General features: G+C 46.8%; 1 pseudogene; it reads left to right on the top strand.

Moving 5' to 3' along the window:
• Positions 1-15985: 15985 nt before the first annotated feature.
• LOC118643410 lies at positions 15986-67023 on the top strand (annotated as a pseudogene).
• The last annotated feature ends 4478 nt before the right edge of the window (positions 67024-71501 follow it).

Below are 71501 nucleotides of genomic sequence, written 5' to 3'. Positions count from 1 at the left end.
CGCCTTTCTGTGCAATGGGCTTCCCCAAGAACTGAGATTTTCTTCAACAGGGCCCATCTCACCGGGATGAGGGACCTTGACTTTCCAAAACAACAGACTTGTCACACCCTGCCCTGCCCCTCTGCAGTGCACACTTTGGGAATGTCTAGGGCCTCTGCCAGGGCCTTCGTGAGGATTCTGGTCCGCACCGCTGCCCGCGGTGGAGTGGAGGTGCCGGCCTGCCCAGCCCCCACCAAGGTCCTTGGCCACAGTGGGGTAGCGGAGGCTGGCAGGCCCAGGGGCCCAGGGAGCCCCGGGGCCGGGCGCACCCACCCTAACTGCTACGGTGTGTCAGGTGCCTGGAGTCTGGGGCGTACCGAGCGCACCCCGACCCAGCCCTCCCCCAGGGAAGTCCGCTGAACCACCGATCAGCTGTGCCAGGGCGCAGCCCCACGGGACCGGCAGGCTGGCCCACGGCTGGACGTCCGGACAGACAGACTCCGTCCCACGGGAGACCGGCCCCGCCCCTGTCCGCGGCCAGGCAGAGGGGCGGCGGGGGGCCGTCGCCAGCAGGCGCGTGGGAGGCGCTGGCGGCCGCACTCGCGCGGGGGACGAGCACACTCGGTCCCCGCCGCAGCCGGGGCGGGAGGCCAGGGTGGGGGCTGGCGCAGGAGCGGAGCTGTCCCCAGGCAGCCGGGCAGCGCGTCCCCGGAGGCCGCCGGCGGCACAGCCCAGGCGCCAGGCGCGTCCGGGAAGTCTGGGCGGCCGTCCGCCCGCAGCTGCCCCCGGGTCCCGCGCGCCGGCCAATCGCGGCGACTCGCCGGCGGCAGCGGCTCCCCCACCCAACCCAGCCGGCAGCCGCGGCGGCTTAACCCTTCCCTCCCCGCCCCTGTCCCGCAACCGGCCGCCAGCCCCGCCGCGCAGGTCCCCGGGGATCCGCCTGATGCTGGCGCCGCCCCAGGGAACCCGGGCCTGAGTCTGGCCCCAAAGCTTGGGGTGTCCCCGGGGCCCGGTCACACCGCCAGACAGACCCTGGAGGGCAGCCCCAGGTAGCATGAGGCGCAGGACCTCCGGCCAGGTGCCCTGGCCTGACTTCTGGTCGCGCCCTCCCCTGGCCCCGGAGGAAACCGCCCCTCCCACCGCATCGACCACACCCACCAATCTCTGCAGCCAATCTGTGCCCCCCCCCCCATCTCTTTGGCTCTACACCTGTGGCCAGGTAGCTTGAACAGGTCCATACGCTGTGACCAGTTTTACTGGGCTCCTCCTATGTGCTCCCATGTGCTGGTTCTGCCCGGCCCCCGTCCTTCTCCCAACATCACAGGTAAGACGACACACCAGTAACAATAATTATTTTTATTGGGATTATTAATGTGCGAGGCATTGTGCTACTCGGGCAAATCATGACGGTAACTCCCTGCACTGCCCCAGGTTACAGATGAGGAAACTGAGGCTAGGAAGGCCAAGGACCCGACCACAATCACAGCGATGGAAGCAGCAGGACCCTGCCTCCCGCTTCAGACTAATGCCCTTCCCCCACCCTGCACTTTCCTCCCCTCCCCCTCGTCTCCTTTCAACCGCACCTGGTCTCTTCCCTGCTTGTGCAAGACTCCTAGGTAATTGTCTGCAGAGAAGTTACCGCCTGCCTTGATCTTCACCCTCATTCCAGCTCCGCCCTCGCCAGCCAGGAAACTGCCGGGACCACTGCCCCCTCCAGGCCACAGGCTCACCGTCCGGGTGGTCCCTGCTCTCTTGCAGGCCCATCTGCACCTCTTTGGCTCTACACCTGTGGCCAGGTAGCTTGAACAGGTCCATACGCTGTGACCAGTTTTACTGGGCTCCTCCTATGGGCTCCCATGTGCTGGTTCTGCCAGGGGCTGGGAGGTCCCTGCTGCCTGGAGCTTGTATCCTACTTGGCCGTGCAGTAGACACAGAACAAAAAGAATACTCAATAAATGAAAAAAATACTAGATAGTCATGTGGAGAATTAAGATGGGGTGGTTGGCTTGCCGGTGTGGCTCAGTAGATGGAGCCTCCTCCCATGGACTGAGAGGTCCTGGTTCGATTCCAGGTCAGGGCACATGCCTGGGTTGCAGGCTGGATCCCCAGTGGGGGTCCTGCAGGAGACAGCGGATCTGTCTCTCGCATCGATGTTTCTATCTCTCTCCCTTCCTCTCTCTAAAACAAAACAAAAAAGTCAATAAAATATATTTAAAAAAAAAAAGATAGGATGGTTATAGCAGGTAAGTGCTTCTGTGGCTGTTTTTGACTGGGCATCTGTCTAGAGTGTAAGCAGAGGCTAGGCTAGAGGGAGGCCCCTTCAGGTAGAAGGAGGGGCCCTGGGAAGTCCTAGGGCAAGACAGAGCTGGGTAGGGGTGCAGGGCCTCTGATGGGGAGGGGCTGCACCCCCACTGCTGGTCAGGAGAGAGCAGAGGCGGTGATCTTGCCACCCACCGGGGGAAGAGAGCTGGCTGGGGGTTTTGGGGGACGGGGCACCAGAGGGTCTGTATACCCACATGTGGTGGTGGAGGTGGTGCTGGGGTCCTGGGAGGAACACTGGCTAAGCCCAGAGAATATGGGTTCTAGCAGCTGTTCTCAGGGGAGACCCTGGCCCTACCCCGCCCCCTTGGCCCTGCGATGGCCAAAGAAATGTGCCGTGAACCATGTCCCTCCACACATTGCAAGAGGCCAATGAAGCTCCCACAAGCCTGAAGAGGCTTCAAGGCATGACCCAGGGCCCAGCTGGTGTGGCTGCACTGAGCACCGTGCCATGTGTCCGCGGTCTCAGGTTTCTCTCACCTCTCTCTCCCTCTCCCTTCCTCTCTCTCTCAAGAAAATCAATACAAGCATATTTAAAAAAAAAGTAACAGAAGACTTCAGTTACTGGTGAAGGACAGAAAAGTCGTGGGACCTACCATCTTAGGTTTAACCTAGGACAGGACAAACCAGACGCCACAAGGTGGGGCTCCCCAGAGTTGCTCCTGTGGGCCTGTTTCTTCAGTGGAGGCCCATGTAACCTGTCTCCCCAGGATTCAGGCTGGGAGTCGGCACAGGAAGCTGTAGAATGAATGAGTGTGTCCCGTGGGGGAGGGGAGCTGTCAATTCTGAGAAAGGCCACAGAGAGGCTGAAAACATACACTGGAACCTGCTCCTCAGAGTTGCTGGTGAGAAGACATGGGTGAGGTAGGAGGCACAGAGTGAGTAGAGATATGGAGCTATGAGCTTCTCTCCGAGAGATCTGACAGGAGTGTCCCACTGAGGACCGGACTGGAGAGGAGCATTTGAGTCCTGGTAAGCTGATTCCTCCTCCCGAAGTCGGGAGACACTGAGTGTGATGAAGGGCCAAGGGCCTGAGGAGGTTCCCAACGGAACAAGGTCAGCCTTCAGTGGGAGGAGGGTCCCCCAGTATCAGGCTGAGGGCAGGAGGGCACACCGAGATGTTGGTCCTCAGTGACTGAAATTGGGGTATGGATTTTGGAAATGGGGTGTGTGTGGGTCTCATAAGGAAGTGGATGATGTGCAGGAGGCAGAGGAAATGAAGGTGAGGCCTGGGTGAGTGCAGGTGAGGTGGAGAGAAAGGTGATGTCAGGGACATGGAGGGGGACCTGTGGGTAGGGGACCAGAGAAACAATAGGCCAGACCCCAGAGCAGCACCTGCGGGCTGGGGGGCGGGGGGGCTGGCTTCATGAGTCCAGGCACAGCTGCAGCACGGAGCTTGTTGAGCACAGCTCACTTTATTTGTTTATCGTACTGAGAGGAAACAGTTAGGTTGCGTTTCGTGCATTCACAATGTTGTGCAACCAATGTTCTCGTTCAGTTCCTAAACGTCTTCATCACCCCAGAAGGAAATCTTTTACCCATTAAGCAGTTATTCCCTGGTACCCTCTCCCCGACCCCCTTCTGTCTGTGTATGTGCCCTTTCTGGACATTGCACAAATGGACTCATCTGATACGAAACTTTTTGTGTCTGGCTTCTTCCACTTAGTGAAATGTTTTTGAGCTGTAGGGTGCTGGTGTCTTATTCCTTTCACAGCGACATGAGGTTCCAGTGTGTGGACCTGCCGCATTTTCCCACTTGCTGACAGCTGTGAACATTCGCATCAGAGAGGATGCACGGACTGATGGTCAGTTCCTTGGTGTGTATGCCCAGGCCTGAGGTTGCTGGATGATAGGGTGACTCTACGTTCAGCTTTTTGAGGGAGGCCAGACCGTCTTCCTCCATGGCTGCACTGTTGCACATCCCACCAGCAGGGAAGAGATTCCAACCTCTGCAGTTCTCGCCAACACGCGCTGTTCCTGTTTTTGATGACAGCCATTCTAGTGGATGCGGAGTGGTGCCTGGCTTGTTTGTTGTATGCATTTGTCTTCTCAGTTGAACGGTGGTTTCAGAAGACAGCAATTTACCAGCGGGGAGAGGGGGTGCCAGGGCTGGGTGCCAGGTCATGGTGGGAACCGTGAACTCTGCCTCTGAGGCTCCAACAGCACTCTGGGAGCCGCTGCCTCTAGGACAAAACAGCCTCAGAGAGGCTGAGCGGCCGGCTCAGGTCAGGCACACGAGCTTCTCATTGGGGACATAACCAACTGATTCCAAAGCCGCTTCTCCCCTGTTTATTCCCTGGTGTCCTTACAAGGCTGGGTCTTGGGAACTAGGCAGGACCCCAGAGGCGCTGCAATGGCCAAACCTATGGGAACCCGATTTCCACATGCAGATGCTTCTTAGAATAGGAGCCTCTTCACGTGGATTCAGGAGCCTGGCATTGCTGTCTGTTCTGCAAGAGCTTCCCGTGTGCGTCTGCTCACCGGTGTTTCCCAGCGGCTCTTCATCGGGCCTTCCCGGCTGTGCGACGGTCCACGGGGCAGCAGCGCCCCCTGGTGGAGCCTCCGCGCTGTGCGGAGGCCCGGCCGCCGCTGCCGCGAGGAACTGGGGACACAGGGCCTTGGGGACTGGCAGGCGTGCTGCTTGCTGTGTGGGCACGGACCGGACCCGCGCGCCCTCAGTGGCAGTGTGCGAGAGCCCACAGCACTTCGGGACAGGACGAGGGTGTGAGGAAGTGGGAGGGGCAGTTCCTCCGTCACCAGGTCCTGGAAGCAGACACATGGGCCCAGCGCCCAGCCCCAGAGCCCCTCTATTTGGCTCTCTTAAGGGGGTGAGCAGAAGCAAGGGGTCATTCTGGGGACATTTCCTTGACACAAAGAAGGTGATGCAAGGGGGTCTCCGGTGGCCCTAGACCCTCACCCAGACTCGGAGAGCAGGGCCTCTTCGGATGGCACAGAGGTGGGAAGGGACCTCTGCCTCCTGTCCTCAAGGTCCTGGCCCTGGAGCAGGGATGTCTGGGCTCAGAGAGGTGGGGAGCAGCCTCGGATGCTCCTCCCAGCACTCCATCGCGACCTGACACAGCAGGTGAGCGTCCGAGAGGTCAAAGGCCTTGCTCACACCGCCCTGGTGGCTGCCACAGCCCTCGTCCACAAGCCCCGGTGGCTTTGCCCAGTCCAGTTACTGTCACTGCTGGGAGACATCGCAGTGACAGAGGGAGCTCAGGCTGCAGCCATCCAGCCAGAGCCTCACCTGTCTGAGGGCTGGGGCAGAACTCCAGGACCCCACGCAGACCCAAACTCTGCAGAAAGTTTGCTGGTGTGCGGAGTTTCCCTGGTAGCCATTCCTCTCTCCCCAAGAAAGGTGCTGCCGCAGCCTTCACTGGCCTATGGCTTCCCGAGTTTGAAACAGCACGTGGAAGGGGACCTGTCAAGGAGTTTGAGGTGCCATCTGGTGGTCCTTGTCCATGGTGTAGCGGATGAGGGATCTCTGGGGACCGCAGGGACCCAGGCCCACTCAGATATGTGGGATGGTTCTGGTTGAATCCATTTATTCAACACTGATTACAAGCAGGGACTTTGGGAAACAGTATAACTCAGGAGCAGACACAGCCCTGGGCCTCAGTTCCGGTCAGCGGGCCAGAGAGACACACTAGACATTGCGCGCAGGTCCTGGGCACCATGTCAGGTCCAATGCCCTCATGGCCTCCTCTGTGGTGGCACCTTCCCCTGTGCTGGCCAGGATGAGCGACCACAGGAAATCCTGCCAACGTGAGCGGCTTCGGGTCCTGAAGGAGGGCCCATGTGTTTACAGGACAGGGTGGGAGCTATGGGCACAGAGGACTTGGCAGAACCCAGCATTTTTACACATGTTCTTTAATTTTTTTTTCTTCATTGATTTTAGAGAGAGAGGAAGGGAGAGGGAGAGAGGGATAGAAACATCGATGACAGAGAAGATCAATTAGCCACCTCCTACATGCCCCTCACTGGGGATGGGGACCACAACCTGGGCACGTGTCCTGACTGGGAATCGAGCTGGTGACCCTTTGGTGCAGGGGTTGACGCTCAACCACTGAGCCACATCGGCTGGACTTCACACATCCTCTGATTCCCACGGGAAGGCTGAGGCCTGGCAGCTGTCCCTCCAGGAGGACAGGCGTCAAAGACAACTGTGGATGGGGTCCCAGGCCGCTGGAACCAGAGGAGGCTGGGCTGGGTTGTGCCCCAGAGTCTCATCCCCACCACAGCTCCAGCTCTCGCTGCCTGACCAGCAGCAGGCCCAGAACAGGAGGGGTGTGAGCGCCTGCTCCAAAGTCTGCCTCAGTCCTCAGTGTAGAAGCCCAGGTGCAGGGAGGACGGGGGTGGGCTGTATCCGGGACCTCTGGGAGAGATGTCATCGGGAAGAAGAGAGTCACACAGACTCTCTGTTAAACCTGCTGGATGAGCAGGACAGCACAGGGGGTCGGGGTGGGATGTGCCCTGGCATCGGGGCCTCGTGTCCAGCAAGGTGCCACGGGAGGGCAGTGTGGATGGAACTGCCAGGGCTCTGACTGCTGCCCACTGGCTTCCCTCAGGGCCGTTTCTCTCTGGCGGGAACCCGGCCGGGTCAGGTGCAAGATGTGGCCCAGCCCCTGCACTTCCCTGTTTCATGCTGAAGCTGGCCCACAGGCAGGTCAAATTCCCGGGCTCAGACCTGGGGGGCTCGTCCCATTTCTGGGTCCAGCTGCAGCATCTAGCGTCCACCTGGGCAGAGCTGGGAGGCGAGGGACGGAGGCTGGGCAGACTATCTGGGGTGAGGACCACAGCTGGACTTCCCACAAAGGCAGTGGCGTCTTTCCTGTCTTCGGAAAGGCACAGGGACAGTCAGGTACGTGCATGAACCTGCTCTTTATCCTGCTCCAGACCATATCCAGAGCTCCAGCCAGCTCCAGGGCCAGAGCCTGGGGTAGCCCTAGCGTCACCCGGGTGCTAGCGCTGGAGCAGCCGCCCTCCCCTCCCCCCTGAGCTGGAGCCCTGGGCTCTGACCACCAAGGATCTGCTGAGGGAGGAAAAGCCTAACCTCCTGGAGCTCCCTGCAAGGCTGGGGGCAAAAGAACAGGCTACTCACAGACCTCCTGTTTGGGGCTCTCGGGGGGTGGGGGGGGTGGGGTGGGACAGGACTTCCCTCTGCCACCAGCTGCCCCGAAGACTCCTTGGATCTGGGTCCCAGTCCCACTTACAAGCCATGAGATCTGGGCAGCTCTCCTAAGCCTCAGGCCTGTGCTGTCCGACGCGGAGAGTGGCGGTCACACTTACAGACCTGCTGCACGGAGCAGTCGTGCACACTCGATGAGGATGAGGCAGAACAGGCAGAGGCTGGGCAGCTCCTGGCCCCCAGTGGGGGAGGGGAGCTCGCTACCTGCAGCCCGATAAGTCACCAACCCGTCAGCTCAGGAGGCTCGGTAGCACCGATCAGGCATCCCACGTGCGCTTACCCACAAGGAGACGAGAAGCGAAGCCCATGGTTGTAGCTGCCTCTGAGTAAGAGTTGGACCAGAGGGGTGAGCAGGATGCTGAAGGTGCCCCACAGGGATGAGCTGCACCCTGACGCTTGGAGCTGGTGAAGACTGGCCGGGTGTAAACACCCCTCTCCCTTCCCTGCCAGTGTTGGGTTCTGGGTCGCCCAGTGCTGGGCACCCCCAGTAGACAGAGGACTAAACCCAGGGACTCCCACAAGGTTCAGGACACATCCGCGGCTTGCTGAGCTCCAGCTCTGACCCATGACCCCTGCCTGGACATCTGGACACTGAGCTGGGGTGTAGCAGGTCTGGGTGCCACTCTCCTTTCTCCCAGGAGCTGGTCATGAAGGTGGTGTCTCACCACCGGCTGGAGTCCAGATGGTCCCAAAAGAAAATGCTTGAAAATAAACACCTGGCACCCACTGTCCGTGCCACCATCACTCAGTTCAACAGTGTGGCCAACTGCACCCTTACCATTTGCCTCAATGAGCCGAGTGTGGTGGCCCGGGGCCGGGCTGGGAGAGTGGAGAACTTCATCATGGTGGCAGGTTCGCTGTGGGAAGCCCAGTGGGGTCCTTATCCAGAGACGGGACAAATGCCTCTGCTCCTTTCTCAGCCGTCAGGATCGAATCCTGCAGCCTGAGCCCCGCAGCCTGGGTCCCTCCTGCCAGGGGCTCGCTGACCTTGACTCTCAGGCCTCAGCGGTGAGACGCTCACTTCCTGCCTGGCTCCTTCCTTGGGGTGAGCTGAAATCCTCCTCTGTGAGTATTACTCTCTGTGTCTGAAATGTGGCCTTTGGGTCCCTGAGCATGTCCCACCCAGGAGGGGGGCTGAAGCGAGAGCAAGCACGGCTCCTACTCCCCAGTTCTGAGCTCCCCTCTTCCCTTCCTCATAACTTCTCGCAGCCAGAGTGCCTCCATTCACTGTCTGAGAAGATGTAGGGAGAGTTTCCAGGTGGGCAGTTCTGTCCCCACAGAGGACCAGGGTGGTGAGGGAGCTTCATCTGTCTCCCAATCGCTCTTCAGCATCTGGGGCCTCCTCAGAGGCAGCCAACCTTGGGGACAGGGACGGGGCTGGTAGGCAGGGTCTCTAAGCTCCCTTGAGACCTCAGGTTGTCCACTGTGCTTTGGGAATCGGTTTCCTTAAATGTCCGATCCTGGGAGAAGTCAAATTGGAGATTTCCCAGTGTTTATAGCAACAGAACCCCATGCCCAGCAAAACTGGTGAAAACAACGTTGATCCACAGAAACGGGAGTGGAAGCCCCCGTGACCAACACGGCATCCCTGCTCAGAGGAACCGGTGAAAACTCCCAACGAGGCCTGCAACGTTCAGATTCTCAAACAAAAGGGATTTGCACGCAATTCCTCCCCTCATATTAGTTCTTAATGTGTCCTGCCCTCTCTCCCCTCCTCTTGGGAACAGCTCGGGGACATTGGGGCAGCTGCGTGGAAGGGCAGTGCGGTGGTGTCAGCCAGGAGGAGCTGGCAGCCCCGTGCAGCGAGAGAGAGAGAGAGACTGCACCTGTGGACGGGCCCTGCGGGCACCGAGCAGGCGGAGGGCTGGAGCGGGATTAGGTCCCACCTGGAGAGTGTGAGAACCTGGAGCAGCCAGGTCCAAACCTGCTCTTAACTGGCCTCTGGCAACTATGATTTCTGCCATGAAAATTGTTAATTTATTTCGCTTCTGTCGGTTTGTCCAGACCCTTGCAGTCCAGTGGTTTTAGCTGACACGTCAGCATCAATAGTCCCTGAGGCTCCCTCTGCAGGGAGTCCTCACTGGGAGGGCACAGCTGGGGGGATGGAGACACTGGGTGGGGCCGGATCCCAGGGGCCCTGCTGAGCAGCTCTGTCCCTGTGCCTTCCCTGTCCCAGGGGAGGGGAACCCCAGAACGATTCAAGGAGAACCAGCAGGGAAGGGGGCAAGAGGGGCTGGCTGGATCACTTATCTTTGTATTGTCCCTACTCCAGGGTCCACTTTATTAAAGTACTTTTACTGGGAAATCACCCCTTTCCCCGAGGTTCCAGTCGGATGCAATAGGTTCCTCTTATTTGACTCTTCGTTTCTTCGCTCTTTCTATTATCTTTTACACAATTGTTACAATTAATAAACACATAGTACTGATATATTACTATTAAGTAAAGTCTATATTTTATTCAAGGCTCAGTCTCAGTGCTGGTACTGCTGTTTGCTGAAGGCCTCGCCGGAGCTTCCGGCCAGAGGGGCCAGTGCTGCAGCGGGGTCCCCCGGGTGGGCAGCGTGGCAGGAAGGCCCCGGGTGGGCTGCGTGGCAGGAAGGCCCGGGTGGGCTGCGTGGCAGGAAGGCCCCGGGTGGGCTGCGTGGCAGGAAGGCCCCGGGTGGGCTGCGTGGCAGGAAGGCCCCGGGGTGGGCTGCGTGGCAGGAAGGCCCCGGGGTGGGCTGCGTGGCAGGAAGGCCCCGGGTGGGCTGCGTGGCAGGAAGGCCCGGGTGGGCTGCGTGGCAGGAAGGCCCGGGTGGGCTGCGTGGCAGGAAGTGAGAACAGGAGAGGCCCCGACAGACACAAGGTGCTGCTGACGGAAAGGATGCTCCAGGCTGCGGGAAGCTGCCAGCAGTTTTTGTTGTTTTGTGGGTTTTTGTTTGTTTTGTTAATCCTCACCTGAGGATTCTTTTTTTTTTTTTTTTTATCCTCACTCGAGGACATTTTTCCATTTTTTGTTCAGGTAGAATGAGGGGGAGAGAGAGGAACAGAGAGAGAAAGAGAGAAACATCGACGTGAAAGGGACACATCGAGTGGCTGCCACCCGTACGACCAACCAGGGCCGGGGACAAACTGCAACCGAGGTACATGCCCTTAGTGGGAACCGAACCCGGGACTCTCTGGACCGCAGGTCAACGCTCTAACCGCTGAGCCAAACCGGCCAGGGCCACCTGAGGATTCTTTTCCATTGATTTTCAGTTTTTATTTAAAAAATTTTTAAAAATAAAATTTTATTTTCATCGATTTTAGAAAGAGAGGGAGAGAGATAGAAACAATGATGAGAGAGAATATTGATCCACCGCCTCCTGCATGCCCCACACTGGGGATCGGGCCCACAATCTGGTCATGTGCCCTGACTAGGAATTGAACCAGTGCATGGGTCTATGCTCAGCCACTGAGCCACACCAGCTGGGCTCCACTGATTTTGAGAGAGAGAGAGAGAGAGAGAGAGAGAGAGAGAGAGAGAGAGAGAAAGAGAAAGAGAAAGAGAGGGAGACATTGACTGGTTACCTCCTACACAACCCAGGTCAGGGGTTGAAACTGCAACCCAGGTACGTTGCACCCTTGACCAGAAATCAAACCCACGACCCTTTTGTCCACAAGCTGATGCTGTAACTGCTGAACCAAACCAGCCAGGGAAGTTGGTAGTTTTATTTATTTATCTATTTATTTATTTTTTAAACTCATTTTTATTGTTGAAAGATGTTCCCCCCTTTTTTCCCCATTGACCCCCCTCCTCCCAAATCCTACCCCTCTCCAGCCTTCCCCACACTGTCCATGTCCATTGGTTATGCACATATGCATAGAAGTTCTCTGGTTTATCTCATCCCGCCCTTCCTCCCCCCTTCCCTTTGATGTTCATCAGTCTAACAACCAATTTGTACTTCTTAATTCCTTCATCTTTTTCACCTATCACCCCATCCCCCCACCCTCTGCTCATCTGGCAACCAACACAATGTTCTCAGTATCTATGAGTCTGTTTCTGTTCTGCTTGCTCATTTTGTTTATAGATTCAATTGTTGATAGATACGTATTAATTGCCATTTTATTGTTCGTATTTTTGTTCTCCTTCAAGAAGACCCTTCAACATTTCCTATAATACCGGTTTGGAGGTGATGAACTCCTTTGGTGGAAAACTTGATATGCCTATAGATTCTAAATGATAGCTTTGCAGGATAGAGTAATCTTGGTTGTAGGTTGTTGCTTTTCATCACCTTGAATATCTCTTGCCACTCCCTTCTGGTCTGCAAAGTTTCTTTTGAGAAATCAGCTGACAGTCTTATGGGAGCTCCTTTGTAGATAATAAACTGCTTTTCTCTTGCTGCTTTTAAGATTCTCTCTTTGTATTTAACCTTTGGCATTTTGATGATGATGTGTCTTGGTGTGGGCCTCTTGAGGTTCATCTTGTTTGGGACTCTCTGTGCTTCCTGGACTTGTATGTCTGTTTCCTTCACCAAGTTAGGGAAATTTTCTCCATTATTGTTTCAAATAGGTTTTCGATTTCTTGTTCTCTCTCTTCTCCTTCTGGCACCCCTGTGATGCGAATGTTGGCACGCTTGAAGTTGTCCCAGAGGCTCCTTACACTATCCTCATTCTTTTTTCTTTCTGCTGTTCTGATTGGTTGGTTTTTGCTTCCTTATATTCCAAATCGATGGTTTGCTTCTTGGCTTTATCTACTCTACTATTGATTCCTTGTAAATTATTCTTTGTTTCAGTTAGTGCCTCCTTAATTTCTGACTGGTCGTTTTTTATGTTGTTGATGTTCTAAGTTCCTTGAAGGTCTCACCAAGTTCCCTGAGCAACCTTATAACCTGTGTTCTGAACTCTGCATCTGATTGATTGCTTATCTCCATTTTGTTCAATTCTTTTTCTGATGTTTTGTTCTTTTCTCTCACTTGGGACATGTTTCTTTGTCTCCTCATTTTGGCTGCCTCCTTATGATTTTTTCTCTGTATTAGGTAGGATTGCTATGTCTCCTAGGTTTTATAGAATGGCCCATTATTGTAGGTGTCCTGTAGGGTCCAGTGGCACAGCCTCCCTGATCACCCCAGCTGGGCCTTTGAGATGAACCCCTAGGGTGGACTGTACACCCTTCTGTTGTAATTGAGTCTTGATTGCTGTTGGCACATCAATGGGAGGGTTTTACTCAGGCTGATCAGCTGCAAGGACTGGATGTGCCCACTGGCCACTGGCCTCTGACTACCTTGGAGGATCAGCTGTGCAGGGGCCCACCACACAGAGCCAGACTTACTTCAGCAGGGCTCTGGTACCCACTGAGTCCGCTCATTGATTGTGTCACTTGTGGAGGTGGTTGGGTGGTGGTGTTTGGATGTGGTCTGACATTGTCCCCTGGGTGTGCTGGCTCTGGGGCAGGGTCAGCCACTGCCTGTGCTCTACCCGGGGCCACCAGGCATAAGCTACAAAGTGATCTGCTGGTGACTGCTTCCTGTGCTGGACTTGGAAGTGCCAGGAAAAGCCACACTGTGAACCAAGGCTGGCTGCTGCTAGTGCCAGGTCTGGGGCCACTTAACAGGAGGTATGGGGCTCGCTGAGACGAGATGCTGCTTGTTTGAGAGATTTTAGGAAACTCTGAAGCAGGATCCAAGACAGGCCAATCCTATGGTAAAGCCACTGAAACAACTTGGGTGGGCCTGAAGGTTGGGTGGGGCAGGACCTTAGGGAATCACCAGGGCAGGACAACCAGTGTGAGCCAGGTTGCTGGAGTCCCAGATATGGGGGCCATCTGCCACCCCGGGGAAGGGCTCACCAAAGGAACAGCGGCCTCCACCAGCACGTCTGTCTAGGAGAAAGCTGCCTCTCCAACCCTCCCTGGTTGCCAAACAACTCAGTTCTTCCCTGTATGTCTCTGGAGCACCTCAAACTGCCTCCTCGCAGAACTCAGAGGGAGCGGGTCTGAGTAAGTCTGTGTGTGGGCACTTTAAGAGGAGCTGCCTGGGGCTCCAGCAGCCTCAGACTCCCTCAGCCTCAGTTCCCACTGGTTTTACAGCCAGAGGTTATGGGGATTCTCTTCCTGGCACTGGAACCCTGAGCTGGGCCCCTGGTGTGGGACAGAGACCCCTCAATCCTCAGGGAGGACCCTCCCCACCTAGGTGTCCCCTGATTTTTATCCACCACAGGTGGGTGGGACCAGCCTGTCCACCTCCGCCCTCCTACCCGTCTCCATGTGGCTGCTGCTTTAATTCCGTAGTTATAGGACTTCCACTCAACTCCATGCCAGGTGGTTCTGAAGGATGGCTGTTCTGTAGTTTAGCTGTGATTTTGATGTGGTTGTGGGAGGAGGCGATACCGCGTTTACCTACCCCATCCTGACTGGAAGTGACCGAAGTTGGTCGTTTGAATGCCTGGCAAAGGACAGGTTTCGATCCCTAATTTAGAAAGGTCACAGTGTGGAAGTTAGACTGGATGAGGGGGGACAGGAGCAGGGAGGCCAGAGAGGAGCGTGCTGAGTGGTGGTGCTGGCTTGAGCTGGCAGGGACCATGGGTTCGCAGCGGGGCAGGGGTGTGAAGCCCAGAGAGAGGTTGGGTCACTACACTCGGAGTATAAAGTCTGCGCAGGTGCACGGAGCAGGTAGGGGACTTGGCTCTTTGGAGACCAATAGGAGAGCTCATTCTTCCGAAAGGAAACTATTTGCTAAGCTCTTGATGTATCCAGGCCACAGAAGGTAGGAAAGGACTGAGAAAGGAGGAGGGAGAGTGGGTGCTGATCACAGGTGGGGCGGGAGCTGACACGCATCACTTCAGGGGCCCTCACAGCCACCCCGAGAGCGAGGGCTTTCGCCCTCTGACAGGGGGAGGCCGAGTCTACATTTCTTGGCCTGAAATCACATAGCTGGTAGGTGGTGGAGCTGGAAGTCAGCTCGGTGCCCGTCTGGGGCTCAGGCACTCCCCCAAAGGAAACTCACCCTCGACTCCTTTCTGGGCAGGTACAACTCTCTTGTCAGTTAAGACCTCAGAGGAAGGGAATTTGGGCCTAAGCAGACCGGTGCTCTTTGCTGCCATCTCCTGGGCATCATGGGAACAACACCTTATGGACGTGACGGAAGAATTGTTTTCTGCTGCCCTTTGGTGGGCCCTTTGGGAATAACACCTGAGTGCATGTGACCCACACATGCCGTTCTCTGCTGCCATCTGGTGTGCAACTAGCGAATAACAACTGAGAGTGCATCACAGGAACATTTTATTCTCTGCTGCCATCTAGTGTGCCTCTTGGGAATGTACCCAAGTGTAAGCAGTAGTAGGGACCAGTAGGCCATATGTATTCCTGCCCTGTAAGTGTATGCATACCAGGTCCTATGGGCAATAACTTTTTGTTACATTTAGAATGAGAAAAAATAACTTTTAAAGTAATAAAGAGATATACAAATGACTTCTAGTCTCTCCTCCTGGGTGGACATTAAACTATCTCTCCCAAATAGGTTTTATCTTTTCGTTATAGTCTTGTAAAATATTCAGAGGAGCACCATGTCAAAGCTTTCTTAATTTGGTCAGCTTCTGGCACTGATGGTGTTTTGGCTATAAAAAGGCATTTTCAAAAAATTTCACCTGCCAATCTATTAAAATGAAAGAGTAGTTTATTTATTTTTAAATTTTATTATTATTATTTATTTTATCTTCACCCGAGAACATTTTTCCATTTTTTGTTCAGATAGAGTGGGAGGGAGGGAGGGAGAGAAACATCGACCTGAAAGGGACACATCGAGTGGTTGCCACCCGCATGACCAACCAGGGCTGGGGACAATCTGCAATCCAGGTACTCGCCCTTAGCGGGAACTGAACCTGGGTCTCTCGGGACTGCAGGCTGACACTCTAACCACTGAGCTAAACTGGCAGTAATTTTATTTATTTATTTATTTTTAATCCTCACCCGAGGACATTTTTCCATTTTTTGTTCAGGTAGAGTGGGAGGGAGGGAGGAAGGGAGGGAGGGAGGGAGAGAGAGAGAGAGAGAAACATCAACGTGAAAGGGACACATCGAGTGGCTGCCACCCGCACGACCAACCAGGGCCAGGGACAAACTGCAACCGAGGTACATGCCCTTAGCGGGAACCAAACCTGGGTTTCTTGGGACCACAGGCCAATGCTCTAACTGCTAAGCCAAACCGGCCAGGGCTAATTTTAACATAACTTTATGCATCCTCTATTTTTCAAATACAAACAAAAGGTTTATTTAGAAAGTCACAGAGGTAGAAACGGAGTTAGAGAAAAAGCACCTGCCCTGGCCGGTGTGGCTCAGTGTGACCCAGAGGCTGTGGATGTGATTCTGGTAAAGGGCACATCCCTGGGTTCAGTTCCCAGTAGGGGGGCGTTTATGAGGCAGCTGCTTGGTATTTCTCTTTCTCATCAATGTTTTTTTTCTCTCTTTCTCTCCCCTTTTCTCTCTCTCTAAAATCAATAAGAACATTTTTTTTTTTTTAAAGAAAATGCAGACTTCCGGTCAAGATGGCGGCAGAGGTAAGTGCGGAATCGCGTCCTCTCACAATCACATGAAAGTTACAACTAAAGTACAGAACAACCATCATTCAGAACCTCCTGAAATTGAACTGAACGGCAGTCCTACGTCTACAGAATTAAAGCAGCAGCCACATCGAGACTGGTAGGAGAGGCGGAGGCAAACAGGCTGGTCCCACACCCACGTGTGGTGGATAAAAATCAGGAGTCCACCTCGGCTGGGAAGGTCCTTCCTGAGGACTGAGGGGTCCCCATCCCACACCAGGCACCCCACTCAGAGTTCCAGTTTCAGAAAGAGAATACCCATAACTTCTGGCTGGAAAAACCAGCGGGAACTGAGGCTCAGGGAGGTTGAGGCGGCTGGAGCCCCAGGCAGCTCCTCTTAAAGGGCCCACACACGGACTTATCAGACTCACTCCCTCTAAGTTTGGAGGGGAGGCAGCTCGAGGGGCACCAGAGACATACAGGGAAGAACTGAGCTGTTTGGTACTGGAGCAAGGGCTGGAGAGGGGCTTTCTCCAGGACAAACGTGCTGTCAGAGGCCTTGTTCCTTTAGTGAGCCCTTCCCTGGGGCGGCAGACAGCCACCATATCTGGGACTCCAGCAACCTGGCTCACACTGGTAGCCCCGCCCTGCTGACTCCCTGAGGTCCCGCCCCACCCCACCCAACTTTCAGGCCCACCCAAGTTGTTGCCAGTTGCTTTACCATAGGACTGGCCTGTCTTGGATCCTCCTTCACATTTTCCTAAATTCTTTCAAACAAGCAGCATCTGGTCTCAGCTAGCCCCATACTTCTTGTTAAGTAATATATAGAAACAAACACAGGGAGGCAGCCAAAATGAGGAGACAAAGAAACAGGTCTCAAATGAAAGAACAGAACAAAACCCCAGAAAAAGAACTAAGCAGCCCTGGCCGGTTTGGCTCAGCGGTTAGAGCGTCGGCCTGCGGTCCTGAGAGACCCGGGTTCAGTTCCCACTAAGGGCGCGTACCTCGGTTGCAGTTTGTCCCCGGCCCTGGTTGGGTCATGCGGGTGGCAGCCACTCGATGTGTCCCTTTCACATCGATGTTTCTCTCTCTCTCTCTCTCTGTTCCTCTCTCTCCCTCCCACTCTACCTGAACAAAGAATGGAAAAATGTCCTTGGGTGAGGATAAAAAAAAAAAAAAAAAGAACTAAGCAAAATGGAGATAAGCAACCTAACAGATGCTGAGTTCAAAATACTGCTTATAAGGATCCTCAACGAACACAGTGAGAACCTCAGCAAACTTAGTGAGGGCCTCAAGAGCATAAAAAAGGACCAGTCAGAAATGAAGGATGCACAGTCAGAAATGAAGGAGGCATTAACTGAAATAAAGAATAATTTACACAGATTCAATGGTAGAGTGGGTAAAGCCAAGAAGCAAACCATCGATTTGGAATACAAGGAAGCAAAAAATACCTAATCAGAACAGCAAAAAGAAACAAGAATCCAAAAAAATAAGGAGAGTGTAAGGAGCCTCTGGGACAACTTCAAGCATGCCAACATTTGTATCTTGGGGGTGCCAGAAGGAGAAGAGAGAGAACAAGAAATCGAAAACCAATGTGAAACAATAATGCCAGAAAACTTCCCTAACTTGGTGAAGGAAACAGACATACAAGTCCAGGAAGCACAGAGAGTCCCAAACAAGATGAACCCCAAGAGGCCCACACCAAGACACATCATCATCAAAATGCCAAAGGTTAAATACAAAGAGAGAATCTTAAAAGCAGCAAGAGAAAAGCATTTGGTTACCTACAAGGGAGCTCCCATAGACTGTCAGCTGATTTCTCAAAAGAGAGTTTCCCACACAAGGAAAAGCTAAAGGAGTTCATCACCACCAAACCATTATTATATGAAATGTTGAAGGGTCTTTTTGAAGAAAAAGATACAAATTATGAACAAACAAAATGGGAATGGATACATATCTATTGACAATTGAATCTACAAACACAATGAACAAGCAGAACAGAAACATTTTCATAGATACAGAGAACATTTTGTTGGTTGCCAGGTGGGAGGGGGGTTGGGGGAATGGGTGAAAAACCACTCCATGTGTCCCTTTCACATCGATGTTTCTCTCTCTCTCTTCCGCTCTCTCCCTCCCACTCTTCCTGAACAAAAAATGAAAAAATGTCCTCGGGTGAGGATGATAACAAACAAACAAAAAAAGAAGTACAAATTGGTTGCTAGACTGACAAACCTCAAAGGGAAGGGGGTTGGGGGTGGGAAGAAATTAAACAAAGAACTTATATGCACACAGACAACAGTGTGGGAAAAGGCAGGAGTGGGGCAGGAGGGGGCAGGAGTGGGGAGGAGGGGGTCAATGGGGGAAAAATGAGGAACATCTGTAATATATTCAACAATAAAGATTGAAAAAGAAAAGAAAATGCACCCTGGCCGGTTTGGCTCAGCGGTTAGAGTGTTGGCCTGCGGTCCAGAGAGACCTGGGTTCGGTTCCTGCTAAGGGCATGTACCTCGGTTGCAGTTTGTCCCCGGCCCTGGTTGGGTTGTGCAGGTGGCAGCCACTCGATGTGTCCCTTTCATGTCGATGTCTCTCTCTCTCTCCCTCCCACACTATCTGAACAAAATATCGGAAAAAAAAAAGAAAAGAAAATGCACGTGGGTGAAAGAAGGAGGGGAAGGTGCAGGCTCCATAGACTGAGCTGCCATCATGGAGAAATCTTAGATCTGTCTTGCTGGATGAACAAAGTTGGTCTGAAAAGACTGTGTTCCAACCTTGTGACATTCTGGAAATGACTACACTGTGGACACAGTAAAAGAAGCAGTGGCTGTTTGGGGTCAGGAGGGTGGGAGAGATGAATAGGTGGAGTACAGAAGCTTTTTAAAAATATTAAGATCCTCACCCCAGGATGTTTCTTTCTTTTATCTTCAGATAGAGTGGGAGGGGGAGAGAGAGAAAAACATCGATGTGAGAGAGACACATCAACTGGCTGCCTTCTGCACCACCCTGAGGGCTGGGGACCAGACTGAAACCGAGAATTGAACCTGCGACTCTGGTCTGCAGGCTGATGCTCTAACTACTGAGCCAAACTGGCCAGGCCTACTGAGGCTTTTTAAGGTAGTGAAAGTATTCTGCATGTTACTATAATGGCGGGTAGATGCCAATATACATTTGTAGAAACCCAAAGAATGTATGTACAACACCAAGAGTGAACCCTAATGTACTGTATCGACTCTGGGTCATTATGATGTGCCAGTGAAGTTCATCTGTTATAACAAATGTGTCACTCTAGCAGGGAATGTTGATAATGGGGGAGACTGTGCATGCAGAGGGCATATGGGAAATCTCTGCATTTCCCACTCAATTCTGTTGTTAACCTAAAGTTCCTCTAAAAACAAAATGGAAGATAAAAACCATATGATCATAGCTGAATAAATGCTGATAAAGCATTTGACAAAATCCAGCACCCATTTCTGATTAAAATGCTCAGCAATGTGGGAGGGATCATATTTCAACATAATAAAGGCCATATATGAAAAACCTACAGCCAACATCATACTCAATAGGCAACAACTAAAAGCATCCCCCTTCCACCACTCTTATTTAACATAGTACAGGAAGTCTTAGCCACAGCAATTAGACATGAAGAAAAAAGAAAAGGGATCCAAGTTGGAAAGGAAGAAGTGAAACTGTCATTATTTGCAGATGACATGATATTGTACATAGAAAACCTTAGAGACTCCATCAAAAATCTACTAGAGTTAATAAATGAATTTGGCAAAGTAGCAGGATACAAAATTAACATAAAAAAATCAGTGACATTCTTATACACCAATGATGAACTCACAGAAAAAGAAATGCAAATAAAAACTAAAAAAGCAATCCCATTTACTACCGCAGCAAAAAAAAATTAAGATACCTAAGAATAAACTTAACCAAAGAAGTAAAGGACTTCTTCATAGAAAACTACAGGTCATTGAACAACAACAACAAAAGAAAAAAAATAGAGGATGATATAAAAAAGTGGAAGCATATACCATGTTCATGGATTGGAAGAATTAACATCATTAAAATGTCCATACCCCCACCAAAATATCAATGACATATTTCACAAAACTAGAACAAACACTCCAAAAGTTCATATGGAACCAAAAAAGGCCCTGAATAGCCACAGAAATCTTGAAAAAGAAGAACAAAGTAAGAAGGATCACATTACCAAATATCAGGTTATACTACAAAGCCACTGTAATAAAAACAGGCTGGTATTGGCACAACAAACCCAGAAATTGACCCAAGACAATATGCTCAATTAATATTTGACAGAGGTGGTAAGAGTATACAATGAAGTAAAGACAGTCTCTTTAATAAATGGTGTTGAAAAAATTGGACAGCTACATTAAAAAAAAAGTGAAACTAGACCATCAACTTACACCATATACAAGAATAAACTCAAAATAAAATACTTAAATGTGACTCATAAATGCATAAAAATTCTAGAAGAAAATGTAGGCAACAAAATTTCAGACACCATACGCAGCAGAATTTTCACGGACACATCACCTAAGGCAACAAAAACAAAGGAAAAAAAAAAGAATACAAGGGACTACATCAAACTAAAAAGCTTCTGCACAGCAAAAGAAACAACCATCTAAATGGAAAGGGAACCCACTGTATGGGAGAACATCATTGCCAATGATACATCAGATAAGGGGTTAATTTCCGAAATATATAGAGTGCTCATACAACTCAACAAAAGGAAGACAAAGAACCTAATTAAAAAATGGGCAGAAGCCCTGGCCGGTTTGGCTCAGCAGTTAGAGCGTTGGCCTGCGGTTCAGAGAGACCCAGGTTTGGTTCTTGCTAAGGGCACATACCTCAGTTGCAGTTTGTCCCCGGCCCTGGTTGGGTTGTGCGGGAGGCAGCCACTCGATGTGTCCCTTTCACATCGATGTTTCTCTCTCTCTCTGTTCCTCTCTCTCCCTCCCACTCTATCTGAACAAAAAATGGAAAAATGTCCTTGGGTGAGGATAAAAAACAAAACAAAAAAACAAACAAAAAAATGGGCACAGGACCTAAATAGACACCTCTCCAAAAAGAACATACAAATGGCCAGGAGACATATGAAGAAATGCTCAACATCACTAATCATCAGAGAGATGCAAATTAAAACAACAATGAGGTATCACCTCACTCCTGCTAGAATGGCTGCCATCAACAAATCATCAAACAACAAGTGCTGGCGGAGAAGAAGGGACTCTAGTACACTGCTGGTGGGAATGCAGACTGGTGCAGCCACTATGGAAAACAGTATGGTGTTTCCTCAAAAAATTAAAAATTGAATTGCCATTTGACCTAGTGATTTCACTTCTAGGAATATATCCTAAGACGCCTGAAACACCAATCAGAAAGAATATATGTACCCCCATGTTCATAGCAGCACTATTTACAATCCCTAAGATGTGAAAACAACCCAAGTGTCCATCAATAGATGAGTGGATAAAAAAGGTGTGGTACATCAATGAAATACTATGCAGCTGTAAGAAAGAAAGATCTCTTATCCTTTGAGACAACATGGAGGGACCTCGAGAGTGTTATGCTAAGTACAATAAGCCAATCAGAGAAAGGCAAATATCACATGATCTAACTTATTTGTGGAATATAATGAACAGGGTGGGCTGATGAAAGAAATAGACCCAGAGACATAAAAAGGAGTATGGTTCAGGCTGACAAACCTCAGAATATGGGGCCGGGGGTGATGGATGAGATGAACCTAAGAACTTATATGCATGTATGCATAACCAATGGACATGGACAATAATGCTAGGGTTGTGGGGGGCAGGATGGGGAGGAGGGTGTCTAGGGGGGAAAAGGGAGAAACATCTGTAACAAAAATAAATTAATAAAAATAATTAAAAAGAAAGAAAACGGAGAGGATCAGGAGAGAGCGAAGAGAACTCAGAAAACGGAGAGAATCGGGCGAGACTGAAGAGAACTCAGACAATGGGAAAAACCGCCCTAGAAGCCTTACGAAGCCGGTACTACCTGATTGCTCGACTTCCATCCCTCTGTGCCTCAGTCTCCCAACGCTGTCTCCTCTGTGCTCAAAACAACGCCAGACAAGTCCCCACCGGGATGCCGGGATCCAGCGCTGCGGCCAAGCACCCTTTGAAGCTCTAGAGGTAGACTTCCCGGAAACAGGACCCAGGAGAGGAAATAAATATCTCCTGGTTTCCATCTGTACTTTCTCCGGCTGGGTTGAAGCTTACCCCACACGTACTGAAAAGGCAAGAGAAGTAACCAAAGTTCTACTGAGAGACATCATCCTGAGATACGAAATGCCATTGACTATAGGATCAGACAATGGCCCAGCCTTCACAGCAGAAATAGTACAGCAGGTAGCTAAAACTCGAGGCGTCCAGTGGAATTTGCACACGGCCTACAGGCCCCAGAGCTCAGGGAAAGTAGAACACATTAATTGGACCCTTAAGCAGACCGTGGCAAAACTATGTCAAGAAACCAACCCGCCCTAGACTGACTTACTACCCCTAGTTCTCCTGTGAGTACATTGTACCCCTTGGGCAAAGATAGGCTTCTCCCCTTTTGAAATCTTATACGGGAGACCTCCCCCACTGATTAAATTCAAAGGGGATATAAAAAACTGGAGAATTTGGAAATCCAAAAACAACTACAAGGACTAGAAGAAAACCATTCTTTTTTTTTTTTTTTTTTTTTATCCTCACCCAAGGATGCTTTTGCATTTATCTTCAGATAGAATGGGAGGGAGAGAGGGAGGAAGAGAGAGAGAGAAACCTCAATGTGAAAGAGACACATCGAGTGGTCCCCACCCACACGTCCCCAGCTGAGGTCAGGGACAAACTGCAACCAAGGTATGCACACTTAGCAGGAACTGAACCTGGGACTCTCCGGTTCATGGGCTGATGCTCTAACCACTGAGAAAAATCGGTCAGGGCTGGAAAAACAATTATTGAGGTACATGAGTGGGTAACTGATAAAATACCCATTTCCCTGGGAATAACTGTACACCCCACAGACCAGGGGACCAAGTCTGGATAAAAGACTGGAAAGGGCCTATTTAGTTGTACTGCCCACTCCCACAGCTCTCAGGGTTGCAGGTCTGACACCTGGATCCACCGCTCAGGGGTGAAGGCAGCTCACCTGCCACATGACAACCAACCAGCCTGGAGCGTGACCACCAGCCAGGACAATCCTCTGCAGGTCTCCCTTAAGAGGACAGCAAAACCTGCTGATCACTCTATGCCAAGTACCTGAGGACTCCGCCAGTAGACTTGATGGCCATCACCTGCTGGACCGATCCCAGCACTGGACTCTGTATCCTTAGTAGCCTTACAGGATCAAGTAGACTCCTTAGCAGCAGTAGTATTACAAAATAGAAGGGGTTAGACCTGCTGATTGCTGAAAAGGGAGGAATATGCCTCTACTTAAATGAGGAATTTTTCTTTTATGTTAATTAGTCAGAAATAGTTAGAGACATGGCCCAGCAGTTAAAGGAACAAATACTGGGTATCTTGGGGCCCCCATTAGCTGGTCCTCTCTTGATGCTTTTCATACTGTTCCAGTTTGGCTTTTGTATTTTCAACACGCTGACCTGTTTCATTTCCTCTCGCTTAGAAACAATAAAGCTCCAAATGATGCTTCAGACAAGGACCCCCAACTACTTACCTCTAAACTGTGAAGAACTCTAGTTGCTGCATCCCTCCCCTTCAATGTCCCTATTTCAGCAGGGAGCAGTCAGAGAGATGTCACCCCTCTTTCTCACGGGGCACTAAGGGAACTCCCTGTCCAAGATATTCTCTGTGGCTGGGAGCAGTTTGAGAATCAAGAGTGGGGGAGGGGGGATGAGAAGGCAAGCCAGGTGCAGCCCCTTGGGCAGTGCAGAGACCCCTCCCCCCTGGCTTTTATAATCCCCTTACATCTGCCATCCGCCTAAACTACAGAGGAACTAGAAAACCCCCAAACACCAGGAGGCTCATCATGTATAAAAGGGGGCTGAAACCCGGGCTGGGGCTCAGCCTGTGGAGGTGACTCAGCCGAGACAGCACCAGTGCGCATTCCACAGTCCTTTCTAATCCTCCCAGTGCGCGCAGGCTGTCTCTTCTGCCACGACCTGGGAAGACGTGAAGGCCATCAACAAGCGGACTGTGAGACCTGGGGAGCTGGCCGGCTCCTCAGTGATGAACACAGCAGTTTGGATTGCACACAGCTTGTGGGGAAACACCTCCCCCTCCCTTCATGCCGTGTTCTTCTCTGCTGTCTGTGCTCTGTAAAAGCTTGTGCTGGGAAGCCGGCCACCCCCAGTGTGCGCGTCTGCAGCTGAGTGGGATTCAGCGGTTACGCTTCACCGCGGCAGCCCGTGGGCGCAGCAGGAAAGGGCTGCCACCTGGGCTCACGGAGACTGATAAACCCACGTCCTTCACGGCTGTCCTCCCGGTTATTTCTTCAGAATCCAAAACACTGCCCCGAGGTTTTCTGAGACCTCAGCACCTGGCGTAACAATACATAATCCTAATGTGTGCACTCAGTTGTTCCTTACTTGGCCAAGAATTAGCCTCTGAGGGACTTGCAAACTTCTTTTCCCCACAATTAAGGCGTAGAATGACTCTACTAATTAAAAAGCTTGTCTCCGTGGGGCTCCGTGGGGTGAGGGGGAGGACTGGAGGGTGGCATCAGCTCTGGCAGGGGTGCTGGAAGCCAGCAGACAGCAGAGGGACTTGAACCCCAACAATTTGCTCACAAGATCTTACCCCACTTTATAATTACTGAAACTTTATAATACAACGTATTTTTCTTCTGGCCAGATTTTCTTCTGTTAATTATTTTGCTTTTCAGAATTTTCTAGTCTTCCTTATTTTAACAGGTGAAGTAAATATAGCAATTTCAATTTTTTAAAATATTGCTGAAATTTAAATCCATATCACAAGGAATGTACAAACAACTTTGGGAAATTGAGATCATTGTATATATTTTTTTATTCAAGAACATGATGTTACTTTGTTTATGTATTTATTATTTTATGTGGGAAGCATTTTATAATTCCATGCAGGTTCTGCATATTCCTGTGAAGGTTATTTCTAGGCATTCTGTCGGGTTTGTTGCTATGGTGTGTTCTCATTGATTATACACTTAAGTTACTGTTTGTATCCATAGAGATTATTTATTCATGTGTCTTATGCTTGACAACGTATCCTTGAAGGTCCTGTTGCGGAGATGACTCTGGGTCAGCAGAAACCCGTGTGTAAGAAGTGGGCAGGTCCTGTGAACTGGACAAAAGTCTGAATGTTTCTGATGCTCAGATGTTAAGTTCCTGTCGGGGAAGGATCAGTATAACTTTAAGGTTTATTTTGGTGGTAATTTAGAATGTCAACTATGTTTTTCAAACTTTCAAATTTGAAAACAACATGGCTTATGTTAAATATACAGTTTTCCGTAGAAAATCAAATTTCTAAAATGCCTGGGCAGTCTTTACTTTTGGATGATGTGTGATTAGTTGAACCGAATCTTATGATTATTTTGGAATGCATTATTTTAACGTAAGAAGTGTTCTGGGTTCCATCTTTGTATTCGGGTCTGCTGCAGGATCAGACATTTAGGGTCTGTGTCCAGGGTACTGGTCTGGCTCTGGCATCTGTCACCTAGGTCACTGGCTCCCATTCAACGCCAACAGGAGACCCCAAGTTGAATTGCAGTGAGGCAGCCCAGGTGAATTCCCTCTTATCCAGACAGCTCAGCTCTGCTGCCCTTCATGGTTTCTGGTCTGGTCCTGTCATTTCTACTGTTCTCTGCTCCTTGCAGACATCTTCATAGGTCTGTTTAATGCCGGAGGAAGGCAGGTCAGCACCAATTTATCCTTGAAGTGTGGACGGCATGAGAAGCCCCTGTGTAGAAATGGCTGCCAGGCTCTTGACCCCCTTTATCCACCAAAAGCCCTCCTTAGTAAGTATTTTCCTTTTCAGGATCCGCATGTTTGATGTCTGGCATGTGAGTGGCACAGGGTTTACTGTTGTAAGAGAGGAGAGACCTGGAGGTGAATTTTTAATGTATTGATTTTATTTATTTGCTTTTACTTTATTGATTTTAGAGAGAGAGAAAGGGAGGGAAAGAGAGAAACATCGATAAGAAAGAACATCAGTTAGCTGCCTCCTGCATTCCTCCCATCGGGGATCGGGCCCACAACCTGGGCATGTGCCCTGACCGGGAATCGAACCAGTGACCTCTTGGTGCCAGGTTGATGCTCAACCACTGAGCCACAGCAGCTGGGCTTACGGATTGATTTTAGAGACAGAGCAGTGGGGAGGGTGGAGAGAGAGACAGAGAAACATGAATTTGTTGTTTCACTTATTAATGCCCTCACTGGTTGATTCCTGTGTGTGTCCTGACTGGGGATCAAACCTGAAACCTTGGTGAATCAGGACGACACTCTAAGCAACTGAGTCACCCAGCTCGGGCTGAAGGCAAATTTTTAAATCTAAGCTCTGGCCCGTTTTTTAGGAGCAGAAAGAATGTCTGGGAAAGGAGGTGCTGGAGACCTGAAAGCAAAATTTCCATTCTGACTCAGGTCCATTGCATGAGGGGTGATGGATGTTTCAGTAAGGGGTGAGGAGAGAAGTCATTGTTGTAATTGGTGCTCTGTCACTTTAGGAGTCTGCTGGGGGCATTTCAAAGGTATGTTCTTGTGGCTGCCCAGAAACAATGCACAGAGCTTGGTTAAGGCAAAGATAAGCCTTCACTAAGGAATTTTTATGCATTGGGTTTGACTAACCTCCATGTCCTGTTTAATTCAGAATTTATTAAAAGATCAGCAAGTGGTTAATTTCCAGAGGACCACCTTTTTTAATCCTCATTGTACATTTTCCTTGGTCAGGAGTCTATTCAGATCTTTACCCATGTTTGGTTGTTTGTTTTAAGGTTCTTTGTGGATTTTGAGCAGAAATATTTGATCATATATATGTTTTGCAATGATTTTTTTTTTTTTTTTACCAGTTTGTGGCTTGTTTTTTGTTTTTGTTTTCTCTGAACAACTTCTATTACAGAGTAGTTTTTTTAAAAATTCTATTTATTTATTTATTTATTTATTTATTTTTGTTACAGATGTTTCTTCTTTTCACCCCATTGACACCCTCCTCCCCATCCCCCCCACCCCATCCCCGGCTTTGTTGTCCATGTCCATTGGTTATGCATACATGCATATACGTTCTGTGGTTTATCTCTTCCCACCCCCCAGTACCCCCTCTTCTGAGGGTTGTCAGTCTGTACCCTACTTCCATGTTTCTGGGTCTACCCTATTCCTCAGACTGTTATATTCATTATATTCCATATATAAGTGAGATCATGTGGTATTTGTCTTTTTCTGCTTGGCTTGTTTCACTTAGGATAATACTTTCTAGGTTCTTCCATGTCATCTCAAAGGATAAGAGATCCTTCTTTCTTCCATTGTGTATATGCACCACAGCTTTTTTATCCATTCGTTGGCTGATGGACACTTGGGCTGTTTCCAGATCTTAGCTATTGTAAATAGTGCTGCTATGAACATGGGGGTACATATATTCTTTCTGATTGGTGTTTCAGGATTCTTAGGGTATATTCCTAGAAGCAGGATCACTGGGTCAAATGGAAGTTCAATTTCTAATTTTTTGAGGTAACACCATATTGTTTTCCACAGTGGCTGCACCAGTCTGCATTCCCACCAGCAGTGTACTAGTGTCCCCTTTTCTCCACACCCTAGCGAACACTTGTTTGATGATTTGTTGATGGCGGCCATTCTGACAGGTGTGAGGTGATATCTCATTGTTGTTTTAATTTGCATCTCTCTGATGATTAGTGATGTTGAGCATTTCTTCATGTCTCTTGGCTATTTGTATGTCCTGTTTGGAGAGGTGTCTATTTAGTTCCTTTGCTCATTTTTTAATTGGGTTCTTTGTCTTCCTTTTGTTGAGTTGTATGAGTACTCTATATATTTTGGAAATTAACCCTTTATCTGATGTATCATTGACAATGATGGTCTCCCATACAGTAGGTTGCCTTTCCATTTTGATGGTTGTTTCTTTTGCTGTGCAGAAGCTTTTTAGTTTGATGTAGTCCCATGTGTTCATTTTTTTCTTTGTTTCTGTTGCTTTAGGTGATGTATCAGTGAAAATTCTGCTGGATATGATGTCTGAAATTTTGTTGCCTACAGTTTCTTCTAGAATTTTTATGGATTCATGGGTCACATTTAAGTCTTTTATCCATTTTGAGTTTATTTTTGTGTATGGTGTAAGTTGATGGTCTAGTTTCATTTTTTTTGCATGTAGCTGTCCAATTTTCCCAATGTCATTTATTAAAGAGGCTGTCTTTACTCCACTGTATGCTCTTGCCACTTTTGTCAAATATTAATTGAGCATATTGCCATGGGTCCATTTCTGGGTTCTCTATTCTGTTCCACTGGTCTATATGCCTGTTCTTGTGCCACTACCAGGCTGTTTTGATTACAGTCACTTTGTAGTATAACCTGAAATCTGGTATTGTGATCCCACCTACTTTGTCCTTCTTTTTCAAAATTGCTGTGGCTATTCAGGGTCTTTTTTCGTTCCATATGAACTTTTGAAGTATTTGTTCTAGTTCTGTGAAATATGTTGTTGGTATTCTGATGGGGATTGAATTGAATCTATAGATTGCTTTGGGTAATATGGACATTTTAATGATGTTAATTCTTCCAATCTATGAACAAGGTATGTGCTTCCACTTTTTTATATCTTCCTCTATTTCTTTTTTCAGTGTCCTGTAGTTTTCTGCAAATAGGTCTTTTGCTTCTTTGGTATATCTTAATTTTTTTGCCGTGATGGTAAATGGGATTGTTTTTTCAGTTTCTCTTTCTGTGAGTTCATTATTGGTGGATAAGAATGCCGTCGATTTCCTGATGTTAATTTTGTATCCTGCTACTTTGCCAAATTTATTTATTACGTCTAGTAGATTTTTGATGGAGTCTTTAGGGTTTTCTATGTATAATATCATGTCATCTGCAAATAATGACAGTTTCACTTCCTCCTTTCCAATTTGGATCCCTTTTATGCTTTCTTCCTGTCTGATTGCTGTGGCTAAGACTTCCAGTACTATGTTAAATAAGAGTGGCAAAAGTGGACATCACTGTCTTGTTCCTGTTATTAAGGGAAATGTTTTTAGTTTCTGCCCATTGAGTATGATATTGGCTGTAGGTCTTTCATATATGGCCTTTATTATGTTGAGATATGATCCCTCTATTCCCACATTGCTGAGCGTTTTTATCAGAAATGTATGCTGGATTTTGTTGAATGCTTTTTCAGCGTCTACTGATATGATCGTGTGGTTTTTATTTTTCATTTTGTTTATGTGGTGTGTCACATTTATTGATTTGTGAATATTGTACCAGCCTTGCATCCCTGGGATGAATCCCACTTGGTCATGGTGAATAATTTTTTTTGAGGTATGTGCTGGATCTGATTTGCTAGTATTTTGTTCAGGATTTTGGCATCTATGTTTATCAGGGATATTGGCCTGTAGTTTTCTTTTTTTGTAGTGTCTTTTGCTGGTTTTGGAATTAGAATTATGCTGGCCTTATGAAACAAGTTTGGAAGTCTTCCTTCTTCTTGCATGTTTTGAAATAGTTTGAGGAGAATGGGTGTTAGTTCTTTTTTGAATATTCAGTAAAACTCTCCCGTGAAGCCATCTGGGCCTGGGCTCTTGTTTGCTGGGAGAGTCTTGATTACCTCTTCAATTTCCTTAGTTGTTATTGGTCTGTTCAAGTTTTCTATCTCTTCCCTGTCCAGTTTTAGGAGACTGTATGTTTCTAGAAATTTGTCCATTTTGATTAGATTGTCGAATTTGTTGCCATATAATTGTTCATAGTAGCTGTTAATGATCTTTTGTGTTTCTGTGGTGCTGGTTGTTACTTCTCCTTTCATTTCTGATTTTGTGTATTTGGGTTCTCTCTCTTTGTTTCTTGGTGAGTCTAGCTAAGGGTCCATTAATCTTGTTTATCTTTTCAAGGAACCGGCTCTTTGTTTCATTGATCCTTTGAATTGTTTTTTTGGTCTCTATGTCATTTATTTCTGCTCTGATCTTTACTATTTCCTTCCTTCTACTTGCTCTGGGGTTTTCTTTTTGTTTGCTTCTAATTCTTTAAGTTGTGAGGTTAGACAGTCAATTAGAAATTTTTCTTGTTTCTTGAGGTAGGCCTGTAGTGCTATGAACTTGCCTCTCAGAACTGCTTTTGTTGCATCCCATAGATTTTGTGTTGTTGTGTGTTCATTTTCCTTGGTTTCCAGAAAGTTTTAAATTTCTTCCTTGATCTCCTCGGTAACCCATTCATTGTTTAATAACATGCTATTTAGCCTCCATGTGTTCAAATGACTTTGCATGTTTTTGTTGCAATTGATTTCTAGTTTCATGCCATTGTGATCTTCTTGAACTTGTAGAGTTTTAGTTTGTGTCCTATCATGTGGTCTATCTTTGAGAATGTCCCATGTGCACTTGAGAAGAATGTAAATTTTGCAGTTTTGGGGTGTAATTCTCTGTAGATATCTATTAAATCCATTTGATCTAGCGCTTTTGTTTAGAGTCTGTGTTTCCTTGCTAATTTTTTGTCTAGAGCCTCTATCCAGTGGTGTCAATGGGTTGTTGAAGAGCCCTGCTATGATTGTATTGCTATCGATTTCTCCTTTGAAGTCCTCCAGAAGATTTTAAATATATTTTGGTGCTCCTATATTGGGTGCATATATGTTTATCAAGGTTATATATTCCTGTTGGATAGATCCTTTCAATATTATGTAGTGGCCTTCTTTGTCTCTAGTTATGGTCTTTATTTTGAAATCTATTTTATCAGATATGAGTATTGCTACCCCAGCTGTTTTTTGCTTTCCATTTGCTTGGAAATTTTTTTCCATCCCTTCATTTTCAACCTACGTGAGTCTTTTGTTGTGAGGTGGGTCTCTTGTAAACAATATATATATGAATCATGCTTTTTTTTTTTTTTTTTATCCTCACCTGAGGACATTTTTCCATTTTTGTTCAGATAGAGTGGGAGAGGAGGGGAGAGAGAGAGAGAGAGAGAGAGAGAGAGAGAGAGAGAGAGAAACATCGACGTGAAAGGGACACATCGAGTGGTCGCCACCCACACGCCCTGTCGGGGACAAACTGCAACCGAGGCACGTGCCCCCAGCAGGAACCGAACCCAGGTCTCTCCAGACCGCAGGCCAACGCTCTAACCGCTGAGCCAAACTGGCCAGGGCCATGCTTTCTTGTTCAATCAGCTACTCTGTGTCTTTTTATCAGAGCATTCAGTCCATTTACATTTAAGGTGATTATTGATATGTACTTATTTATTGCCATTTTCTCTTCTACTAATTATAGCAGTCCTTTTAACATTTCTTGCAGTGCTGGTTTGGTGCTAATGTTTTCCCTTAACCTTTCTTTTTGTCTGTAAAGCTCTTTATTTGACCTTCTATTTTGAATGACATCCTTGCTGGGTAGAGTAGTCTTGGATTCAGATCCTTGTTTTTCATGGCCTTGATTACTTCATGCCATTCCCTTCTGGCCTGCAGTGTTTCCTGCGAGAAGTTAGCTGAGAGCCATATGGGGTTTTCTTTGTAGGTAACCTGTTGCTTATCTCTTGCTGATTTTAGGATTCTCTCTTTGTCTTGAATTTTTGGCATTTTAATTACTTTGTGTCTTGGTGTGGGCCTATTTGGGTTCTTCTTACTTGGGTCTCTCTGTGTTTCTTAAACTTGAATGCCTTCTTCCTTCACCAAATTAGGGAAGTTTTCTGTCACTATTTCTTTGAATATATTTTCTAACCCTTGCTCATTTTCTTCTTCTTTGGGGACTCCTATGATGCGAATATTATTATGTTTCCAGTTGTCCCACAGTTCTCTTAAGCTGTCTTCCTGTTTTTAAATATTTTTTTCCTTTTGGTTTTCTGATTGGTTGATTTTTTCTACCCTGTCTTCTAATTCACTGATCCGCTCATCAGCTTCCTCTACTCTCCTGTTTAGGCTATCCAATGTGTTCTTTGTTTCTGATATGTCATTCTTGATCTCTTCTTGGTGGTTTTTAATATCCAATTGGTTGATTTTCAGCATCTCTATGTCCTTACTCATGCTGTTGAGCTTTCTCAAGATCATGGCTCTAAATTCTAGCTCTGTTAACTTGCCTAACTTCTCCACATTGATCTCACCTTTGGTGGAGGTCTCTTGTTCTTTCATTCAGCTTTTGTTTCTGTGTTTCACCATTTTGGCTCTCACAGTGGGCTTTAGAGCCTGCCAAGTTTTCCCTGTGGGTGTTGGTGTTCTGCTGTTTGTGGCTCCTTCTCCTGGGTTTAGATGAGAAATGGTGAAAGAGGGAGGAACCACATTAAACACCACTGTCAAGTCTTACTTTCCTGGTTAGAGTTGCTAGCCCAGGAATGGTACTGTTATCCTTTAGCTTTTTGCCTGAAGGCTAGCAGTCCAGGTTACTTGAAGAGTTTTGGGTTGTCAGTTGATTGAAAAACTCCCTCAGATGCTCAGCATAGGATTTCCTGAGGGTGGGGCAGATGCTGATTGTTAGTTATCCTCAATTTGCATTTCAATGGCCCATAGGGTGGGGTTGAATCTCCAAGGGAGGGGCCATTGCCTCATCCCAGAGCCCTGGGAAGAAGCAAAATGGCCACCATCCTGCGTGGCTGCAACTCAGCAAAAGCTCTCTGAGCGCCCTCCAAATCCCGAGTGTCCCCACACAGTTCCAGTCCAGTCTGCCCTCCCTCTGCTGGAGCCAAGGTGAGTGACTGTGGCTATTTTAGCCTCTGTCCCGGCTCTGCGCTGTGGAGCCACTTGAGAGTTTAACCCGAGGGTGCTGCTCACAGCTAAGGCTCCCGGCCCCCATCTCGCACCTTCGCAATCCTACCAGGATCCAATCAGTGTCCCTGGTTATATGGTCCTTGCAAGCTGCTTTTCTGTTGCTTTTTCCTGTCAATTTGTCTGTATTTTAGTTGTAATTCCAGTTTGGTCCTGGGAGACGGTGAATTCTGTGTAGCTTCCATTCACTTCGTCACCATTTTGGAATCTCGTTTTTAATTTTATAAAGTCTACAATGTTAAAAAATTTTTACAATATGTTTTTATTGATTTTGTTAGAGAGAGAGAGGAAGGAAGAAAGAGATAGAAACATTGATGTGAGAGAGAAATATTGATCAGCTGCCTCCTGCACCCCCCCACTGGGGATTGAACCCATAACCTGGGCATGTGCCCTGACTGGGAATCGAACCCAGACTTCTCAGTCCATGGGATAACCTTCAGTCTACTGAGCCACACCCACTAGGCTGTCTTGTGCTTGATTTCATCTCCTGATGTTTTGTACAATAAGGTTTTATGGTTACGTATGTTTGAAGTTTAGAGGTTCAGGGCTTCACAGGTTAGGGCTGTGGGTTTTAGGGGTTAGGTGTAGTTTTGGGGTTAGGGTCTTGGGTCCCTTTCTGGAGTCCTATGAACAGTGTGAGGGTCAGGGGCCTGTGGTTCAGCTCCTGTGTCTGAACAGGTGTCCGGTGTCCAGCACCCACTTAGGGATCTTTGATCCTAATGACACATGAGAGTTCCAACTCCAGTGTCCGTGGCTCTGGTGGAACTGTATTTGGCTCTTTGTCTGCTGTCCGGATTCTGGTCAGGTGGCTGGTTTCCTGGATTCGTGTGGGGTCCATGTGCAGGTACGTCACCAGGGTCTGATGTGCAGTGTCTGTGTCAGTCAGTCTCTGGCACCTGGTGTGTGGTGTTCATGGTCCAGAGTCTGGCTGTGGGTCTGAGGTTTAGCTTTTGATTTGGGTCTTCTGTGTGGACCGGGGTCTTTGTGGACTGGGGTCTGTGTCTGGGGAATCAAGTCTGCCTTTGGTATCTGGTGTCTGTTAACTGATGGTCATTCTCTTCAACTGAACACCAACTGGAGTCCTTAAGCTGGGGTGTGGTAAGGAAGGCAAGGAGCTAATAGTGATATAGCACGGCTGTGATACAGCGAGGCTGCGAGAAGCTCAGTGTTGTTTCAGGGGAACCATGAAGCTGCACCTGTGAGAACAGCTCAGTGTTGCTTCTTCCTCATTCTGAGGCATCACGGCTTTGAAGGGGCCCTGGGGTGAGGCTGTCCTGGGAGAATTCCCTTTCGGGCTACACAGCTCAGGTCTGCTCTGCTCTAGTCCATGTGGTCTGCTCTGGTCCTGTCATTTCTTTTTTTTCCAGTCTAGATGTTTTTATCGGTTGGTTCATTTTGGGGGACGTTTGCAGGTCACTCCCTGAATTGCGGGATGAGAAGCCCCTGTGTGGAAATGGATATGAGTCCCAGTGTTTTAAAATTAGAGTCCAGTTATCCACCAGGAGCCCTTCCTGGTAGGTATGTCTTTTCTTAGCATCCACATATCTGTTGTCCACCATGTGAGTTGCACAGGGAGCCCTGGGGTGAGGAACGAGGAGAGAGCTGGAGGTGGACTTTCTATCCTGGCTCCAACCCGCTATTGAGGAGAAGAGGGGTGTCTGGGGAAGAATGTAGGAGATGTGGGGGCAAATTTTCATTCTGGCTTGAGTTCTGCACTTGAGGGGTAGAGCGGGTGTTTGGCTAAGGGGCAAGGAGAGAAGCGGAGGTGAATTTGCAGTTCAGCTTCATGCAGAGTGTGAGAGGCAGAGGGGTTGTTTGGATAAGGGGTTCAGAGAGACCTGGAGATGAATTATTTATTTCTTCTCCACACAGCTTTTGAGGGAGTCGTGGGTAAACGGGCAAGGAGAGACCTCCTTGCTTCAGCCAGGGTATGAAGAGCACAGTGGCTCTGGGAATAACTGGGCAGGAAAGACCTTGAGCAGAGCTCTGCACCCTGAGTGTAGCCAGCTTGTGTGGTTAGAGCAGTTGCCTGGCAAAGGGAGAAAAGCCCAGAGCTGAATTTCCATCCTGCGTAGGCAGGAGGTGATGGGCAGGAGGGTGTGTGGATTGAGGAAAAGGCCCAAGGACATGAGGGGCCAGTGGACACACTGAGGGGAACTGTAAATCCTGACTCCAGCCCAGCATGTAGTGGGCAGCTGGGGAACAGGTGAGGGGTGACCTGGAGCCATTTTCTTCCTGGCTCCACCAAGTAGGTGATGGGCAGACGGTGTCCTGAGGTACAGGGTGAGGAGGGACCTGGGTGTGATTTTTACCTCCTGGTCTAGACTCTGTGTGTGAGGTAGAGGGGTTCCCTGGGGTACGGGGCGAGTTCCAGCAGGGGTTTGAGAATCAGAGGGGTGCCTGGGGTACGGGGTGCACTCAGCCAGCTGGAGTTCAGTGGCACTTTCTCTAGGTCATGTTCAAGTCAACGTTTCTTCAGGACCAGTTTCCTGGGAGAGCCCCTGGGGTCTGGTGGGACCACTTTTTGTGATCACCTCCTCGGGATAAGATCCAGCACTGCACTGCTTCCAAGTAGGCAAAGTAATGGAACAGAATAGACGGTGTAGTAATAGACCCAGGTCCATAGGTGAGTTCCGTATGATAAAGATGTCTCCTCAGGTCATTAGAGAAAATGCGCTTTATATAATAAATGTGGTTGGGATGTGAGACAAGCAGCAGGTCACAGATAACAGTCCAGTGGCCGCCCTTTCCTGAGTGCAGAGGCTGGGCCAGTGGGAGCGGAGGGGTGGGGTCAGGATGGAGGGTGGAGCTGGGCTGGAAGGCAGGGGCGTGGCCTGAGTGCAGAGGCGGGGCCAGTGGGAGCAGAGGGGCGGGGTCAGGATGGAGGGTGGAGCTGGGCTGGAAGGCAGGGGCGTGGCCTGAGTGCAGAGGCGGGGCCAGTGGGAGCAGAGGGGTGGGGTCAGGATGGAGGGTGGAGCTCGGCTGGAAAGCAGGGGCGTGGCCTGAGCGCAGAGGCGGGGCCAGTGGGAGCAGAGGGGCGGGGTCAGGATGGAGGGTGGAGCTGGGCCGGAAGGCAGGGGCGTGGCCTCGCTGTGCACCCGGAGCAGAAAGCCCGGCCTGATGTGCGGGCAGAGTGGGAACTGCAGTGAGAGGCGGGTTTAACTTGAGGGGAGCGGAGGTGTGGACATGAGGGGAGGAAGGGGGACCCCTTGAACCTAGACGTGTGTTTTGGTTATGAGGCAGGTGGTTGGCGGACATGAGGTGAGCAGTGGCCTGGCAGTGGCGTGGCCGGGGCCTGAGGTGTGAGGTGAGCAGTGGAAGGACCTGAGGTGAGAGTCAGGTCACGTGTGCGCTGTGGTCAGTGGGCAGGATGAGCGACTGGGCCGCAGGTGAGGTCAGCACCTCCCTGCTCCCTTCTGTCGCTGTGACTTTTCTGTGCCCGTGAGCCAGAGCCGCCGTCCAGGTCTCGTACGTCGCGTCTTCTAGGCTGAGTCATGTGTGTGTCACTGCCCCGGCTTTAATGACTGTCCTGTCAAAATAAGAATATTTGCCTGAGCTGCAAAAATACAAGACGCTGGTCACGTGGCTGGCTGGCTGGCGCCTCAGTGGCCCACTGCAAGGCTGTGGGTTTGGTCCCGAGTCCAGGTGCTTTTGGGGAGGGAACCCTGGGTGTTCCCAGGCAGACAGATGTGTCTGTCCCCCTTCCCTGTCACTAAATCAGTGAAGGTTAAAGGGAAAAATAGAGAGACAGGCTGAGCTGGGAAAGAACATGAAGAAATGCAGTGTGAGCTGCTAGAGAATTATCTTTCTTATTCGTAATTGTATTAATGGTTAGATAAAAGAGTAACAAAATTCTTAGCATTTGAAGTGAAATCAGGGTCTGGATGCTTGGTGTTCTAGGAATCAGAAGTGTGACGTAAATGCGTCCTCTGTAGGTGACCCGAGAAACTCACAACATGGCAAAGGTTACAATTTCAAAGACAGAGACTTTAGATGGTAAATTTTGGCAACTGAAAGACCAAGATGATTGAGTCTTAGCTACAGTATGAAACAGCTTTTAAAGAGAGGTTTATGAGCCGTGAACAGAAAAGGAATAATTTTCAGATGCCTGCAGTGGTCCGCCACGTGATTCAGTGTCCTGGGGTGTCAGATACTCTTTGCAGGGGCCCCCGAGAGTCCTCTCTGACCCACAGGGCGCTTGTGCCTTCAGCCTGGGGTGCGGGCGTCCAGTGAATGCCCAGGACCGTTAGCCTGGTCAGGACCCAGCCAGAGAGAGTTCTCGGTGTTTCAGGCGGCAGCATTTAGCTCAGTTCACCTCAGCAGACACCCAGCAGGTGTGGCCATGAGCCCAGAGGAGTCCGCACAAACCTCAAGGAAAAGATGAGGCAGAAAGAGTGTCAGTCTGCAGACGACCAGCAGAGGGCGGGCTTGATGTGGGAAATATACATATGTTTAACTATTTCTATATTAGTTTATTGTGTTCTGTAATATGGCGAGGGTTTGGGTGAGGATAAGGGTTATTGAACATAGGTTTTTTTTAAATGTTTTGCTTAACATTATAGAGGAGTTACAGATATTTGGGGTTATTAGTGAACACGTCTATTTGGGGAAAGAAATTTGTTAATACATTTGCCAATCTTAAGAATACTGGTGTCACGGATAATTCACAATTCACAGATCAAAAATCTGCCCCCCTGCTGATGGTTTCAAGAATGTTGATTTTAAGCTGTTTATGAAGGACCAAGACTCAGAGAGAACCTTGGGCCCCCACCCCATCCTGCAGATCCCCTGAATGAATGCTCTTCTGTGTCCAGTGCACATTTTAGGAAAGAGCACTTATGTACTAAGCATCAGCTCATCACGCTTTGCAAGGATTCATTGCAGGCCTCAAGGCACCTCCTATTATGCCTAGTGCAGTGTGTCTTGTACACCCATGTTTTCTTTCTATCTGTGAACCTGTCCTGCATATGGGGTCTGTGAGTTTCATGTATGTGAGGTTCCCATACACATGTGTGTATAAAATTTGTTTATTTCTGTTGCTAATCTGTGTCAAATAAGTATTTGATTAGTAAATAAGGAAAGAACTTTTAGTTCAGAGGGAAGTTTCTCTCCCATATAAGTTAGTAATCAGATATTTAATAGAGTGTAAATTTTGGAAGTACATGTATTTCACTCTTAGAAATTTAACAATGTATCTACAGTAACAGTTTTGGGATTGAAAGATTTTATTAGTGAAATTTGGAACAGTCTGCTAATTTAGCTTCTGGATGTAAAGCATATTTTACAGATCAAGGACTACGAGCAGGATTTTTACCTGAATCAGGAGGTGTGGCGGACATTCATTAGGTGAGCATTTCCTGGGGGACCACTTTCCATTCATCCCTCCAGGCTGAATACCAGAATTCCAGGTCCACTACTTCCCTTGTGAGCTCACCTGAGACCACTTTCCATTCATCCCTCCAGGCTGAATACCAGAATTCCAGGTCCACTACTTCCCTTGTGAGCTCACCTGAGCACTGAGAGGTCCAACCTCAGTCTCTGCAGGCTGAGTCCAGGCCTAGCCTGGGCCCTTCAGCAATGACTGTCCTAAGCCATAAAATACGAAATTTTACAAGTGACACAATGAAGACCCTCAGAGCTTAGTTTTGTGTTGTAAAGAACATACCTTGTACATGTTAGAACAGGGTCAGAGACATTTCAGAGACCCAAAGCCTATAGGTTCCCTTTATCCAAACTTCTGTAATGTCACATGAAAAAGGGCCGTGAAATAGGCAGCCGATTGGATCCCTGTTTCTCTCTCATCAATGTTTCTATCCCTCTCCCTCTCCCTCTCTCTCTCTGAAGTCAATAAAAATATTGCAAAAAAGTGCAAAGTAGAAAAGCAGCCACTTTGAGGTAAACAATTAGAAAGGGTTTATTTTATTTTATTTAATTAATTAATTTATTTTTGTCACAGATGTTTCTCCTTTTCCCTTTACTGATTACCCCTCACCCTCCCTCCCCGCCCTGTCCTCAGCTTTGTTGTCTATGTCCATTGTTCATGCATATGTGCATGTAAGTTCTGTGGTTTATCTCTCCCCCACCACCCCCTCTCCTGGGGATTGTCAGTCTGTACCCCACTATCACGTCTCTGGGACTACCCCATTCCTCAGACTGTTATGTTCATTATATTCCACAAATAAGTGAGATCATATGATACTTGTCTTTCTCTTTTTGGCTTGTTTTGCTTAGGATAATACAGTGATACCTCGGTTCTCGAACGCCTCGGTTTTCGACCAAATGGAGATTCGAGAAACTTTTGTCTCGGAATCCGAACAAATATTTGGAACTCGAACTTCCGAGATGAGCCGAGTTGAGCCGAATGGCGTTCATTCGGCCCAGCGCGCCTTGCTTGCGTCATCAGTGTGAGTGCAGAGAGAGAGTCACGCTTTGTGGAGTCACGCTTTCCTATTGGGTTTCATTGCTTCGGTTCTCGAACAATTCGGTTCTCGACCGTCCTCCTGGAACGAATTATGTTCGAGAACTGAGGTATCACTGTACTTTCCATGTTCCTCCATGTCGTCTCAAAGGATAAGAGATCTTTCTTTGTTACATCTGCATAGTACTCCATTGTGTATATGTACCACCACTTTTTTATCCATTTGTCTACTGATGAACACTTGGGCTGTTTCCAGACCTTAGCTATTGTAAATAGTGCTGCTACAAACATAGGGGTACATATATTCTTTCTGATTGGTGTTTCATGCTTCTTAGGGTATAGTCCTAGAAGTGGGATCACTGGGTCAAATGGCAGTTCAATTTTTAATTTTTTGAGGTAACACCATATTGTTTTCCACAGTGGCTGCACCAGTCTGCATTCCTACCAGCAGTGTACTTGAGAACCCACTGTATGGGAGAACATAATTGCCAATGATATATCAGATAAGGGGTTAATTTCCAATATATATAGAGTGCTGATACAACTCAACAAAAGGAAGACAAAGAACCCAATTAAAAAATGGGCAGAGGAACTAAATAGACACCTCTCCAAACAGGACATACAAACAGCCAAGAGACATATGAAGAAATGCTCAACATCACTAATCATCAGAAAGATACAAATTAAAACAACAATGAGCCCTGGCCGGTTTGGCTCAGCGGTTAGAGCGTCGGCCTGTGGTCCGGAGAGACCTGGGTTCGGTTCCCGCTAAGGGCATGTACTTCGGTTGCAGTTTGTCCCCGGCCCTGGTTGGTCGTGCGGGTGGCAGCCACTCGATGTGTCCCTTCATGTCGATGTTTCTCACTCTCTCTCCCTTCCTTTTTCTCCCTCCCATTCTATCTCTACAAAAAATGGAAAAATATCCTTGGGTGAGGATAAAAAAACAACAACAAACAAACAAACAAAAAATAAAACAACAATGAGGTATCACCTCACACCTGTCAGAATGGCCACCATCAACAAATCATCAAACAAGAAGTGTTGGCCAGGGTGTGGAGAAAAGGGGACTCTAGGAAAAGTTTTTATTCTCATTAGATTGACAAGAGACCAGGCTGGGAGAGAAAAGAGAAGTTTCTGGTGTTGTCACGGCAACAGTGCAGCTTATTATTTTAAAATTATGTCATGTGTTTCTGTAGTACTTTCCCCCTAAAATATAAATGGCTTTATTTTTTGCAGTAGACTTAATATAGAAAAAGAAAATTTATTCAAAACCTTACCTCAAGAACTAGAAAAACTGCTTTGATTTTAAAAATATGCCTTTCCAGATATCTCTACATGCATATTTTCTTTCTTCTACTTGTTTTATTTATTTATTTAATCCTCACCCGAGGACATTTTTTCATTTTTTGTTCAGATAGAGAGGGAGGAAGAGAGAGAGAAACATCGACGTGAAAGGGACACATCAAGTGGCTGCCACCTGCACGACCCAACCAGGGCCGGGGACAAACTGCAACTGAGGTACATGCCCTTAGCGGGAACTGAACCCGAGTCTCTCTGGACGGCAGACCAATGCTCTAACCGCTGAGCCAAACCGGCCAGGGCTCTTCTACTTGTTTTAGATTCCATGTACTATTTTAGGTTGTTACTATTAATGCAAATTTTAAAAATTTTCTCCTTTTCTAATAGATGCATTTAAGGGTGCACATATTTTTATAAGTTTTGGAATGTAGTATAATCTTATTGATATAGTGAGAGAAGAAGGAAGAGGAAGCGAGAGATAGAAACATCCATTGGCTGCCTTCTGCACACCCCTAAAGAGGTTCGAGCCTGAAACCCGGGCATGTGCATTGCCTGTTGACCTCTTGGTGCATGGGTCAATGCTCAACCACTGATCCACACCAGCTGGGTAATATGTAGCACTGTTAATTATCATTAAGTTAAAATCATTTTCTAGCTCTAATGGTGGTTTATTTTTTGTTGTTATTTAGTAGTGTTTTTCATAACTTTTAAATATAAGAAGTTTCACCCTGATTGGTTTGGATCAGCAGTTGGAGTGTCGGCCTGCAGACCAAGGAGTCCTGGGTTCAATTTCGGCCAAGAACTAGTACCTTGGTTGCAGTTCATTCCCAGCCCTGGTTGGGGTTGTGCGGGTGACAATAAGTTGATGTGTCTCTCACGTCAATGTTTCTCTCTCTCTCTCTCTCTCTCACTCTCTCTCTCTCTCTTCCTCCCTCTCTCCCTTCTGCTCTATCTGAAGACAAATGGAAAAATATCCTCAGGTGAGGATTAAAAATAATAATAATAAAAATAACTATGAGGAGTTTCTAGTTACTTTAAAATTTTTTTTTAAAAATTAATTTATTTTTGTTATAGATGTTTCTCCTTTTCCCCCCATTGACACCCTCCTCCTGATCCCCCCCACCCCTGCCCTGTCCCCAACATTGTTGTCTATGTCCATGGTTACACATACGTGCATATAAGTTTTGTGGTTTATCTTTTTCCTCCCCCCCGACCCCCTCTTCTTTGGTTTGTCAGTCTGTACCCTACTTCTATGTCTCTGGGTCTATTTTGTTCATCAGCTTATTCTATTATATTCCACAAATAAGTGAGATCATGTGATATTTGTCATTCTATGTTTGGCTTGTTTTGCTTAGGATAATACTCTCCAGGTCCCTCCAAGTGGTCAGGATAATACTCTCCACGTCCCTCCATGTTGTTGCAAAGGGTAAGAGATCTATCTTTCTTACAGCTGCATAGTATTCCATCTAGGTACTTAAAAATTTTTTTTTCTTTTTAAATTTTCACCTGAGGATATTTTTTCATTCATCTTGAGAAGAGTGGGAGGTAGAGAGAGAGCAAGTGTGTGTGTGTGTGTGTGTGTGTGTGTGTGTGTGTGAAAGAGAGAGAGAGAGAGAGAGAGAGAGAGAGAGAGAGAGAGAAAGAAAGAAACATTGATGTGAAAGAGACACATCGATTTGCTTCCTCCTGCATGACTCTGACCAGGGCCAGGGACCAAACTGCAATCCAGGTACGTGCCCCTGACTGGAATTGATCCTAAAACTCTTCTGCCTGTGGGCTGATGCTCTAACCGCCCAGCCAAACCAACAAGAGGGCATCTAATTACTTTTTATTCATGGTTTATAGGTTAATTGCAATGACAAAAGAACAATACTTGATATAATTATAATCCTTTGTATTTTATCAAAACTTGCTTTTTATTTATTTATTTAAAAAATATCTTTATTGTTGAATGTATTACAGATGTCCCTCTTTTTCCCCCCTTGACCTCCTCCTCCCCATTCCCACCTCCCTCCTGTTTTTCCCACACTATTGTCTGTGTCTCCTGGTTATGCATATATGCATATCAGTTCTTTGATTTCTCTCTTTCTGCCCCACCTCCCCCCTTCCCTTTGAGGTTCATCAGCCTAACAACTAATTTGTATTTCTTAATCCCTTCGTCTTTTTTCACTCCCCTCCCATCTGGCAACCAACAGAAAGTTCTCTGTATCTATGAGTCTGTTTCTGTTCTGTTTGGGTTCATCTTGTTTGGGACTCTCTGTGGTTTCAGGGCTTGTATGTCTGTTTCCTTCACCAAGTTAGGGAAGTTTTCTGTCATTATTTTTTCAAATAGGTTTTCAATTTCTTGCCCTCTCTCTTCTCCTTCTGGCACTCCCATGATGCAAATGTTGTTACGCTTGTAATTGTCACACAGGCTCCTTATACTATTCTCATTTTTTGGATTCTTTTTTTTCTCTTGCTGTTCTGATTGGGTGTTTTTGCTTCCTTATATTCCAAATTGATGGTTTGCTTCTTGGCTTCACTTACTCTGCAATCGATCCCATGTAAATTATTCTTTATTTCAGTTAGTGCATCCTTCATTTCTGACTGGTCCTTTATTGTGCTCTTGAGGTCCTCACTAAGTTCCTTGACATTCTCATGAAGTTTCTTGAAATTCTCACTAAGTTCATTGAGCATCCTTATAAGCAGTGTTTTGAACTTTGCCTCTGGTTCTCATGAAGTTTCTTGAAATTCTCACGAAGTTCATTGAGCATCCTTATAAGCAGTGTTTTGAACTTTGCCTCTGGTTGATTGCTTATCTCCATTTTGTTCAGTTCTTCTCCTGGATTTTTGTTCTGTTCTTTCCTTTGGAACAGGTTTCCTTGTCTCCTCATTTTGGCTGCCTCCCCGTGTTTCTATGTATTAGGTAGAGTTGCTATGTTCCCTAGGCTTCCTAGGGTGGCCTATTATATTAGGTGTCCTGTAGGGTCCAGTGGCACAGCCTCCCTGTTTACCCAGCTGGGCCCTCGAGGTGCACCCCTACTGTGGACTGTATACGCTTCTGTTGTAATTGAGTCTTGATGACTGTTGACACATCAATGGGAGGGTTTTACTCAGGCTGATCAGCTGCAAGGTCTGGCTGTGTCCACTGATAATTGGCCTCTGACTACCTTGGAGGACCAGCTGTGCAGGGGCCCACCATACGGAGCAAGACTTACTTCAGCAGGGCTCTGGTATTCCCTGAGTCCACTCCTTGAGTATGTTGCTTGTGGAGGTGGTTGGGTGGTGGTGCTTCAGTGTGGTTTGAAGCTGTCCGCTGGGTGTGCTGGCTCTGGGACAAGGTCAGCCACTGCCTGTTCTACCTGGGGTCACCAGACATAAGCTACAGAGTGGCCAATGGTGGCCAGATGCCGCTTATTTGAGAGAATTTAGGAAAATCTGAAACAGGAGCCAAAACAGGCCAATTCTTTGATAAAGCCACTGGAAACAGCTTGGGTGGGCCTGAAGGTTGGGTGGGGCAAGGCCTCAGGGAATCACCAGGGCGGGGCAAACAGTGTGAGCCAGGTTCCTGAAGTCCTGGATATGGCAGCTGTCTGCCTGCCCTGTGGGGGAAGGGCTCACCAAAGGAACAGAGGCCTCCACCAGCACATCTCCACCTTTTTTTTTTTTTTTTATATCCTCACCTGAGGATATATTTCCATTTTTTGTACAGATAGAGTGGGAGGGAGAGAGAGGAAGGGAGAGAGAGAGAGAAACATCGACGTGAAGGGACACATCGAGTGGCTGCCACCCGCACGACCAACCAGGGCCGGGGACAAACTGCAACCGAAGTACGTGCCCTTAGCGGGAACCGAACCCGGGTCTCTCCGGACCGCAGGCTGACGCTCTAACCGCTGAGCCAAACTGGCCAGGGCCACCAGCACATCTGACTAGGAGAAAGCTCCCTCTCTAGTCCTTGCCCCGACGTCAAACAACTCAGTTCTTTCTGGTATGTCTCTGTTGCCTTTCAAGCTGCCTCCCAAATCTGGAGCCTAAAAGGTGTGAGTCCAAGTGAGTCCATGTGCAGGCCCTTTAAGAGGAGCTGCCTGGGGCTCCAGCAGCCTCAGCCTCCCTCAGCCTCAGTTCCCACTGGTTTTTACAGCCAGAAGTTATGGGGAGTCTCTTCCTGGCACTGGATCCTGAGCTGGGAGCCTGGTGTGGGCCGGGACCTCTTACTCCTCAGGGTGGACCTTCATAGGGGAGGTGTCCTTTATATTTTTATCAGCCAGATGTGGGTGCGGGCTCAGCCGGTCCACCTCCCCCCCCCTCCCCCCCTCCTACCCGTCTTTATGTGGCTGCTTTAATTTCATAGTGGTAGGACTTCCATTCAGCTTGATTTTAGGCTGTTCTAAAGGATGCTTGTTCTGTAGTTTAGTTGTAATTTTGATGTGGTTGTGAAAGGAGGCGATACTGCGTTTACCTACACCACCATCTTGACTGGAAGTCTCTGAAATTCGCTTTTTTTTTTTTTTTTTTATGATTTTTTTTTTATCCTCACCCGAGGACATTTTTCCATTTTTTTGTACAGATAGAGTGGGAGGGAGAGAGAGGAAGAGATAGAGAGAGAGAAACATCGATGTGAAAGGGACACACCGAGTGGCTGCCACCGCACGACCAACCAGGGCCGGGGACAAACTGCAACCAAAGTATGTGCCCTTAGCGGGAACCGAACCCGGGTCTCTCCGGACCGCAGGCCGACGCTCTAACCGCTGAGCCAAACCGGCCAGGGCTGAAATTCGCTTTTTAATACAAGGCAGTCACTTAAAAATGTCTTAAGTGTGTTCTCTGCTGCCATCTCGTGTGCATCTTGGGAATGACAACTTAGTGCATGTCTTAGTGCACAGGGATCCATATTTAGGAATATTGGCTGCAATTTGCTGCTCATGCTCAGTTTTTATATCATTACAGATTTTTTTCAGACTCTATTGTTTATAAAAAAGTGTGGTCTGTCCCTGAATGGCAGATGTGTCCAATCTATTATGATTATAAATTTCTTCATTTATCTTGTAGCTCTGTTGTGTATAATTTAGTTGATTTTATAAATTGCATAGAAATATAGAACTTTCTGGTAAATTCAACTTATTCCTATGACGTATTCTTTATTTTTAGTAATGGTTTTTGTCTTCAAGTGTATTGTATGTTATCCCGTAATTTTAGTTAGGTTTATGTTTGCATATGAAAGGGTGAGTCAGCTGTGGGGTGACCAGCTCTTATGCTTGGTTGTCAGTCAAAGTTTCTCATTTGCTTAGTGTGGGTTACTCAGTCAACAGCTGGCCAAAGGGAACAGGTGAGAGAAGGATTGGTTGCCTCCTGCATGATTTACCATGGCAGGGGATTGAATCTGCACCCCAGGTGTGGGTCCTTGACCAGGATATAAACTTGCAACCCTTAGGTATTCAGGAGTATGCTCTAACTGCTGAACCAAACTGGCCAGGGCTCACTGCTGTTTTAATTTGTAATTCTATAATAATATATTAAACTATTTTTGCAAATTTACTTACTATTTTTTGTTGACATAACAAATATCCAAATCTGTAGATAATTTTCATCAATGAATTTGAGCAAAACTGACCACAAATGCTTGGGAATGAAGGTCTAAAATGCTCCAGAGAATGTCAGTGTTGCAGTTTCTTTTACTCATCTGTAATGAAGGAGAAAAGCTAAGAAATATGACAGAAGTTGGGGGACAGCAAGGCTGGGATTGGGTTACATTCTAGTGAAAAATGTGTGCAGTCACAGTTTAGAAGGAAGGAACTGCCAGGGGTATTTTTAAGGTGTGTTCCTGTAAATGCACAGAAACAATGGACAGTTTCCTGAAGGCAAAGATGAAGTTATGTGCTTGGGGTACGACCTTGCACTTTGAGCTGGTCAATGGAATTTTTTTTAATCCTCACCTGAGGACATTTTTGCATTTATCTTCAGATAGAGCAGGAGAAAGAGAGAAAGAAAGAGAGAAACATCAGTGTGAGAGAGACAGAAAAAGTGGTTGCCACCCACAGAACCCCAACTGGGGCCAGGAACAAACTGCAACTGAGTTATGTGTTTCTAGCGAGAACTGAACCCAGGACTCTGGTCCACAAGCCGACGCTCTAACCACCGAACAAAACCAGTCAGGGCAATGGAAAATTTTTGATCAGATTGCCAAGTGGTTATTTTCTTAAAAAATTTTTTTTTCCTTAATTGATTTTAGAAAGGAAGGGAGAAGGAGGGAGAGTTAGAAACACCGATGAGAGAGAACAGTGAGTGGCCGCCTCCTGCATGCCCCACACTGGGGATCAGGCCCACAACCTGGGCATGTGCCCTGACCAGGAATTGAACCAGCAACCTCTTGTTACATGTGTCAATGCTCAAGCACTGAGCCACACCAGATAGGCAAAAGTTTATTTTCTATGAGACCACTTTTTGTCCACATTGTATATGTTCATTGGCAAGGTGTTTGAGATCTTTCCCCATTTTTATGGATGTTTTTTGTTTTATAGTTCTTTGTATTTAGAGGGAAATCTTGTATTGGAATGAATTTTGCAAAAATTTTCTCCCAGGGCATAATTTGTGTTTAATTCATTAAAAAAATTTTTTTTTATCCTCACCCGAGGACGTTTTTTTGATATTCTGTTCAGATAGAGTGGGAAAGAGAGAGAGAGAGAAACATCGATGTGAAAGGGACACATCGAATGGTTACCACCCACATGACCCAACCAGGGCCAGGGACAAACCGAGGTACATGCCCTTAGCGGGAACTGAACCCTGGCCTCTCTGGTGTGCAGGCCAACACTCTAACCACTGAGCAAAACTGGCCAGGGCTGTGCTTAATTCTTTGAACAAGTTATTTTACAGGTCATTTTTTTAAAGTTGATAAAGTCTACATGATTTTTTTATTTCTTCATGAAACTTTATGTACAAAAATAGAACTGCTTTCTGCCCTGGCTGGTTTGGCTCATTGATTAGAGCCTTGGCCCATGGACCAGTAATCCATGGGTTCATTTCCGGTCAAGGGCACGTACCTGGGTTGTGGTTTGTCCCCGGCCCTGGTTGGGTCATGCAGGAGGCAACTAGTGAATGCGTCTCTCTCACATCAATGTTTCTCTCTCCCTCTCTCTCCCTCCCACTCTGTCTGAAGAAAAATGGAAAGATATTCTAGGGTGAGGATGAAAAACAACAACAACCAAAAAACAAAAATAGAACTGCTGTCTGGCTCTTTTCATGTAAATGGACAACTGAAAGGTAAAGCAATGCACGAGATGTGGCTGGAGGTGAGGACAGGGCCAGGACCAAGATTTGAGCTGGGCCTGGACTTGAGGCGAAAGGCAGCCCAAAACCGAGGTGAGAAGCTGGATCAGAAGAACCTCTGGGTCCACACACCAGAGAAGCAATGAGGCTGAAGGAAGTAAGTTGAAGTCTGTTTTTGCAAGTAATAGGGCGTGGTTGTGAGACCTGGGGCGAGGTAAGAGATGGGGCCCAGAGTAAATTAGAGAGCAGTGGGTGTCCTTGAAGTGAGCAGGGTCCGGGAGCAGGTACAGCCAGGCTGTGATGTGAGGACCAGTAAAGGGTCTCCAGACAGTGCGTGGGGTGCAAGTCCAGGTGCCTGTTTAGCTGAGCAGTTCCTCTAGGACTGCCTTTCCTCTGCACATCCTCTAGACTGGATAAAGATTTAGGGGTGTACAACTTCTTGTCCAAGTTGACTTGAGCATTGCACAGTCCAGCCTTACAGGTTCTCAGACGCAGTCGAATCTTTCAGTCAGTAATGAATGTAGTAAGCTATAAAAATGAGAATTTTATTAGTAATGAAACAAAGACCCTGAGAGGTTTGTTCCGTTTGTTCCATCTTTAAAAGAGCATTGCTTGTGCCCTGGCTGGTTTGGCTCAGCGGTTACAGCGTCGGCCTGCGGTCCAGAGAGACCTGGGTTTAGTTCCCGCTAAGGGCACGTACCTCGGTTGCAGTTTGTCCCCGGCCCTGGTTGGGTCGTATGGGTGGCAACCACTCGATGTGTCCCTTTCACATTGATGTTTCTCTCTCTCTCTTCCTCTCTCTCCCTCCTACTCTATCTGAACAACAGCAACAAAAAAGAGCTTTGCTTGTAAATGGTCAGATCCAGGCTGAGATCCATTTTAGAAACTGAAAATTCAGGAGTTTGCTCTATCAGAAGTGGTGCAATTGCACAGGAAAAAGTATGCAATAGAAAAGGTGCAAATTTGGGGTCCATATTTTGCAATACCCCCCCCCCCCCGACCGTGAAAAGACCAGAGTGTTTGAGCAAAAAAAAAAGTTTCTGGTTGTTGTCACCGTTATCATCTAGGTTATTATAATTTTTTTTTTTAATCCTCACCAGAGGACATTTTTCTATTTTTTGTTCAGATAGAGCGGGAGGGAGAGAGAGGAAGAGAGAGAGAGAGAAACATCGATGTGAAAGGACACATCGAGTGGCTGCCACCCGCACGACCGACCAGGGCCGGGGACAAACTGCAACCGAGGTACATGCCCTTAGCAGGAACCGAACCCGGGTCTCTCTGTACCGCAGGCCGACGCTCCAACCGCTGAGCCAAACCGGCCAGGGCTAGGTTATTATAATTTTTAAATAGCCCATGTTTTCCTCTTGTAGGTTATTTCCTGAAATGAAAATAGCTTTGTTTGTTGTAGCTTATTTAAAGAATATGGGAAAATAAAGATAAATCACAATCCTACCCCAAGAGTTCAACATTGTTTTCATTTTAAATACATAGGACATTTATTATTACTTTTTGTGGACTCATTGTACCATTGCAGTTGAAAAAGGAGTGAGTTTGGACTCAATATTTTCTGATAATTTCCCCCCACACACTGTCAGAATACCAATATAGCTCACTACATTCATTACTGAAAGATTCTGGACTTTTCTGTTTTTTTTTTTTTTTTTTTGTAATCCTCACCCGAGGACATTTTTCCATTTTTTGTTCAGAGAGAGTGGGAGGGAGAGAGAAGAAGAGAGAGAGAGAGAGAAAGAGAGAGAGAGAGAGAGAGAGAGAGAGAAACATCAACGTGAAAGGGACACATCGAGTGGCTGCCACCCGCACTACCCAACCAGGGCCGGAGACAAGCTGCAACTGAGGTACATGCCCTTAGTGGGAACTAAACCTGGGTCTCTCTGGACCGCAGGCCCATGCTCTAATCACTGAGCAAAACCGGCCAGGGCTCTTTTCTGTTTTTTAATTATTATTTTTATTAATTTATTTTTTTTTACAGATGATTCTCTTATTTCACCCATTGACACACTCCTCCCCACCCCCTGCCCCAGCACCAGCTGTGTTGTCTATGTCCATTGGTTACGCATACACCCATATAAGTTCTGTGGTTTAGCTCTTTTCTCCCCGGCCACTCCCTCTTCTGAGGTTTGTCAGTCTGACCCTACTTCTCTGTCTCCGGGTCTATATTGTTCATCAGTTTATTTTGTTCATTATAGTCCACAAACAAGTGAGAACATGTGGTATTTGTCTTTGCTTGGCTTGTTTTATACTCTCCAGGTCTCTCCATGTCATCTCAAAAGATAGATCTTTTTTTCTTACCGCTGCACAGTACTTCACTGTGTATATGGACCATAGCTTTTTTATCCACTCATCTACTGATGGACACTTGGTCTGTTTCCAGATCTCAGTGGTTGTAAATAGTGCTGCTATGAACATAGGGGTGCATATATTCTTTCTGATTGGTGTTTCAGGCTTCTTAGGGTATCTTCCTAGATGTGAGATCAGTGGGTCAAATGGCAGTTCAATTTTTAATTAAAAAAATTAATTTATTTTTTAATTTATTTTTGTTACATATGTTTCTTCTTTTTTACTCCATTGATACCCTCCTCCCCATCCCCGCCACCCCATCCCTGGCTTTGTTGTCCATATCCATTGGTTATGCGTACATGCATATAAGTTCTGTGGTTTATCTCTTCTCACTCCTCACCACCCCCTCTTTTGAGGGTTGCCAGTCTGTACCCTACTTCCACATCTCTGGGTCTACCCTACCTCAGACTATTATGTTCATTATATTCCACAACTAAGTGAGGTGATGTGGTATTTGTCTTTTTCTGCTTGGCTTGCTTTGCTTAGGATAATACTTTCCAGGTCCCTCAATGTCGTCTCAAAAAATAAGAGATCTTCCTTTCTTACAGCTGCATAGTACTCCATTGTGTATATGTACCATAGCTTTTTTTTTTTTTTTTTTTAATCCTCACCCGAGGGCATTTTTCCATTTTTTGCTCAGGTAGAGTGGGAGGGAGAGAGAGGAACAGAGAGAGAGAGAGAGAAACATCGACGTGAAAGGGACACATCGAGTGGCTGCCACCCGCACAACCGACCAGGGCCGGGGACAAACTGCAACCGAGGTACGCACCCTTAGCGGGAACCGAACCCGGGTCTCTCAGGACCGCAGGCCGACGCTCTAACCGCTGAGCCAAACCGGGGCTGTACCATAGCTTTTTTATCCATTTGTCTAATGATGGGCACTTGGACTGTTTCCAGATCTAAGGTATTGTAAATAGTGCTGCTATGAACATGGGGATACATATATTCTTTCTGATTGGTGTATTCAGGCTTCTTAGGGTATATTCCTAGAAGTGGTATCACTGGGTCAAATGGAAGTTCAATTTTTAATTTTTTGAGGTAACACTATATTGTTTTCCACAGTGGCTGTACCAGTCTGCATTCCCACCAGCAGTGTACTAGAGTCCCCTTTTCTCCACACCCTCACCAACACTTGTTTGATGATTTGTTGATGGCGGCCATTCCGACAGGTGTGAGGTGATACCTCATTGTTGTTTTAATTTGCATCTCTCTGATGATTAGTGATGTTGAGAATTTCTTCATATGTATCTTATCCATTTATATGTCCTCTTCTTTTTGTTGAGTTGTATGAGTGCTCATACAACTCAACAAAACACTCTTTCTATATATATGGGAAATTAACCCCTTATTCAATATATCATTGGCAATTATGCTCTCCCATACAGTGGGTTGCCTTTCCGTTTTGATGATTGTATCTTTTGCTCCTTTGTTTCTGTTGCCTTAGGTGATGTATCAGTGAAAATTCTGCTGCGTATGATGTCTGAAATTTGATGCCTAGTTTCTTCTAGGATTTTTATGGATTCATGAGTCATATTTTAGTCTTTTATCCATTTTGAGTTTATTCTTGTGTATGGTGTAAGTTGATGGTCTAGTTTCATTTTTCTGCATGTAGCTGTCCAGTTTTTCCAACACCATTTATTAGAGAGGCTGTTTTTACACCACTGTATGCTCTTGCCACCTTTGTCAAATATTAATTGAGCATATTGTTTTGGGTCAATTTCTGGGTTCTCTTATTTGTTCCATTGATCTATCTGCTTGTTCTTGTGCCAGTACCAGGCTGTTTTGATTACAGTGGTTTTGTAGTATAGCCTGTTATTTGGTAATGTGATCCCTCCTACTTTGTTCTTCTTTTTCAAGATTGCTGTGGCTATTCAGGGATTTTTTTTTTGGTTCCATATGAACTTTTGGAGTATTTGTTCTAGCTCTGTGAAATATACCATTGGTATTTTGATGGGGATTGCATTGAATTATAGATTGCTTTGAGTAGTATGGACAATGTAATGATGTTACTTCTTCCAATCCATGAACATGGTATATGTTTCTACTTTTTATATCTTCCTCTTTTTTTTTTTCAATGACCTGTAGTTTTCTGTGAAGAGGTCATTTACTTCTTTGGTTAAGTTTATTCCTAGGTATCTTAATTTTTTTGCTGCGATGATAAATGGGATTGTTTTATTAAGTATCTCTTTCTGTGAATTCATCATTGGATGCCATCAATTTGTTTCTTAATTTTTTTTATTTTATCCTCATCGGAGGACATTTTTTCAGATAGAATGGGAGGGACAGAGAGGGAGAGGGAGAGGGAGAGGGAGAGAGAGAGAGAGAGAGAGAGAGAGAGATCGACGTGGAGAGAGAGAGAGAGAGAGAGAGAGAGAGAGAGATCGACGTGAAAGGGACACATCAAGTGGCTGCCTCTCGCATGACCCAACCAGGATTGGGGGCAAACTGCAACCAAGATATGTGCTCTTAGCAGGAACTGAACACAGGCCTCTCTGAACTGCAGGCCAATGTTCCAGCCACTGAGCCAAACCGTCCAGGGTGCTGTCAATTTCTTGACATTATCCTGCTACTTTGCCAAATTCATTTATTAAGTCTAGTAAATTTTTGATGGAGTCTTTAGGTCTTTCTATGTACATGTCATCTGCAAATAATGAAAGTTTCACTTCTCCTTTCTAATTTGGATCCCTTTTATTTTTTCTTTATGTCTAATTGTTGTGGCTAAGATTATTAGTACTATGTTAAATAAGAGTGGTGAAAGTGGGGATTCCTATCATGTTTTTGTTTTTAATAGAAATGCTTTTGGTTTTACCCACTGAGTATGATGTTGACTGTAGGTTTTTCATAAATGGCCTTTAGTATGTCAAGATATGATCCCTCTGTTCCCACATTGCTGAGCATTTTTATCAGAAGTGGGTGCTGGATTTTGTCGAATGCTTTTTTCAGCATCTATTGATAAGATTGTATGATTTTTATATTTCATTTTGTTTATGTGGTGTGTCACATTTATTGATTTTCAAATATTGTACCAGCCTTGCATCCCTGGGATGAATCTCACTTGGTCATGATGAATAATTTTTTTGCTGTATTGCTGGATCCGGTTTGCTAATATTTTGGTAAGGATTTTGGCATCTGTGTTCATCAGGGATATTGGCCTGTAGTTTTCTTTCTTCATAGTGTCTTTATTCAGTTTTGGAAATAGGATTATGCTGGCCTCATAAAATGAGTTTGGAAGTCTTCTGTCTTCTTGGATTTTTTTGTAGTAGTTTGAGGAGAATGGGTATTAGATCTTCTTTCAATGTTCAGTAAAAGTCCCCCATGAAGCCATCTGGGCCTGCTTTTGTTTTCTGGGAGTTTGTTTCCCAGTTCAGGTTTGAATTGTATTTTTAGTCTCTATGTTGTTTATTTCTGCTGTGACCTTTACTATTTCTTTCCTTCCACTTGCTCTGGGGTTTTCTTTTTGTTTGCCTTCTAGTTCTTTAAGTTGTGAGGTTAGATAGTCAATTAGAAATTTTTCTTGTTTCTTGAGGTAGGCCTGTAGTGCTATGAACTTCCCTCTCAGAACTGCTTTTGCTGCATCTTATAGATTTTGTGTTGTTATGTGTTCATTTTTATTGGTGTTCAGGAAGTTTTTAATTTCTTCCTTGATCTCCTTGGTTACCATTCATTGTTTGATAACATGCTATTTAACCTCCATGTGTTCAAATGTCCTTGCATATTCTTGTTGCAATTGATTTTTAGTTTCATGCCATTTTGATTTGAGAAGATCTTGATATGATTTCAATCTTCTTGAACTTGTAGAGACTTAGTTTGTGCCCTAACATGTGGTCTATCTTTGAGAATGATCCATGTGCACTTGAGAAGAATGTGAATTCTGCAGTTTTGAGAGGTAAATCCCTGTAGATACTTATGAAATCCCTTTGATCTAGTGCTTCATTTAGAGTCTCATTTTTTGTTAGTTTTTTTGTCTAGAGGATCTACCCACTGATATCAGCAGGGTGTTGAAGTCCTTGATATGATTGTATTGCTGTTGATTTCTTTTTTGAAGTCTTCCAAAAGATTTTTAATATATGTTGGTGCTCCTATATTGGGCTCATATATGTTTACCAAGGTTATATCCTCCTGTTGGATATATTCTTTCAATATTATGTAGTGGCCTTTTTTGTTTCTAGTTATGGCCTTCATTTTGAAATCTATTTGATCAGATATGAGTATTGTTACCCCAGCTTCTTTTCCTTTTTGTTTGCTTGGAAGATTTTTTTCCATCCCTTTACTTTCAACCTAGGTGAGTCTTTTGTTGTGAGGTGGGTCTCTTGTAAACAATATATGTGTGAGTTATGCTTTCTTATCCAATATATGTGTGAGTTATGCTTTCTTATCCAATCAGCTACTCTGTCTTTTTTTACTGGAGCATTCAATCCATTTACATTTAAGGTGATAATTGGTATGTACTTATTTATTTTTGTTTTAGTGTGGTTGTATTTTCCTTTGTCTTCTACCAATTACAGCAGTCCTATTAACATTTCTTGCAGTGCTGATTTGGTGCTAATATATTCCCTTAGTCTTTTTTTTTTTTTTGTCTGGGAAGCTCTTTATTTGACCTTCTATTTTGAATGATAGCCTTGCTGGGTAGAGTAGTCTTCGATTCAGATACTTGTTTTTCATGACCTTGATTACTTTATGTCATTTCCTACTGGCCTGTAGTGTTTCTGTTGAGAAGTCAGTTGATAGACTTATGGGTTTTTTTTTGGAAGGTAACCTGTTGCTTATCTCTTGCTGGATTTAGGATTCTCTCCTTGTCTTTAGTTTTTGGCATTTTAATTACTATGTGTCTTGGTGTGGGACTGTTTGGGTTCTTCTTACTTGGGCTCTCTGTGCTTCTTGAACTTGAATGCCTTCTTCCTTCAAATTAGGAAAGTTTTTCTGTCACTATTTCTTCAAATATATTCTGTAACCCTTGCTCATTTTCTTCTTCATTATGATGTGAATATTATTACATTTCCAGTTGTCCCAGAGTTCTCTTAAGTTGTCTTCCTGTTTTTAAATTGTTTTTTCCTTTTGGTTTTCTGATTGGTTGATTTTTTTTTTTTTTACTCTGTCACTGATTCGGTCCTCAGCTTCCTCTACTTTGCTGGTTAGTCCTTCCAATGTGTTCTTTATTTCTGTTATGTCATTCTTCATTTCCACTTGGTTGGTTTTCAATGTTTCTATATGTTTACTCATGGTGCTGATGTCCTTACTCATGCTATTGAGCTTCTTCAAGATCATGGCTCTGAACTCTACCTCTGATAATTTGCTTAACTGCATTCCATTGATTTCATCTTCAGTAGACGTCTTATGTTTTTTCATTTGGGATTTATTTCTTTGTTTTCCTATTTTGGCTATCTCAGTGTGTTTTGGAGGCTGCCAAATTTTCCCTGTGGGTATTGGTGTTCTGCTGTTTGTGGCTCCCTCTACTGGGTTTGGATGAGCCTGGGAGGAGCCACGATAAATACCACTGTCAAGTCTTACTTTCCTGGGCAGAGTTGCAAGCTCAGGAAATGTTCAGTTATCCTCTACCTTTTTGAGTGGAGGCTATTAGTCTCAATTACTTGAAGAGCCTTGGGTTCTCAGTTGAATAAAAAACTTCCTCAGGCGTTCAGTGTAAGAGGATTTCCTGAGGGTGGGGCAGATGCTGGTTGTTTTTGAGGCTCAACTTGCATTTCTTTGGCCCAGGCAGGCGGTGAGTGGCTGTAGCTAATTTAGTGCTCCTGTCCCAGTGCTTTGCACTGCATAACCGGCTTGAGAGTTTAACCCTGAGGGCACTGCTCACAGTTAAGACCACTGTTGTCCGTGGGTTTCAAGCCCCTGTCTTGCGCCTCCGCAGACCTACCAGGCTCGATTCAATGTCCCTGGTTATATGGTCCTTTCAAGCTGCTTTTCTGTTGCCTTTTTTTTTTTTTATCCTACCTCAAGGACATTTTTCCATATTTTGTTCAGACAGAGTGAGAGGGAGAGAGAGGGAGAGAGAGGAAGAGAGAGAGAGAGAGAAACATCGACGTGAAAGGGACACATCGAGTGGCTGCCTCCTGCATGACCCAACCAGGGTTGGGGACAAACTGCAACTGAGGTACGTGCCCTTAGCGGAACCAAATCCAGGCCTCTGTGGACCACAGGCCGATGCTCTAACTGCTGAGCCAAGCTGGCCAGGGCTTCTGTTGCTTTTTCCCAATAATTTGTCTTTATTTTTGTTGTAATTTCAATTTGGTCCTGGGAGATCGTCTGTGTAGCTTCCATTCACTCTGCCAACATTTTGGAATCCTCCAATAGATATTTGTTGCCATTTTTATTTTATACCTGTGTTCCTCCCACTTTCTTTTTTTTTTTTTTGTTTTTTTTTTTATCCTCACCCGAGGACATTTTTCCTTTTTTTGTTCAGGTAGAGTGGGAGGGAGAGAGAGGAACAGAGAGAGAGAGAGAAACATCGATGTGAAAGGGACACATCGAGTGGCTGCCACCTTCACGACCGACCAGGGCCGGGGACAAACTGCAACCGAGGTACATGCCCTTAGCGAGAACCGAACCCGGGTCTCTCAGGACCGCAGGCCGACGCTCTAACCGCTGAGCCAAACTGGCCAGGGCCTCCCACTTTCTTTTTGTTTCTTCTTCTTACAATGGTCCCTTCAGCATCTCTTGCAGTGCTGTTTGGTGGTGGTAAATTCCTTTAGCCTATTTATTTATTTATTTATTTATTTATTTATTTATTTATTTATTTATGAAGTGTTTTTATTGAGAAATCAGCTGTCAGTCTAATGGGAGCTCCATTGTAGAAAACTTTCTTTTTCTATCTCACTTTTTCTAAAATTCTTTCTTTGTCTTTAATATTTGTCATTTTTATTATGACGTGTCTAGCTGTGGGTCTTTTGGGGTTCATCTTGCTTGGGACTCTCTGTGTTTCCTGAACTTGTGTGACTTTTTTCTTCACCAGTTTAGGGAAGTTTTCTGTCATGATTTATTCAAACAGTTTCTCTATTAGTTTCACTGATTCTTCTCCTTCTGGTACTTCTATAATGCAAATGTTGTTAGTTTTGTATTGTCCCACAGCTCCCTTAAACTCTTCTCCTGCTTTTAAAATTTTTTCCCCATTTGCTGCTCTATTTGGGTGTTTTTTTCTACCTTGTCTTCTAAATTGCTGATTTGATCTTCACCTTCTTCTTATCTAGTATTGAACCCCTCTAAGGTATTTGTCATAGCAGCTATGTCATTCTTTATTTGCTCTTGCTTTTTGTACATAGCTTCTACCTCTTTTTTTAGGCTGAAGTAATTCCCAGTGAGCTCTTCATAATTCTTATTAAGTTACTTGTAGTTCTCACCAACTTGTTTGAGCACCCTTAAAGTCATTGCTTTGAATTCTTTATATTACAAGTTGCTGTCTTCCATTTCCTGTGGTTTTATTTCCTGTAGTTTCTTTTCTGGTGATTCCTCTTTTCCTTTCCTTTGGGTGTTATTTCTTTGTCTCACCATTTTAGCAATCTTGTAGTCCTAGGCCCGGTGAGGGATGTTGGAGTGTGTAGACAAGTTGGTGTGTCCGGTGAGGGATGTTGGAGTGTGTAGACAAGTTGGTGTGTATCAACTAAGGCTGCTGTGCCTCCCAGACTGTTTTGGTGTGTGGCACTTTCTGCCTGTTGTGGTCCTGGAGGATTGACAACTGGCAGCTGATATTGGTCTGTTGTGCAGGTCCCGGTTTCCTGAGTCTTGCTGCTGCTTGGGCTGGGGCACCGCTCTGCTGATGCCACTGGGGATGGGTCTCAGCTGCTGATCTACCTGGGTTGTGTGGGTCCAGCTGGTGCACTGCTGGGGTTTGTGGGTCCTGCTTGTATTCTTCTGAGGTGCATGGGTCCCGCTGGTGTGTTGTTTGGGTACGCTACTGCCAGGTGGGGCTCAGCTCCTGATCAATCACTACTGGGGGTGAGTGTTAGCTCCTGGTTCACAATGCTGCTGCTGCTGCTGTTTCCAGGGGATGCTCTCAGGTCCCAATACTCTTCTGGTGTTTGGGGCTGAGGATGCTCCACTTCTGGGATTTTGCTGCTGCCAGGGTGAGGTGTTCCACTCCAAATCCACTGCTGAAGTTGTCAGGGGCAGGTTTTGGCTGCCCAAGCCCTGCTTCTTGGGCTGGGGCCCTGCTCTTGATCAGCTTCTGCTGATGCCACTGGGGATGGGTCTCAGCTGTCTATCTGAGCTGCTACTGCCTGTTTGTGGTCTGGCTCCACTCCAGCCACATCACTGTTGCTGTGAGGGGAGGTGCCAGGCTCCCAAGCTGGCACTAGTGCTCCTGGGGTTGTGCCACCCCTCCTGAACCTCTCTGAGCATCCACTGCTGGTGGGGTGGGGCTTTACTCCCACCCAGTCACTGCTGGTGTAGGGGAAGGTGCTGGGTTCCATCAGGCTCCTGCTGTGGGTGATGGTGCCGGCTCTCCAAAAAGATGGGGCCTCTCAGCCACACAGAAAGAAGCCCCCTGATGTGTTGCATACCACAGTAGCTGCTAAAGGTTGGTCGTCCACTCAATTCACTCAAACTTTCTTTCACACTCACTCATTCTTTCACACACTAACCCTCACACCTGTGTGGCCCGCCACCCTCTTCCTGATTCTCTTCTTTTCTGAGTTGTCTTCACTCTCTCCTGGGATTCTTCGTTTTCTGAATTCTCTTCACTCTCTCCTGATTCTCTCCATTTTCTATTTTTGCTTCAGTTACTCCAAATTCTCACCATTTTCTGCGATCTCTTTCTCCTGAGTGTCTCTGTTTTCTGCATTCTCCTCTCCTGATTCTCTCCATTTTCTGCTCTCTCTCCTAAATTTTTACATTTTCTGCGTTATCTTTTCTCTCTCTTGATTCTCTCTGTTTTCTTCTCTCTCTCGATGCTCTACATTTTCTGCATTCTCTGCACTTTCTCCTGATTATCTTCGTTTTCTTTTTTAAAAAATCTTTATTGTTGAATGTATTACAGATGTTCCTCATTTTTCTCCCATTGACCCCCTCGTCCCCACTCTCGCCCCCCTCCTGCCTTTTCCCACACTGTTGTCTGTGTCCATTGGTTATGCATATAAGTTCTTTGGTTTATTTCTTCCCACCCCCCAGATCCTTCTTCCCTTTGAGGTTTGTCAGTCTAGCAACCAATTTGTTCTTCTTAATCCCTTCACCTTTTTCACCCATTCCTCCAACCCCCCTTCCATCTTTCTGTTCTTTCATTTGGGACCTGTTTCTTTGTCTCCTCATTTTTGCTGCCTCTTTGTGTTAGTTTCTGTGTATTACTTAACAGGAGGTATAGGGCTAGCTGAGACCAGATGCTGCTCGTTTGAACGAATTTAGGAAAACCTGAAGCAGGATCCAAGACAGGCCAGTCCTATGGTTAAGTAACTGGCAACAGCTTGGGTGGGCCTAAAAGTTGGGTGAGGTGGGGTCTCAGGGAATTACCAGGGCGGGGCAACCGGTGTGAGCCAGGTTGCTGGAGTCCCAGATATGGCCACTGTCTGCTGCCCCAGGGAAGGGCTCACCAAAGGAACAAAGGCCTCTGACAGCATGTTTGTCACTGAGAAAGCCCCCTCTCCAGCCTTCTCTCTAATGCCTAACAGCTCAGTTCTTCCCTGTATGTCTTTGGCGCCCCTCGAGCTGCCTCCCCTCCAAACTGAGAGGGAGTGAGTCCGATAAGTCCATGTGTGGGCCCTTTAAGAGGAGCTGCCTGGGACTCCAGTCATCCTCAGGGAGGACGTTCCCAGCTGAGGTGTCCTCCTGATTTTTATTCGCCACACGTGGGTGTGAGTCCAGCCTGTCCACCTCTGCACCTCCTACCAGTCTCGATGTGGCTGCTTTTTTAATTCTGTAGTTGTAGGACTTCTGTTCAGCGTGATCTCAGGCAGTTTTGAATGATGGTCATTCTGTAGTTTAGTTGTAACTTTGATGTGGTTGTGGAAGGACGGATACCACTTTTACCTACGCCGCCATCTTGACCGGAAGTCCCCTCATTGGTAATTTTTGAAAAGCATCTTGAGCTCTGGGTCACGGGTCCCCTCCAGCCCCATGTGGTGCCTGCACTCCTTCCTGCACCTCAGGTGAGGTTAGCACTGCGTCACTGTCTGGGTGGCATGTGCACCGAGTGAAGTCCTGAACACATGCTGACTAAGCTTTCTTAGTAACTGCAGAGACAAGTGGCAGAGAATTGAGTCATCAGCAGGCAGCCGGTGAAATTTTGGGTCCATTTCAGAAGAACCTGAGTCAGGCCATAGGTTCAGGTTCCACTTTTTGCATTCTCTTCCCTCTCTCCTGATTTTCTTTGTTTTCTATGTTTTTTTTTTTTTTTTTTTTTAATCTTCACCTGAGGACGTTTTTCCATATTTTGTTTAGGTAGAGTGGGAGGGAGAGAGAGGAAGAGAGAGAGAGAGAAACATCGATGTGAAAGGAACACATCGAGTGGCTGCCACCCGCACAACTGACCAGGGCCGGGGACAAACTGCAACCGAGGTACGTGCCCTTAGCGGGAATCGAACCCGGGTCTCTCAGGACCGCAGGCCGACGCTCTAACCGCTGATCAAAACCGGCCAGGGCTGTTTTCTATGTTCTTTACACTCTCCCCTAATTGTCTCCGTTTTCTGCATTCTCTTCACTTTCTCCTGATTCTCTCCGTTTTTTTTTTTGCATTCTCTTCCTTCTCTACTGATTCCTCTGTTTCCTGCATTCTCTTCTCTTTCCTGATTCTCTGCTTTTTCTGCATTTTCTTCCCTGTAGCCTGATTCTTTCCATTTTCTGTGTTCTCTCTCTCTTGATTCTCTCCATATTCTGCTTTTTCTCCCCTGTCTCCTGATTCTCCTTGTTTTCTGTGTTCTCTCTTTTCTCTCCTGAATCTTTCTGTTTCTGCGTTCTCTACTCTCTTTCCTGATTCTTTCCATTTTCTGCTTTTTCTCTTCTATCTCTTGATTTTGTCCATTTTCTGCATTCTCTCCCACCCTTTAGATTCTTTCTGCATTCTCTCATCTTTCTCCTGATTCTCTGTTTTCTGCATTCTCTTTTTTCTCCTGATTTTCTTTGTTTTCTGCTCCCTTTTCTGATTCTACCTTTTCTTCTCTATCTCCCAATTCTCTCCATTTTCTGCATTCTCTCCTCCATCTCCTGATTCTGTGTTTTCTGCTGTCTCTTCTAATTCTTTTGTTTTCTACATTCTCTCCTCTCCTTTGAATCTTTGTTTCTGCATTCTCTGCACTATTTATTGATTCTCTCCTTTTCTGCTTTCTTTTCTATCACCTGAATCTCTGCGTTGTGTCCTCTCTCTTTTGATTTTCTGCACTCTCTCCTCTTTTTTCTGATTCTCTCTATTTTCTCCGTTCTCTTTCCTCTTTGTTGATTATCTCTGTTTTCTGCTTTCTCTCCTCTATCTCCTGATTTTCTCTGTTTTCGGTGTTCTCTTTTCTCTCTCCTGAATCTCTGTCACCTGCGTTTTCTCTTCTCTCTCCCAATTTTCTGCACTGTTTTCCCCTCTCCTAAATCTCACAGTTTCTGCATTCTCTTCTTTTTCTCTTTATTCTTTCTGACTTCTATGTTCTCTCCCCACCCTCCTGATTCTCTTTGTTTCTGTATTCTCTCTGTTTTCTGTGTTCTTTCCTGTATCTCCTGAATCTCTCCGTTTTCTGCGTTCTCTTCTTTTTTCCCGATTCTCCATTTTCTGCGTTCTCTCTTCTCTGTCGTGAATCTGTTTCCTGCGTTCTCGCCTCTCTCTCCTGATTTTCTCTGTTCTCTTCTCTTGCTCCTGACTTTTTTTTTGCCTTCTCTCTTCTGATTCTTTCCGTTTTCTACGTTCTCTTTTCTATTTCCTGATTATCTGCATACTCTCCTCTCTCTCCAGAATCTCTCCATTTTCTGTGATGTCTCCTCTATCTCTATATTCTCTCCATTTTCTGCGTCCTCTTCTCTCCTGAATCTCTCCGTTTGCTGCGTTCTCTCCATTAGCTCTTGAATCTCTGTGTTTTGTGTTCTCTCTTCTCTCCTGAATTTCTCCATTTTCTGCTCTCCTGATTCTTTGCATTTTCTGCTCTTTCTCCAGATACTCTGTTTTCTATGTTCTCCTCATTCTCGCCTGATTTTCTGTTTTATTTTTGCCTTTTCTCCTCTCCCGATTCTTTCCATTTTCTGCATTCTCTCCCACTCTTTAGATTCTTTCTGCATTCTCTCTTCTTTCTTTTGATTCTCTGTGTTTATTGCGTGCTTGATCTTTCTCCTGATTCTCTCTCCTCTCTCCTGATTCTCTCATTTTTCTGCATCCCCTGCTCTCTCTCCCCATTCTCTCCATTTGTAGTGCTCTTTTCTCTTTCTCCTGAATTTGTACGTTATCGTTGTTTTCTTCTCTCTCTCTCGATTCTTTCCATTGTCTGCGTTCTTTATCTCTTCATTCTCTCCATTTTCAGCGTTCTTTCCTGTATCTCCTGAATCTCTTCGTTCGCTGCGTTTTCTCCATTGTCTCCTTTCTCTCCTGATTTTCTGCTCTCTCCTCATTCTCTCTGTTTTCTACGTTGTCTTCTTTTTTCCTGAAACTCTCCATTTTCTGCTCTCTCACCTGATTCTCTCAGTTTTCTGCTTTGTTGTTTTTCTCCTGATTTTCTGTGTTGTCTCCTCTCTCTTGTAATTTTCTGTGTTCTGTGCTCTCCTTGATTCTTGCATTCTCTCCTCCTTGTCCTGATTTTTTCTGTTTTCTCTGTTCTCTCCCCTCTCTCATGATTCTCTCCATTTACTGCGTTTCTTCTCTCTCTACTAATTTTCTTCATTTTCTGTTTCCTCTCCTCTCTCTTTTGATTGTCTTTGTATTCTTTGTTCTCTCCTGTGAGACCTCCACTGCAGTGTGTTAGCCAGTTGACTCCAGATGTCCTGGAACAGTGCCACTGGGAATAACATTGGAACACTTCAGTGTGTGTTTTTCCAGAGTGACAATAAGCCCTGATCTCCTTGAAAGTAGCTGCTATTGTGTCATAGTAGCTTTTGTTTGCTGTTGTTTATAGGTTCCCACCTGCCATTAGGGTGTCTGACCAGCCAGGATGCATTCTGGTGGCTGTGTCCTGTGATTCATCACTTGAAAGTGCTTTCTGCTGTCCCCCACAGGGCAGAGTGTCTTGTTGGACCTATGCTCCTCATCTGAGTGTTTCCTCTCATTTTCCTCCAATGTCTGCCTCTGTCATAGACATCTCCTGTAAACAGAAGTAAAGTTTAGAAGCTTGAATATATTCAGTTTAAACATATTCACATAATAGTTCATTCCACTCATCTTAGAGGCCTGTACTGTCAGGCTATTTCATGATTCCTGTCTCAGTGTGTTTGTAGATTATATGAAGGAACAATTACGTTTACATTTAACTTACCAGTAGCCAAATCTTCTGAATCTTCTCATCTTGTCCTGGGGATAGTTGACTACGATAACCCGCACGGGCCCTTCCACTTGGGAAACCAGGAAGATCCTGGCCGTGTCCTTCGCGCCTCTGGTCCAGCCGCGGCGCTCAGAGTCGGGGAAGTCGAGGCTCGTCCAGTTGCGTGAGGACGGGAACCCTGACTCACTGCTCAGGTCTTTCAGTGTCTTCAAAAGCATTTTCAACCTACTGTAGCCATAAACTTTTCCAAGTGATGTTTAGGCAATTTAAAGATTAGAATCTGCCCAGCTGGTGTGGCTCAGTGGATGGAGCGATGTTCCACAGACTGGGAGGTCAGGGCGCCTGCCCAGGTTGCGGGCTTGATCCCCAGTAGGGGGCGTCAGGAGGCAGCTGATGGATGATTATCTCTCACATTGAAATTTTTTTTTAATCTCATCTTTCTCTCTTCTTTCCTTTTTCTCTAAAAAAATCAATAAAATTATTAAAAAAATTAAAATCCATTTCCAGCACATTGCAGGTTATTTTAACCTTGTTTTAAAATCTTCAGAGAGCTGCACTGGTGATGCCCTGGGAGGCAGAAGAGCCACATAGAAGGTAGTCAATCTGCCTTGTGGAGAGTATGTCCTGGGCACCTCTGGCCATGATGCTCCTGCAGATCCCAGATCCCCCTGCTCTGGGGCAGCTGGTGTCCACTGGGCAGCTGATGTCCACTCCACTTGCCTGTGGGGGTGGGGTGGGCAGGTCTGCAGTGGGGCCTCCTCGGCCAGGCCTGTGCCTTTCACTCAGTCAGGGTGTAGACCCAGCAGAGAGCTAAGCATTCTTGCAAATGTAGTTTCATAATTTCAATAAAAATATATACAGCAAGGAAAATTGTAAAATTTGGAAAATTAAAAAAATACCAAAAAAAGTCGCTGTAGCCCTGGCCGGTTTGGCTCAGCGGTTAGAGCGTCCGCCTGCGGTCCGGAGAGGCCCGGGTTTGGTTCCCACTAAGGGCATGTACCTCGGTTGCAGTTTGTCCCCGGCCCTGGTTGGTCGTGTGGGTGGCAGCCACTCGATGTGTCCCTTCACATCGATGTTTCTCACTCTCTCTCTTCCTTTCTCTCCCTCCCACTCTGTCTGTACAAAAAATGGAAAAATGTCCTCGGATGAGGATTTAAAAAAAAAAATAAAAAAAAAAGTCGCTGTAATCTCACCACCAAAAGAAAATATGTTAGTGAATTTCTTCCAGATTGTATTTTAATGTACGAGAGGGATCATTTATGAAACAGTGACAGCATTCTCGGTCTCTGCTAAGTGCAGGTTGCATGAGGCTGACATGGTCATTGAAATGTGATGAACTGTGATCATGAGCATCTGTGGAAAATAGAAAGGGGCTGCGAGGCATCGGGTTTGTAGAGAGTGAGATGTTTGAGAGGAATTCCCTGAGGAGAGGAGAGAGGGAGGGAGGATCTGAGCTGGGACTGTGATGTGTGGACTTCCAGGTGCTCAGAGGCAGCGTGTGGGAGACCCTCACAGTCCACAGGGTAGGCTGGAGTTTACTGCACGGGCCACAGAAAGCTGCCCAGTGTTTCTGATGTGAGGTGGTGCGTTTGCACTCAGGATCACCCTCTGCCCAGGTGGAGGTGTGCACTGAATGTGCTCCCCGAGAATCCCACAGAACTGAGCAGACGCTGACTGCGGTCAGGGAAGGTACCACCTTCCAGAGCCTCAGGACAGTGTCAGAGGTGAGGGGACTGTCAGATGTCTGGGAGGTTGATCGTGCCTGGATGGGAGTCATGGCCCCTGGAGGGCACCCTGGGATGTGGTGTTCGAGGCCATGGCTTCTCAGTGTGTTGGATAATGCTGTTTAGGGCCCATGAAGTGACCAGCAGTAGATGAGTGATGTCACATTGGTGCAGACAGTGAGGTTGAGCGGGTGTAGACGGGGTCGGCTGACAGTGGGCATCCCAGGGATAGTGCAGCAGGAACCAGTTAGGAGGCAAATTGAATCTTCCAGGCTGGAGATGAAGATGGGAAGGCAGACCCTGGCCTGTTTGGGGAAGGACTCCTGGAGGCACCTGGGGCCTGTCTGAGGAAGGATGTTGTAGATGTGGGCTTGTGGGAGGCTCTGGACCCTGGTCAGGGCTGGGTTAGAGCCCTGGGTGCCATTGGCCAGTTTCATCAAAGCCACAGAACAGGTGTCAGACCCAGGAATAGACAGGAGAGGAGAGAGGGTGGAATCACAGCCTTAGGAAATGCCACTGGGGCTGGGCAGGGAGCAGCCAGCGTGGGACTCAGGCTGCCGGGAGCAGGCTCCTCCCCACGTGGCCCCTGTGCAGGGGGAGGTCTGGTGGCCTGTGCAGGACTCCTTCTAGCTGCCTCAGGAGCAGCAGCGTGCGGAGTGGCAGGATGAGCCCTGGAGCCCTTCCTGGAGGAGGAGGACAGTGAGCAGACAGAAGAGTTGGTGCTGACAATGTAGAGAAGGTATGAAGAGCTTGGGATCACTGGAGTTTCCAGGGCTCCCCTGGACCAGTGGGCATTTGCTGAGATTCTGCACAGGCCTCTCCAATTTGTGAAATAAATGTTCCAGTGTGAGAGCGCCCTACTGTGGGTTGTGGTTTTTGGAGTACTTAGGTACTGGAGGGGAAAAGAGATGCTGATGCTGACTTTAATGTATCGACCCCCTAGTTCCTTGCAGGGCCTGCATTAAACGGAGTTGTAGTCGCCAGGTTTTACTTCTCTTGGGTGTGCTGTGCAGTTTTGTTCTTTATGATGCTGTGACCCACTTTACTTTCACAGAAAGGAAACATCCATCCTGTAAAGCATGTTGGAAACAGTGAAGTGGCCAGGGGAGTGCTGGGTGCGCTGGACAGAAGGGCTGTGCGTGGACACAGGGACCAGAGTGAGGAGCCAGGTGACGACGGGAGAAGAGGAGCCAGGCTGTTGCTGCTGAGTCACCAGCAGCAGGGAGCTTCCCTTCCCTGTCAGAGTTCAGGGTGATGTGCTTAGAGAGCCTTCTGCAATGAGCTCCATCCTGGGCTGTGTTGTCAAGACGCAGTTTTCGGTTGCTTAGGCCTGTGCTGTTGCAGACACTGATTCTGTCCTTCACCCCGCAGCCCCCTGGCCGTCCGCAGCCTCCAGGACTTGGCTGCATCGCCATCCGGGGCCCCATGAAGAAGGTCATTCACCAGGAAGCAGTGAGCAGAAATGGGACGGACTGAAGACCACTCCCGGGTTCAAGCGAAGGAGAGCTCACTGCCGTCGAATGGAAACCATCGTCTGGTTGGACAAAGAGGTCTTTGCCAGTCGGATTTCCAACCCGTCAGAGGACAACAGCTGTGAAGGTTTAGAAGAGGAGCAGCAGGAAGAGGAGGGGTAGAGCCCGGCTGAGATGAGGCCAGAGCCCCCCGTGAACTTCCTGAGGGAGAAGGTCCTTCGTCTGCCCCTGCCTGACCCCTGAAGTACCACCTGCTCTGCTACAGGGACATGTGAGGGCGGGCGGCACAGCCTGTGGCCAGCAGAGGGCGCCCGTCCGCATGGTTCTTCTTCCAGTTTGATCTGGATTATCTGGTAGAATCTTCATTAAATGGTAGATTTCTTTAAATATAATCTGACAAACGTAAGTGCATGGGAGAATGTTTTCTTGAAAGAGAGAGTGTCCCAGAGAAGGGTTTACTGCCAGTTCCTGTGACACAGGTAGAGACGTCTGCGTAGCAGTGAAACTGTGGCCCAGGTGACCCGGCCGGGCGTGGTCAGGCTGCGGATGGGACGTGAGAGGGAAGCACAAGTTCATGAACCTGCGAGTTTTTTCTGGGTGTGACACACCCATGTCCAAGTTTGAACGTTATGTTATTAATTTCTAACCCTGACTTTCACTTAAGCTTGTAGTTTTTGCTGTTTTTGTTTTTAATCTTCAACCGAGGACATTTTTCCATTTTTTGTTCAGATAGAGTGGGAGGGAGGGAGAGAAGGAGGGAGAGAGAGAGAGAGAGAGAGAGAGAGAGAAACATCAACGTGAAAGGAACACAGGGCAAAACTTGTAGTTTTAAAAAGGAGACTTTTCTTGAAAAGCCTCCCTTATTATAAGTAATAGAAGTCACTCTTATGGGACTTGTCAGTGTAGGTTTTTTTTATTTTAAAAAATCATGTTGGGGAAGGAGTAACAAAAGTGACAAACTGCGAGATATCTTTTAGAAGTTCCAAAAGAATTCCAGGGGATTTTCCCCCTGGTACCTTTGATTATATTTGAGAGAACTAATGTCACCCTGTATGGGTAGCACTGTTGGTAGAATGTCAGCCCAAGACTCCAAGGTTTGGGGTTCAATCTCTGGTCAGGGCACATACGAGAATCAACCAATAAATGCATAAATAAGTGGAACAACAAATCATTGTCTCTCTCTCTCCCTTCCTCTCTCCAAAATCAGTCAATCAATAAAAAATAGAAGCAATGTCTAGTAATCCTCGGAAGAATATCCTGAAGAAGAAAATGAGTGTTGTGTGCAGATAATAAACCACGTAAGTTCTACCCAATGATGGGGATCACTGTGGTCATTCAGTGGGACTGTGGGTGTCCGAGGACTGACCTGTTGGTAGGTACTGTGGGGAGGGACTCAGGCTGGGTGTGGACTCAGGACTCTTGGAGGTGGCCTGTGCTTTTCCTCTTTTCTGTAATCACATTGGAGCACTGATTCATAGATTTTATCTTTTGTAATTCTGCAGAGGATTCGCTAGTTTTGTACATTTTCTCAAGAACAAATGCATGTGTTTTGCTGGCTGCACTGTGACAGCAGTTTTAGCCTCGGGGAGCCATCTGGGCTCCTGTGGCAGGAGCTTCCTGTCCCATCGGGGTCTGGTCCAGAAGGAAAGGGGGTTGGTGGCGGCAGAAATGTTTTGAAGTTACATCTGTTATTTTAAAACATTGGTTCTCTTCTAAATTTATTTTTTACCCAAAGAAAAGACTAGTATTAAATGTTAACAGTAAGCCCAAGCTCAGAGTGCTGGTGTTGGATTACTCACTCGGATGTTAGGATTAGTTTTATCCTTTAGCCTCTTGGGTTTTGCTGAGGTTCAGTATCTCTGTGGTTTCAAGCAGTTAACTGATGACAGCCCAGTTATTTTGTTACCTTGTTGCTGTTTGTAGTCACTGAATCATCTTTGTTACCGGATGCTGTGTGCATGTGTAGCGGGGAAACGTATCTTGTCCTCGATTTGTAACTTCAAGCTGTTGTAAAGAGGGTCGTCCTGGTAGTGTGTACTTCCTCTGATGAGGCAGGCGGCATCCTGCAGAGAGAGGAGCGTGGTGTGTGCTACACCGCATGGTGGGCGTTATTCTAATCGATCTGTACCGGCCTCTGCGATCTGTGGACATCTCCGCACATACTATTGAACAAAAGACATCTGTCAAATCTGTGCCTGACTAAAGTTTCCCCCCTATGATTATAAGTGGATTTAATTTATTTTAAACCGTGTTTGACTTATAACAAGGCAATGCGTAAGACATGATTTTCCCATATATGTGTTAAACCTTGCCAAATAGTTTAAATTTACATGTTCTCAGTTGTCATTTTAAAACCAGAATTTGGTTAAAAATAGGAAGATATAACACATGTGAACTAGCTCGGTGTCTGTCAGCGGGACGGAGCACTGTGAGGTGTCCTGGCCCCGTGTCACAGGGTCAGTGTGACTGCGCTGTTCCCAAACAGGTGCGTCTAGCATGGTCTGTGTTGGAGCCACAGTCTGGACGGCCGTGCCTTCTGTGTTCAGAGTCATCTGTATTTTTATATGAGACTTTTGTCCTGAAAGTAGTAAAGCCATAGAGATGTACAGAACAGAGATCAAATGTATATTAAGTGAGTAATGTAAAAATCAACTGTGTGTGTGAAAATGCTTTTGTCGGTCTGGAACTTCCAGGGGATTCATGAAAGAAATTTGAAAAAGATTTAAAGGAGCTGATATGCCCGAATAACTACAAGATATCAATAAAGGTAGTTAAGACATTTTAGCCTTCTTAGCATTGCTTCTGTTTCATCTGCAGGATAGAAAGTCTTAACTACACCCTTCCCACCCACACCCACACACAAAACAAACCTTAAACAATAAACATTCTATTCTTTCTTAGAATGTGTTTTCATTCACACTTTGTTTTATTGCTTAAATTTGGTATATGAGAGTGTCTGTGGTTAGATTTTTGGCACAATGTTTCCATGCTGTGAAATGTTGAAAGATAATTGGGTACTGGCGACACATCTTACTGGCAGCAAAGGGGGCGAGAGTTGAGGGTTGGGGTTGGTTTGGGGTCAGGGCCAGGGTTTAGGATTGGGGTTTAGGGTCAGGGTCATGGTCAGAGCAGGGTCAGGTGTTAGGGTCTTTGGTCATCTGGGTCTGAGGGTCAGGATCAGGACTTCAAATTTTGAGGCCCTGACTCTACCTTCATGACCTGAGGCCCCACCTCCTTTAAGATCCCAATGTGAGAGTTTTGGGGGAACAGAGAAGTGCAGAAAGCAGTTAGCCTGTGGTGGATTCCAGCCTCCCCCCCCCCCCCCAAGACATGACTGCAGCCGCCTGCAAACCTGGGGGCTCATCCACAGGAATTTCCATCACAGGCTCAGGCTGCAAGGCCAAGACCACGGCACCAGCAGAGTCCGTGTCTGAGTCTGTTCCCAGCTCGACCTTTTCCCTCTAACCTCACAAGACAGAAAGGCAACCAAGTTTTCTTTTTTTAACAAAAATCTGTAATTTTATACTGGGAGGGATGGACAGTCCTCCTCAGGGGCAGCTTGGAAAAAATAAAAGTTTGGAAAAATCCAGGTGTGGTTGCTGTGTGTGTGGTGAAGGTAGAAGGGATGAGGGGTGAGGGCCCCTCACACCCTCCCTGTGGCCTCAGTCTCAGTCCTGGGGTGGAGCAGGTGCCACTTTCTTTCCTGCCCCTCGGGACTGTTGAGGGCCACACAGTGACGGAACGACAGGCATGTTGGTGGAGAAGTGATCATCCCGACCCATCTACTGGGCTCCCGTGCCTTCTGCTCCAGGTAGGTGCCCTCCAGAGGGAGGATTCCTGGTATCTCTGGGCACTGATTTTGTTCCTTCACGAGGCCTCCACCTTCGCGGATGAACGTCCTCCCAGCAGCCCTGCTTCCTAACGCACCACATGGGCACAGGTTCCAGCCTGTGAACTTGCAGGGACAGAGCTGCTCCACACACAGCAGGAGGGTCTGCTCCCAGGCTCGTTACTGTGTCTGGTGTTCAGGGGGTGTTCATTTGAGGACCTCAGTTTCTCTGTGGCTGTTGGCTGGAGGCCTCCCACGTTCACTCTCCATAGGGCAGCTCACAGCAGGAGCAGCGCCTGTCAGGAGAGGGCTGGTGAGGGACCTGGTCCCGCTGTGAGTGTCAGGACTGCATCCGCCTCGTCCAAGCCCCCTCTTAGACTGCATGTGTCCATTTATTTCTGCAACTGAAAAATTATTAACGTACTTTGTTTTAGTAAGTGTGTCCAGCTTCTTGCAATCCAATGGTCTTAGGTGACACATTAGACTCAGTCGTCGTCTGAGACTCCCTTCCCACAGTGTCCTCACTAGGCGGGCACACGGGTGGGGTGGTGGGGGGATGCGGGCATTTACTGGGGACAGATCTTAGGGGAGCTGCTGAACAGCTCTGTCCCTATTTCCTTCCTCTCCCAGGAGAGGGAAACCCCAGAACAATGAGGACAGTCAGCAGGGGGAGGAGCTGCCTGGAGGGATAGTTTATCTGTAGTTTCCTCATTTCAGGGTTCATTTTATGAATGTGAAGTTTTACTAGGGAATCACCCATTTTCTCTAGTTATCCTATTTGATGCAACAGGTTTGTTTTATTTGACTCTTAGTTTCTCCTCTCCTATTTCTTTTACAGAATTATTACAATTAATAAATATGGATACATTGTAAGTGACAGAAGTCTGTATTTTATTACATTTCCCTCATTCAGAGCTCAGTCTC

The sequence above is a fragment of the Molossus molossus genome, unplaced genomic scaffold, assembly GCF_014108415.1.
Source record: "Molossus molossus isolate mMolMol1 unplaced genomic scaffold, mMolMol1.p scaffold_m16_p_35, whole genome shotgun sequence".
In the NCBI taxonomy this organism is placed as follows: domain Eukaryota; kingdom Metazoa; phylum Chordata; class Mammalia; order Chiroptera; family Molossidae; genus Molossus; species Molossus molossus.
Note: the sequence above shows the minus strand (reverse complement) of the source record. Positions and strands in the feature narration are given on the sequence as shown.